The 68,462-nt window shown below is 44.8% G+C and overlaps 1 protein-coding gene across 1 annotated transcript; it reads left to right on the top strand.

The window, feature by feature from the left end:
* Positions 1 to 27,086: 27,086 nt before the first annotated feature.
* TOP1 (DNA topoisomerase I) lies at positions 27,087 to 64,447 on the top strand. The gene is made up of 20 exons (XM_008920036.2): positions 27,087 to 27,108; positions 27,903 to 28,005; positions 37,692 to 37,818; positions 38,398 to 38,456; positions 41,177 to 41,272; positions 43,124 to 43,199; positions 44,108 to 44,205; positions 48,802 to 48,917; positions 52,144 to 52,265; positions 52,939 to 53,061; positions 54,459 to 54,646; positions 55,283 to 55,427; positions 56,477 to 56,620; positions 57,645 to 57,830; positions 59,443 to 59,511; positions 60,077 to 60,191; positions 60,764 to 60,891; positions 61,961 to 62,055; positions 62,748 to 62,897; positions 63,040 to 64,447. The coding sequence occupies exons 1-20, from the start codon at positions 27,087 to 27,089 to the stop codon at positions 63,140 to 63,142; spliced, it is 2,265 nt and encodes a 754-aa protein (XP_008918284.2). The 3' UTR covers positions 63,143 to 64,447.
* The last annotated feature ends 4,015 nt before the right edge of the window (positions 64,448 to 68,462 follow it).

Raw genomic sequence — 68,462 nt, 5'->3', positions numbered from 1 at the left:
AATCGCCAGCCTCCCTCCCCCCACACTGCTCCCCGGCTCTGTTCCTTTCAGGGAATCCCTCCCCCTAAAATGAAGGGTGATTGCAACATGTTGCTCTTTAAAAGAGTCTGTTGTATCCCTTTTAAGATCAGCCTCGTTGCTTGTCTTGCTGTTTAATTGATGTGACTTTATCTTGTTGGGTGGGTTCTTTTTAATTAGAATGAAAATCCACTTTAAAAATAAACAACGCACCATAGCATAGACAATTCCAGAAAGGTAGACAGCATCACTTCAGGGAGTTTACAAGCTAACTTCATTTTATTCAGAAATATTTATTGCAGTCCTGTAATTTCATATATGTATATATTTTATATATTAATTTTATGTGTATATATTTATGTATGAATACGCTTACATGTCTATTTATATTTATATTTGTATATATACATACATTATTATCTTTTCTAGTCAGCCTGATGGCTGCTAACTTTTTCGGATTGTTTATTCATTTTTCTAGGTAACAAGCTAATTGCAAGCCCCCTCTCACCTGATAGGTGTCAAATTGAAGGGCTTAAGCAGGGTGAAGGGGAGTTGAGGACATACAACCAACCTTTGTGTGTGTGTGTGTGTTCCTGTCACTGTTTGGGATGTGTGAGGAGCTCTGAGCTGTCCTCTGACTGCTGAGGTGGTAGAGGACAAAAAAAGTGGTTGAAAATATCTGCTTGACTTAGTTACACTGATTTTTAGAATGCTTTTCTGCGTGATGTCCACGTGCCTGGGTGCTTTGTAAGCTACTGCATGTAAATATTTACAGATCTACATTTGTGAGCACCTTTCTTTCTGTGAGTTCATTGGAATGTGATTGTGTGTGTTCAGGAGGAGCAGGCAGTAGCAAATACGCAGTTTTTGAACTTTCATTTCCATTCTGAATCTATAGCAGGGCTCTATGAATAATTCTTAAAAGAAAGGATGCAGTGGATTTCCCAAGAAGTACAGGAGTAACTCTCAAAACGACATAAATATAAGCATATAGTTGAATACTTGTAGCCTTCTTATGCTGGGAAATACTTCCTTAAGGATCATCTTTTTTGGGGGAAAAGCACTCTCAGGTCAGCTTTAGTTATATAGTGATTTACATAGGGGAAGTGATGTATATTTGACCTTTCCACTCCAGCTTCCAATGAGCCTTTTAGAGGGATTTTTCTCCTCTATTGTGACCATGTGCTGTTTTGTTCTTTTAAGAGTTTTAGACATACAGCACTTAAAGACTCCTGTGGTTTTTATTTCTACCATGTGTTGGAGGAATTCAATACAGAAATTCAAAGACACCTTGATGGACAAACTGAATTCCTGGTAAATCAAGCACACCCAACAGCTCCATACCAGTGTAGGTATCAGCACCTTTCCCTCCTGTTGTCATTACTGATGGCAGTCACGTAACATCATTGTGACTGATCAGAGGCCCCTAAAACTCGAAATCCTTTTCGGCGCTGAGAGGTGCATGTAACCCTGTTAGTCTTGTTCAGGGAATAATGCTGAATAGACAGTGTCCACTCTGACCTTGTGACCACCACTGATCTCCCTGAAAACCTGTCAGCTCTGCTTGCTCCCAGTCTTGTTTCCTCCACGCAGGAGTTCTGTGCACTCGTGTGTCGGGAATTGTTGCGCAGATCTGAGATCAGCGGTTCTCGTTTGGCAGAGCAGTGAGGCTCCAGCTCTTATTTTCTTGTTTTGATCCTATTTGGTGGCAAAGATTAGGAGTGGGTTGTAGGAATCTCAAGTACTTTTTTTACCCCCCCTCCAGATGTTTAGAATTGGTTCGTACTTTGATTATTGTCAGGCAGCACTCCACAGTGGAGCCAAAGTGTTCTCTTGGGCCTCCTGTGCTTTACATTTCGGGAAGAGAAGCTTTTCTGGGGGCTGGTACTGACTCATTCTAAATATTGAGTGTACCAACAGTAAACATTTTTGTTAATAAAGAATGTTTTAGGTGACTCCTGGATAGTGTATCAGTCTTAGAGCAGTTTAAGCACTTTGAAGCTTCCTGTTGTTATTAATGTTCCTATCTGGGTCAGTGGACACACTACCTTGGGTTGTGGTCACACAAGTTGTTGCAGCTGCAGTAAGGTGGGTGGATCTGCCCATGGCAGGTCACCAGGGAGCACCCTGGTTGTAACTGGGAGCTTGGATCTGGTTACACGCCCGTTTCATTGATGGCAGGGTAGCGTTAGGTGTGAGAGAGGGTGCCAGCAGGAAATATGTGTTCCTGGCTATTTCTTGTCATTAAGTAGCCAGATCACTCTAAGCAAGAGTGTCCTGGGCAAATTCCAACTTGGGTAATTGCATTCTGTGTCGATATCCAGGTTCCCCCTCCTGTTTGGCTGTAGTGGGTATTTTTTTCACCTTAGCTGTATTTTTAGTATCCGTACGCTTTTCAAAGAATTCCCCGTGTTCAGTCCCAGCAGTGCCTGTTTTCAGACCATCCTGAGAACAATACTGTGCTGAAAAAGAGAACCTTTTCTACAAGTGGCATTCTCAGAGTCTTCACCGTTGTAGAAGGGAAATGGAGTCCAAAGCTGTCATTTCCAAGTACAGCTTGGACATTGAAAATGACCCTTTCTCCACAGATTTGGATTCTGTTGAGTTTTGCCTTTAAGAGCTTTGTTATTAACATTGGATGTAACAACCTTTTACTACTGAGGACAATGTTGAGACTAAAAGCAATTTATCTTGACTTTCAGCTCTCCCATTGTGTTTGCAGAGCTCAGTAGATAAAAATGACTTTTGTTTGCAAAATAATCAAATTGCATTCCAAAGCTACTAAATTCCACTAACAGCTATTAGTGTCTTGGCTGTTCAGCAGCCTGTGTTCAGAACTTGTGTAGAATCCAGAATTGCTCTGCGTGGAAGCTGAGGACATCACCCCAAGCAGTGCTTTTTGCATCTGGTTGATTTGACCAATGATGTTAAGATGCAATTTGAGGTCAGCATCACTGTAGGAACCATTACAGTGTATTAACAGGAGTCGAGTGTGAATTTGTCATACGTCACAGAGGTGGCTTCTAGAATTCAAACATGCTTGAAGGAGGGCCTTCTTTAACACTGACTATTTTTTTGGGGAAAAAAGAAGCCCTTGCAGCTGCAGCATCTTATCAGGAGCTGGCAGGTTTTTTATGTTGGCCTGAGCGCTCATGTGGCACCTCTGTGTTTATCAGGGTGACAACATGGAGGGGAACGCACAGGAGGGAAATTAAATTAAACAACAAGAGTGCCCAACCAAATGCCTTACAAGTTAAGGAATTTCAGCACGTTTTGTGTTTTGCATTAAGTTCATGTTTCACGTGTGCCAGAGCTGTGCAGTAAGAGGTGTGGGTGATTTAAATGCTAACAAACTGAAAAGGAACATAACGGAGATCCTTAGGATTTCTCAGTGCTTGTGAAACAGTCTGTTGAGGACCAGATCTGTGCTTCCTTGCTGCTGCTTTGCTGGTGCCTTCTGCGTGGGTGTGCGTTTTTTGAAGGAGAGCAGGGCCACTTCTGGCACAGGGCTGTGTGTACCTTAGCGCTGCTGTTAGAGCCCCTGTACTAAACAAACTGCACGGATTTAGGAAGCTTGAAGGCACTGCCTGTGCTCGTTCTGTGTGTCACACGTCAGGGAGGTCTGTCTGAAGTTCCTTGGGAGCACGTCTCACCAGTGCTTTAAATGTCAAGTGCTTGGCAAGAGGTCCCAAATACAAAAGGTAGTTAATGGTGTTTAGGTGCAGATTGATATCTCTGCTGAAAATGTCCTTTGCCTTTTCTGTGGTACTTGGAGATGTGAATCCTGAAGAATGGAGCCTGTTCCTTCCTTGCTTTGCTCCCTGCCTTTGCTCCAGACTGCGGCTCTGGTGATGAGCCTGCATTGTGGGAAGTGCTGCCCACAGCCCCAGAACAATGCTTGGGTAGTTTTAAGTCTGTAACCACTTAGCTTTTTTTTTTTTATTTATTTTAGAAGTGTTTCACGTCAGACGCCAATCTCTACAAAATTTCTTAGTTTTGTTTTTTTGCAATGATTTTCAATATGTTCACAGCAATCCCTCGCAGGGCTTGTAGGACATAACAGATAATCTTCAGGTTGTTATAAGTGAGAATACTCTGACAAATCGATCATTCCTGACGCTTCTCAGAATGTAAATAGACGCACTGTTGGTAAACTGCTCTTAACTGTCATGTGCTACATGAGTTGGTTGCCTCTGTTTTCCCAGCAGAAGCCTCAGAAGGGCTTTGCTAGAGACCTTGAGGTCTGTTGTGTTAATTGTTCTGACACATTCAGCATTCAGGTTAAAACTTAATGGGTGTCTTGTGGGAGTGGGGAGTTGAGTGCCCTTCTGTGAGCTGCGGCCAACTTGTGTTTTTGTTAAAACTCAGCAGAATTACTTAAATGTGCTGGAAGATGTGTTTTGGGGGTTAATGGCCCGTGTGCTTCCTTCTTCTAGCAAGTTTTCTTAAGATGTTTTTCCTTTTGCTATAGTGTTAATCACTCTGCTGTTATTAGAGTGCTGTCAGGACTACTTTGTTTACTTTGTAAAACATGACATTTTTTAACTGGGGACCAACGTGGAAGTGTGCTTTTTTTGCATGGCTTCACATAAATTAGACACACAGCTCATAAATGAGATTGAGCACAATTCAGATTTAATTTCATTTACAAGTGTGACTTCAGATATTAGTTAGATAGTTCATTGAATTCCAACCTCCTGAAGGTTTCTGCAACTGTCAGCAGAAACTGCAATAATATGTAATTATAGCAAGTACTTAACATCTCATTGACTCAAATTCCTCTGTTAATGATTTCACTGGATTCCTGTTAAAGTAATACCTGCTGAAATAGCACAAGCCACTGCCCTGTTAGAGGGAGGCTCCAGCTCAGATTGTTCCTGGTGTTTTAAGTTGCTGTAGTTCTGCTAAAATCAGCGGAGCGCTGACAGTGTATCTTTTTTGTTACTGGACTTCAGGGATGAGCTTTAATGTCACAGTGACTATTTAAGAAAAATACAATTTAACCTAGGAAATCAGTGCAGATTTTTTTTTTCCTATGGCTTTTCAAGATGGGGCAGTTTCTCTTTCGAGTCTGCTCGAGCTGGTTATGCTGATGTAATTTCTCAATTCCTTGTAAGACATGCAATCATTCACGAATATTTATTGGCTTATTAAATTGAATTGGCTTTGCAGCTGCCAGTTTTATAGAAACTGCCCCACATTTTACAGAAAACCTCACACACTGAAACATGGGAGCAAAATCTATTTAGTGTTGTGTGTTCTGTCCTGCCTGGGGTCCTGAAGGACTGTGTCTTAGCTTTGCAAATATGAGAGAGGATATTCGATGCAGAAATCAGTGTTTATCAGCTTGCTTTCCTGGGACTGTCCCTTCTGACAGAGCAGGTGACAGATCTGCCTGGCTGTACCTTCTCCCTGCAGGACTCTCGTTCTGAGCCGTTTAGCACTGCCAGTGTTTAAATACAGATCATCAAAATGTGGATATCATTGGATTCCAGAGTGGTTCCTCCTGGTAAGAGAACAGGAGAAGGGTATGGGCTTGCTGTCGTTTCAGCAGCGAGTGTGCTGCTGGTCTTCTGAAAAAAAACCAACCAAACAAAATCAATTCAAACCCCCATTTGTGGCTACAGTGGGATCATTCTGTTTGAACAGCATTCCCAGTTCTGCTGTCCTTACTCTGCCATTGTGTCCGATCCAGGGAGCTCCCACCACGTGTGCTCTGGTTCCCACTGTCCCTCACTGGCTGAACGCTGGAATTACTACGGTGTGGAAGTGCTGTTTGTTCTGGGCAGAGCAGAGAGAGCCTTTTCTGCTGCAGGCTCCTGCTATTTCCTAGCTCAGCTCAACACACTGTAGTGGTGGTTTCCCGGTGTGTACGACACTACAGTATTTTTAGCACAGCATTTGTTCAAAATGTCCTGGCTGACATAAATACTAAATAGCTCCTGTGGATTTAATGAGGTTTATAGTTAGAAATATTTTTGCCTTGAATGTTTGCTTTTTAAACTAATGATCTTAGTCAGCTGCAGTGATACCTGCTGGTGTCACAGTGAGAGAGTTAGGACATTTGGAAGGTGACATGAAAAGAAAGGGCGAAGTTAATTTTGGATTCTTGTGACCTGCAAGGTATAAAGAGTGGTAGAAAATTGCTGCTGGCTTTAGAAAGATGAGCATACGTGTGTATTTTCAAGTTGAAATTCGGTTTCTAATTTTGACTTCTGTAGCCACTCAGCTGATGAACAAGCGAGCGCTCCAGACGTGGGAATGAAAGAGGAGAATATGGAGCTGCAGGCAGTCTTCCTGGAACCTGTTCTTTTGTAACATGTACTTATCTCAGAGAAGTCTGAGAATTGTTGATATTAAAAGCAGGATTTTGTTAAACCTCAGCCTGTGTCAGCAGGAGCGGTGATAGGAAATACAGTTTTGTGGCAGTCCTTGCAACAAACAGTGTTCTGGGAGATCCTCCAGCACAACTGGTGGAGATCAGACTTGATGCTTGTGGGGAACTGGGAGACCTTGGCAATTAGTTCCCTATTAATAGAGATGGAGTCCTGTAATGAGGAAGGATGAGTAGAAGAGAGACAGCGGTTCAAACAAGAATTGCCTCACAAATTTGCTGGTGTTATCGCAGAGTTCTGGTGATGTTTTCCATCATCTCAGGGGCTGTTTCTCCTCTAGAATAAATACTCAGCACAAAAAAAGAAGGCATGGCCAGACAGCCCTGCTGAATACAACATTTGATGCTGTTGCTTCACCCTGGGAAAAGTCCCTCTGTTCGTGGCTGTTTGAATCCCAGCAGTTTCTCCTGAAGGTGGTCACAGTAGAGGGTCAGTCTGGACGATTGACTTGCACTGGCAGCTGCTCTTTTTGAATGTGCCAGTTTCCAAAGTGAAGGGGTCACAAGGACAGACAGCGTCGATCATTCCTTACTCCTGTCTTGGGAAGCTTTGGAGGCAGGGGCTGGAAAAAGTCTGAAGTGCTTATCTTGATGGGATGGGGGCAGTGCAGGCTCACGGGAGGCACAGCAGGAAGGTTAGTGTAGGTGCTTGTCATTAAGCCTCGGCAGACAGTGCCTCCTCAAAAAAACAGCCTGTGCCTCCACCCGAAGCACTTAAATCCCTTAAACTCCTTTATAAGTTTGAAGGCGGTGACTTCTGAGATTGGGATGAGAGCAGAGTAAAGAGGGGCAGCATCAGGCTGCTAGGAAATGGTTTTATTAAGAGGCTTCTGTCAGTCTTAAAGAGACAAAAGTTGCTTCCCACAAAGCTTCCGATGAGTAGATCTTTTTGGATTCCTTATCGATATCTTTGACGTGAGTTATTTGTTCGTGTTCACAACCTTGCCATAAGCTTTGTGCAGTTGTGAGCTGTGTGGGTGTCCCTGTATGTATTTTTATCTCATACCTTCGTCAGCGAAGGAGCTTTTTAGGGAATGTTATCAAGACAATGGCTCCCTTCTGTCTCAGGATTGCAGAGCTTCATGGTGCCCACCAAAAGATGAAGGTTTTTCTTCGTGGTTCTGCCCAGCATAGACCGTTCTGTGTTAGAGACAGATGGACATTCATGGAATTCAGTGCTGCAGCAGAGTAATTCTGCAGCTGGCTGTGTCTTTCCATGACTGGAGAAAGACTGATCTCTGCCTCAGGAAAGCTTGCAGTGTACTTGTCGCTTCCCTGAAATGTTTTGATCAGTCTGTGTGACCCATGTTTGGCAGTGTCCATTAAACACGCGCTCTGTGCTGGTGTCTTGGTTTTGGCTGGAGTAGAGTTAAGTGTCTTTGTAGTAGCTGGTACAGTGCTGTGTTTTGGACTTAGTACGAGAATAATGTTGGTAAGACACTGATGTTTTAGTTGTTTAGACAACTAGCTAAGTGCCTGTTAGGTCTCATCAGCTGCACTGTACAGCTGACAGTCTCTTACACACACGGAGTATTCAACAGATAGTGCAGCTTTATTTAGGGAAGAAACACTCCTAGATTCTCAATGAAGGCATAGTTCTGATTCTTCAAAATGTCCATTTTTCTCCCATAATGCTATTTTTCATTGATTTTCTAAAAATAAGGCCCTGGTGACTTTTACTACTTGGTGCTCATTTTGTAATCCCAGTCATTGATTTGCACAATCCTATTAATTTTTGCAGCAAGCATCTAGGATCTCAGTAATGACTGTTTTGCTGTGCTTGGGAATAAATGATAAGAACAAATGAAATATGAGGTCTCATGTTGAACATGGATAGGGCTACATACATCTTGTCCTGTCTGAAACCCACTGTTTGAGCACTGTTTGCATGGCTGCTCTGGAATGAGTTTTACCAAGTGCTTTGTAATTTTCAAAGTGTTTGGCTCATTCCACTACTCAGTGTATAGTGCAGGGGATGGGAAGTTGTCTTGTTTCCATCTAAATGTCTTGTCAGCTTGCTGCATCTAGATGATGTGTGGCAGTATCTAAATAGAATAATCTTAAGAATTTTTAAGAATAATTTTTTTAGGCATTGACCAGAGACGGAGCTTCATGGTTAAAAAGCCAAGAAAATAATTCCTGGGGATGGAGCAATCCCCAAGTACAGATAGCTTTTTAATTTTTTCCTGGAAATTGTCACTTACTCTGCTCTATTGCCTAACACTGCTTCTGACACATGAGAGCATGAACTTGTGTTCTCCAGAACACTTTCTCTTTGATTGGTCACTTCTCTTCTGGACACATTCCCAATGGAGTGGCATCCTGGTAGTTTTTCCTGCATGTGTAATGTGGAATAGATGACCTGGGCTTTAGGGCCAGGGCAGTGTACTTCAGTTGAACTTCTTATTGATGGCAATGTATTACTACTCAAGTCTTATTTCAGTCCTTGAACAGAGGCCAGACTTGTCAAAACAGCTGCTCCTCTTCCTCTGAGGCTGCACTTTCTTGTTTTGGAGAGGTGGCCTATAAAGACCTTTCAGGAGAGAAGGCTCTTTGACTTCTGTGGGTTTTTCCATTTGAACTACACTAAGTGTCTGTTGCAGATTTTTCAGTAGCTGGAGCTGAAATGCAGGGGTTTCTGGAGTTGGGTAGCACAACTAAAACACTTGTCTTTTTGTGGGCTGTAAGCAGAGTTTTAGGATTGGGGAAGTACAGGTGGTGGCAGGGGGCAGACACCCTGTTACAGAGCTTGTGACATGAGGTGGTTTGGAGACTTGATAGCCAACTGGGAGGGCTCTCTTCCTTCACCTGCTCTGCAGTGGGTGCAGGTGGATGGAGTTTGTTCTGTCCTTGGGGAGGTTAGTAGCTGGTAAGCTGGCAATTCCTATTCTGGCTTCTGGTTTTGTGCAGTGCTGCCTTGTCAGCATCATTTGTAGTGCCTGGTGCTCTGCTCAGGACATGTGGGGATGAAGGGTTGAATGTGAAGAGAGACTTTTGAAGCTGAGGGCAGGAAGCATTGGGGAGGGACATTCTGTTACTCATGGATGCTGTGTCTGGGATTAAGGTCCTTTGTGCTATACATTGTTATCCTGTCCTAAGGCCATATTGTTTAAATAGGCAGCACAGTGGGGGAAGAGGGAGTACTGTGTTCTTCTCGGAGCTGGAGAAACCAGAACGTGGTGGGAATGATTTCTTCCAGCACAGAAATAGATACAAAGCTGTCTGACTAGGACTGAGATTCAGTTCCATCTTGGACATTTGTTTCTGATTTTTAATTCCCGCTCCAGCTGAAGACTGAGGTGCTTAGCAAAGGGCAGCACAAAAAAAAGGAGCTTCTGCAGTTTTAACATACGTTGTCATTTTTTCTCATATGCAGATCTCATCTCAGAGCTAAGGTGTGCATTACTTTATGAGTACATATGATACCATACGAATTACAAATGTTGCGTGCTGGGTTTTGCAATTTATGAAATCACTGGATTTACAGTAGGGAGACAGTGGTTTCCTGGTCTGTGTGCAGGGTTCTGGTATCAGGTAGTTCAGTCTCTCTTGCACCATACCTTGGTATGAGTGTCTCCTAAATGAGCCTGGAGCAATAGGAAGAGCAAATTACGCCTTCTGCCAGTTTGTGAATGCTGGCAAATGTGTGAGTAAGATCAGTTTTTGGAGAGATAAAATAGCTGGGATGGGCAGGAACTGGTTTAAACTTGCCTTAGGAAGGCACCTTACAAGTTAGACGAGCACTCTCCAGTTTAATGTAGCCGTTTGGGAAACTGGAACTCTTTGGAGATCCATGTGAGGGGATGATTCATTGCAACACAAGCAGCATGTACAAAATGGAGGGATGGAGTAGCACTAGTGACGTACTCTGAGGTTTGTTCTCTAGAGTTAATGACCACCAGATGGGGAATAAAGGGCCGCCTGCTTTTCTTTTGAGGACCAGGAATGTCACTGAGGCCGTTAAAATGTGCTGTATCTGTGGCAATGCTGCTTGTGCACAGCAAAGCCCTTGATATGTGGATCAGAGTTAGCTTTCCTTACTGGCGTTTCCCCTCAACACTTGGCTTTTAGCCTGGGTTTTAGCTGAGGATGAGATTCCTTCAGTGTGGTCACAGTGCACCTCAGGGGTGAAGTGCTTTCTGCAGTAGAAAAACCACAGTGCAAGTTGTGTTCCAGTGCACGGTGGGAATGGCCAGATCCAGAGGCAGGAGGTTCATGTGAACTCGAGTGCAGGGCAAGAGATGAACTCATAACAACAGTCACCTTGATTAACTTGGGCAGTGTTGCCCCATCCTGTCATAGGTGTCCTTTCCATCCATCTTGTTCGTAAGCAAACACTGGCACAAATCAGAGTCTGAGTGTCAGTGCTGAGAACTCTGATACTTGCAAGTTGTCATCCTGGAGCTGTGTAGGCGTTTGGGTTACTTTGTCTTACTCCATCACATGGAACATCTCTCCATCTGTCCAGGATACCTTTGGAAGTGAATGTGGAGAACATGTGTTTTTTCAAAAACTTTTTACACTTTTGCTTTCTTATGTCCTCCTGTCTTCTTCCTACTCCAAAATCAAGAAGACTCCCAGAAGAGCCAGCATCTTGTCTGAGTCATGTTGTCATAGCTGTGTATGTCACCTGCACTTCATTAGGGAACACAGGCAAGCTGTCCTTGAAATACCTGTTTTTATGAGTCGATACAGTCTTCTAATTTAAAATATGCTGCTCTCTGGAGTTTGGTAGCTGTCATAAACAGTGTTTTTCTTTTATCATCAAGTAGGCTTATTCAGCATCACCTGTGTCTAAAGGAAGCTGCTTTCTGGGTTTTAGACTGTTCTTTTTATATAAAAGACTGTACTTTTTAAATAAAGTACAGCTTAGCCCTTGATGCTCTATACTTGGCAGCTTTAGTTGTCAGCATGTGGTCTTGGGAGAGCCCAGCACGGTGGAGTTTTGTTTGCCCCAGTCTGTAGCTTGTCTTGCAGGGGATGGAGGCTGCAGCTGGCAATAAACTGGCTATCCCAGTAATTTAATTCTTAAATTGCATCAGTGGGCAAAAGACAGAAGCAGTTGAATTTGTGAGTCTGTGGTTTTTTTTTTGTTTCCCAAATGAAGGTGTAAAGCTGTTGTTCTTGAAGCATTGCCTTGTGTCTGACACGTTTGCCCCTTCCCTCCTGCCCAGCCCTGTTGTTGAGGCTCCTGTGCCCTGATGCAGGATACTCAGTTATGGCTTTGCTCTGCATCACTGTCAAAGCGTGAGCTGCTTGTGTACAGGAGAAGGTGATTTTACTATTGAACCACAGCCTGAGTTAAAATATTCCCTCTCTGTGCCCGTGGACCTCTCTTGCAGCCCTGTATTTACCTCTTTGGGGAATCTGATAGAATTTTCCTTCAAAGTGACAGTGTTGTCTTTGCACACCAACTGAACGTGCACATGAGCAAGCTGGGTGCACTGGTGCTGCCAGCAGGGACAGGGAGTTCAGGAGGGGGGCTGGATCTCTCGGGATCTCCTGGGAGCTACTCTGTGCTTGGGCTTTGCCCATCACTGCTCAGTGCCCTGGGTGAGGATGGGGAATGGTGCTGACACCATGGCCATGTTTCAGAGGGATCGGGAGGTTTGCTGAGTCTTTGTGTGCTGAACTTAGTGTATATTTTTAAATGCTTTCCTTTGTGGGGAATGAAGCTGTGGAGCATTGTTTTGTGAAATGAATCCCCTGTAGCTGTATTTCACAATAACATGAAACAGTGTTCAAAACAGATGTGAACCTCACTTATTAACGGCAGAATTAGTTTGGTTTTAATTTAAGTTTTTTGTGTTTGTTTCTCCATTTGTGTAAATACCCCATCCATTCACCCAGGCACAGAAGCCTCATGCTCAGACTCTAACCCAGAATAAGAAAACTTGAATTTGTTACTGTGTGATTTTTCTTTTTTTTTTTCTAAGGTGAGTTTATATACTGTCTTTTTCTGTATGTTAACAGTTTAATCTCAGCAGAGCTCTGGAATTATTCATTGACAATTAGCTCTATAGGTGGCCAGAGTCAAACAAACCCTCTCTTTAGTTGTTTTTCCTCAGTGCTTGAAGAAGTATTTAAAAAATATTGTAGTATGTGGCCTACAAACAAGTATAATGGTAATTTTTATCATAGTAGCTTGAGAGGCTGGAAAGGTAAGTTTTCCACCAGTTTTCAGTTCTGGAAAGATCTGATGTTGAAGGGCTTTCTTCTAAGCATCCGTGAAGCATTTGAAGGCTTAAAACTTCGTGCAGATTTGTGTCGTTTCTGAGTTTCTCGCTGGTTTGTTATTTCCACGTTCTGAAGTTGGTGTCATTTGGTCAGGCAGTGTCACTGACACTTGCTCAGTTCCTTACCCCATGAGCTCTTGCTTAAATCTTGGCTGTCTCCTGCCCATCACTACCAGGTGCCCACACAGTACCTGTTCTGCTGCCTGGTGTGGTTAGTGCTTTGCTAACTGCAGGATGTGATTTCCCAAATCCTGTCATCCCGGTGGCTTTATTTACATGCAGCTTTAGATTCAGATCAAATTGCTGGAGGAGATTGGTGCTCCAAAAAGGCCTCAGACTTAATGTTGTCAGGTGTCTTTGTACTCCCAGAGTCAGATGATGTTTCCTCCCTGTAGGTCACTGCAGTTTTCCCTTGTGCTTAATCCAGCCAGAATTACCCTTGCACATCAGACGTGCACGTAGTTCATAAAGCACCTTCTGATGGAACAAATGCTGCACTCGACCTTAACTGCACACTTCTCACTGTAGGGAAGTTAGATTTTTATTTTTTAACATATGATGCTCGGTATTAGCAAATTGTCTCCTTGTTTTACTTGTCTGTGCTTATGGCTTTCACTTAAAAAAGGAAATTTTAGTTTCTGTCTCAGGGTAGCTGTCTCACTGTGAAGTGCTGGCAGACAGGGTTCCAGTACTTGTCTCAGAGACTGTAGTGACAGAAAATGTCTTGTTTTATATTTTAATCTCAAGTAACTCATACTCAGTCTCTTGTTGTGAAAACCTGTGCTGAACTCTTTCTCTGGTCATAGATCCTTCCTTGAGCAGAGACTACTGAACTGCTTCATCTCTGAGAGGCAAACAGATGTCCTTAGGAAACCAGGCTGAACTTACTCCAAATTTGCTGGAGACAAAGTATTTAGTGCACCATCATTAGAATAAAAGTATTCCTGTTACAAGCTGTTGCTTAGTTTTCAATTTTATTAAACCTCTTTCTCCAGGAGTATCTTGATCTGTCCATGGGACTGCTTAGTTTTGGGAGGAGCATTTGAAATTAAGTATATCATATAATTTGCTGATTTTCAGAGTAGGTTATTCATATTAACTTTTTCTGATGGTATTAGGGGCTACTCCTCATGTAGTTTTCTCACTTACAGGCTTTGCTTAGTGCTACCACAATCATTAATGAAAGCTTAGGGCTCTGGGGTTTCACTGTTGGTGCCTTTTTGCATCTGGCAGGATCAAGTTAAAGGTGATCACAGGTCACAGTTGTGACCACAGGAGAAAGAGGGAGTTTTTCCTGGTCTGCTAGGGACTGGAGTACAGGAAGTAAAGTAATTGCTAGTTCAAAAATAACTTGGTACACTTTAAAACTTGCAAAACAATGTCACTGAGGTGCATGAAACCCAAATACATTTAAGCTGTTTGAGTTATTGCAGTTTTGGAAACTGCTGGGGCTGCTGTGCACTCCTGGTTAAAGCTGAGCTTGCTCTGCTGGGTACGTGGATGGTGCTTTCACTCCCAGAAGTGGTTTTGTCAGGCACAGGCTTGAAACACTTGGAAGAGGAGGATAGGAGGGAACTGTGCAGCTGCTGCTCTGGGCTCTTTGTGGAGCAGCAAACTGCTAAATCAGCTGGAGTGGCTGCAGCTTTCAGGGTGGTGTTAGTCCTTCATGTAAAATTGATAATAAATTTTAACAGATGCATTGATTTAATTTTGTCTTGATGTATATAAAACTGGCAGCCAAGAAACTTAAAAATATTTTCCAGCCTTATAGCTGAATCATTCAGGAATAAATGATGAGATTGTAAATAGTCTTAGATGTTCATCTTGTTTCCTTTGCCTATTTCTGGTGTCAAATAATCAAGAGGAAACAATAAGTATTTCTTAATTTTTCCATTGGAATACCCCTGAAAACAAGCTTTATAACTGGGTTTTCTTACTTTGGGTTATATTAAAGAGGAATAACAGTCTTGAATCTCTATGGTTGCTTCTGTAACTCTAATAGTTTTTTGAGCATGTTTCTAACCCTCTCACCAATCAACCTGCTAAAATCATTTAAATAATATTAGGTTTCATGTTCAGAAACTTGAAAAGTAGAGAATGTGATCACGTTGCAGTAGTTGTAAAGCAGAACCTCTGATATGATGGGAGTCATTAGTGAAGCACTTGAAGTGCAGTGATAAATGAACCTTTGATGACACTCTGCACATTTCCTTTGGTTCAAACAGCTCTTTTAGTGACTGGGGCAGGGGAGGACATTTGAAAGCTGAAGAGGGAAAGCTGTTTTCACACATACTTATTTCTGTATAGGTAAAGAAAGGAGTATTCTTAAAATGGAGGAACAAGGTAACCAGAAGCAATTGATTCAGTTCCATTTTTAAGGACTGTGCTTGCTTTCTCTTGATAGACTTTAGATGTGAAATAAATTACAGAACTGTTTTCTCCCCTTCATGTCGCGTTCGAGGCAGATTTGATTTTTGTGTAAGGTGGAATCTGAAAATGTTGGCTCTGCGTTCCATCCAAGGATTCCAGCCACTAGTTTAAAAAACAAACAAACAAAAAACAAACCCACACAAACAAACAGAACCCAACAAAGAGCCTCACCAAACTGGTAATATATTGCATGGAGCTTTTTAATTGAAGAAATCGGGAGTGTATTATGCATAATAATGTAACCATAGCCTTTTATCCTCTGTCAATAGGTTACATTTTGTATTCAGGTACCTATTGGTGTGATTTAACAGTTGCCAGCCAGTGAGATTTGGCCTGGATTTAACAAAATAAACAGATTACAGCCGCATGAAGAGATTAAAATCAGTGACTGGAAGTAACATTTTGTGTCTGCTGGTGTAAATTGAATACTTCAGTGGAATTTAGTGCACCATAGCTAGGAGCTGTACTTACTAAAGTATAGCAATCATAGTCTTATTTTAAAGCTAATGTCCTACACTGCTGTGCTGATGCTTCTTCCTAGTCCTCTTTCCCTTCCTTTCAGAAGACACAGTTGTGAGTACAGTTGCAAGTGCAAAAATCTCAACTGTCCTTAAACATTTACCTTGTGTTTACTTTCTGTAGTGTTTTAGCTGGAGTCAGGTTTCTTCCTGCGTGCTAATCACAGCAATGTCCCCTTCAGGCAGGGTTATTGCATCCCCTCCCTGGATGGTGCTTGTGGCAGGGCAGGCCCTGGTGATGAGGTGTTTGCAGACACTGTTGGGATCGGCCTGTTGTGGGTGAGGGATCATTTAACTCACCCACAATGGGGACAGAGGTGAAATCGGGCTGTGTCCATCCAGTGCAGCCCTATACTTGAAAGAAATCATTGTAATTAGGAAAAAAATAAACAAACAAAACCCAGCTGGGATCAGTGTGGGAGTTGCTCCTACAGTGAGGAACCAGCTTGAGCGTGTTTAAAAATAGGTGCTTGGTCTTCTGAAACAAACTTTTTCTAGGACTTTGGCCACGATTACCCCATCAGTTCAACTTCATAGAAATTATATTAAACGAGGAGTAGGAGAATTATCTGATTGCAGCGTGTAAAGCTTGGCAGAGGTGATTTAAAGCTTCTACCAACCACTTTTTTGTCTTGCACATGCAATTTATTTACACTCTGAACCCATTGCAGAGGGTTCTCAAGGGTGCTGCCTCTTAAACCTTTCCTCCCTACAACAAGCAGGAGACCAGCTCTGGCCAAAGCCACACTGTGGTGTCAAGGGATGGTTAATAAAAGGCTTTGAGCAAATGCCATTAGGGCCTCTCCCCTGAGGAAGCTGAGCACCACTCCCATGTGTATAAACTGAGTGAGCCTGGCTGCTGACAGAGCCTGGGCATCCACTGCTGCGAGAGAGGCACTTCAGTGCAACTGCCTTTTTTTTGATCTTGTGTGAAATTTTTGCCTGGGGGGAGCCTTGTTGTGGGTCGAACCCAGGACAGTCAAACACAACAGCCCTGTCCTTGTGTGATGTTGGTGTGAATACAGGCTCTGTGTGAGTCTCTGTTGGCTCATCACTCCTGTGCTGAGGAATTGTCAGGATTTCAGGTAGTCATTACAAAAACCTTCTTTTCAGTGAATCCAAGAGCAGTGGTGACTTATGCAGCCAGCAAGGGAAAATGTTTTTATAGTTGACATCATCGCAGTGTAATTACTCCTGACAGCACAGCAGTTTTCCTGTTTAGTGCAGGTTTTAAAATCATTACAATTTAAAATCTCACGCCCCAAAATATCAACCTATTTTTTAACATGGCTGAAGTTTCTCTTATCCTCCCTAAGGACTAAGAATTACAGTTGTTTGTCTCTATTTTCTCCTGGTTCACCTTGTAAGTTTGCATTCAGTAATCAGCTGTTGACTTTACATGACAAATTGTGCTGTTTGCACCTTTCTAATGATGGTATAAAGAGCATTTGGAGGCGGAAGGAGCTTGCGCTGGGGGCACTGACTCAGTCTGAGGATGGAGGACGGAACATGAAGTTCTCTGCAGTGTGAAGTTGTGACAGATTGCACCAAAAGATTTTCTTTGCTCTTGACCCACTCTGCTGAAGTAACTCTGAGCTGTTCCTGGGGCAAATCTCCCGGAGGTGATTCAGAACCTGCCTGTGTCGGCAACAGCCACTGCCAGGCTCGCCTGAGAACTGGGCTTGATTCTTGTGCTGCAGCTGAGCACAGGCTGGGGTTCTCAGAGCTCAGAAGCAGCCAAAGAGCAAAGGTGTCTCTGGTGTCCATTCATTTGATGTTTCAGTCCACCCTGGCTTGCACATCCTTCGTGAGAGGGGATTGATGAAGAGCAGTGTGTTGTCCCCAAAATCCTGGGGCCCATCTGTTAGCCAGAAGGAAAAGGAGTCCTGCAGACCAGAAAAGTAAGGGTTAAGTGAACCATTTTACTTTAGATAACGTTGAAGTAAAGGATAGGTTATCTCTTGCAGTCCCTGATAGCTCCGAAGTCTAAACAGGGCTGTAAATGCTGGGGTTGCCCTGTTTGCTCCCCTCCTGCCCTGGGTCTCCAGAGGCGAGTGCCCCTGGTTCTTTCTGCTGAGCGACTCGTGGGTGACCCTGAGCAGTTCTTTTTGTCTCTGTCTCCAGCACATACACCCCTCAGTGCAGTGGGTACATCCCTCCCTTTGTCTCTTCCCGAGAAAAGGTTTTGTGTGACAGCACCGCGTGACAGTTTCTGCGCTAAGCTGTGGATCTGTGCTAAAGGTTGGTTCCTTTCTGACTCTGAAAATAGGATTAGTCCCTCTTGCATTATCTATTTGAATGCTCTGAAGTTTTACCTTCTTTCATCATTTTAAACTAGTTTTACACCCTCGGATGCCAGGCTGGTTTGTGAACAACTGTCCAGCCTTCCCAGCGAGTCCGTCCGTGCTGGTTGGGTTCACTGCCTTTTGCGCAATAGGGAAGAAACGGGTGGGAATTTGGAAAAGCCTGAAGTGAGATGGTGTAGTAGAAGTTTTTTAGTATTAGTAGATCTAAAATCCACAAGGAACCTGCCTGTAACTACTTCATTATCAAAACTCTTTTCTGTGAGTTGATTTGTAACAGCCGTTTCTCCTCAGCCGCGTTCACTGCAGGTCCTTACACATCCCTGTTAGTCCTCCAGGATCTCAGTCCTCTGTACATGTTTATTAACAAATGGAAGTGCAGCTGGAGCTGCAATAAGTGTAAGGCTTTTGAAACCTAAGAGGTAACTATGAGCAAGCTCGTTTTCCCTGGATCCTGCTCTCTGCCTCGTCCTGGCCTCCTGATGTGCAGAAGTGATGGGCCATGGCTGTTAAAACTGGAGGTAAAAGTGTATCTTCAGTTTTGCTGCTTCTTTAAAAATGGACATGCAGCTCAGACCTCTGTTTATTCTTGTGGGTGTAGACTCATAAAGCAATAGGAAAAAATTGTTGAAACTATTTCTACCCCAGTAAGGGAAGGCAAGGAATTCAATTTCTGAATGGTGGAGGCGATGGAAAATTAGTACTTCTGCTCATGCAAGTGTAGCCTTATAAGAATAAATATCACTTGGGACAGGAGTGGGTTTGCTCTTGTTTCCTTAGGAGGCTACTCTGGCCTCTCCTCTCATGCCAGCACAGCAGCATTTTAAGCTGTTCACTGACGCCGGTCATTTCCCTGAAGTTTTAATTTGCTGTTCTGTTTTATTCTGCTTTGTTAGTGGAAACATACTAATGGGTTTCAGTCTCTGACTCTTATTTATACAATTACAGGAGAATGTTTTACATCTTGGGAATCCCTGGAAACACATGTTTTTGTTCACATGGAACTTTTTTGGTTTTGAATGCAAATAATGGATTGAAACTTCATTGTTGCCTCTCGGTTGGGAGCCCTTTGGCATGTGTAAGAAGCAGCTATTAATTTAGCCTTTCTTTGCTGATCAAACATGTATTTTCATGCTTTATAAGGCTTCCTTGGACTTGTCATTTGTGTAATATTGTCTACTGCAATTTTACTTGCAGTGATTTTATGCATTTGTTACACAGCAAATAAGGTCTGCTGTGGAACGGGCATATGTGAACGTGCCACCTCTTTGAGAAGAGGCTGTTAAAAGGTGCTGACAAGTCATTAAACTTGCTGCTGCTGTCTACACCATTCGTTGTTTTGCTGCAAAATGCTTGGAGTGTAGCAGTTTCTTTAGGTCAGCATCCCTTTGTACCACCCAGCTATCTCAATTACTTGAGCATTAATTACCCACAGAGTTTTAGCTACTTCCCCATCAGGTGAAAAAATGAGGTGCACAGAAAATAAACAATTAATCCAGTGTGGCTGAAAAAAATTCAAAGAAGGGCTAAGAGTGTCTGTCCTCTTCCTGAAGAGGCTGTTGCAGCACGTCTTGATTTACCCCCCCAGCCTCTGCAGGCTGGGTGAGATGGATGAAATGCCAGCAGTGACATTTGCTTCAGGTTAACTTCATATCCCAAAGGCTTCGGTCACACAAGATAGGAGTGATCAGTCAGGGTTTTTTCTGGCCTCCCAAACCTCTCCATGGTAAGTTTTTACCCACTGGGGTGGGTGAAGCAGCTGTGGCCCAGCTTGCCTTGGTGCTGTGCCCGCTGCGCTCCCTCCCTGCTGGCAGAGCTGTCACGTCGTGTCACCCCCTCCTCAGATTGCAGGTGCCCCGGGCTTTCGGGGGAGCAAAAGGTGCATTGAGCTGGTTTTGCAAACTTCATGTTTTTAAAAAGCAGTGTAATATCCTTGCTTGCATACTAAAACTTTACTGGAGCATAAGTGGAACTCCTTGAGGAGTTGGTGGAGCTGTTCTAAAGGACAGAGCATGGCTGGAGACAGTCCTGTTCTCTATCCATCTATTCTCCTGTCAGGATTCATCACCAAGTCATTCCACAGGTTCCTCTGTGTTCAAAAGCAAAGAATACTGGGCCTTCAAATTACAAAATTAATGAAGAATGCAGTAACTAAGGGGTCTGTTTTGTTCTGTAGCCAAGTTTCCCAGAACAGTCCTTTTAAGGAAAAAGACATAATATGTCTGGCCCTGTAGTATCTTTTGCCTAAAGTAACTGCTGAAGTGTGGAGAGGGGCTGTGAGGTCATTGGGTTTACTCTGTTTCTATCAAAAGTACTGGGTTTTCAAGCTTTGGCACAATTGGTTACCGTGTGGTGTGGTCGATTCTGGCTCAGCCCAGAACAGGTTTTCTCTCAGAGTAAATATGGAAAATAAATGGACTCAAATCTATTCAGTGATGCTATATTTCTTCATTTGAGCTCTTAGAAAAAGGAAGAATGCACTCTGGTGGAGTTTTACTTTTAGTAATAAAGTTCCTGCCTTAGAAAGGAAAAACTGTTTGGTTGCTCTGCTGTACTTCCCCAGGCTCCTTTTTTGAACATTCACGCCTTTTCTCCCCCCCATTTCTTCCCTTGGATAATTAGAAAATGAATGACTGCAGATCTAAGCTTCACAACCAAGAGCTACTTCACAAACAAGAGTATTCCTTCCCCTTGTTTTCAGGCAAAGTTAGTTTAGCTGTTTTTCATTAAATATAAAACTCAGATTTTATCTGCTTTATGGACAGAAACAGTGGGCTCTGCTGAAGTGTCTGAACTGCTGCATCTGACCCAGCAAGGCACCTGAAGTGAAATAAACTTGTGATAGCACAGTAATTTATTTCATTTGACTTTGAGTTCAAGAAGGATTTTAAGGATTTAGATTTCTGTAGCAGTGTTGATTGTGGAGCTGTCTTAAGAAACACTGATAAAGGGGTTTGTGTCAAGTTGCTTTTGAAATGTATATGTGTGCATTAAATGTGGCATTATTAAATGAGGAAGCAGAAGCCAGACAGTCTTGCTCCAGTTTCATTGTACTTTCTTTCCCTTCTTGACTGAAAACCAAGATCCTTCTTCTGCTATTGAATTTCAGGCTTAGGTTATGGGGCACTCAAATCATGGCCTCGCTGTTTCAGTCTCTCTCATTTCAGGAATCCAAATGTTTTGCAGTGAGTTATTGTGGAAATAAACCAGCACAGCAAACAGACCTGCAATCCCTTCCCAGGGTAAATGTTTTATGTGTATTCTGTAGTTGTGTAAATAGGGCCAGTAAGTGACACATCCCTTGTCACATGGGAAGTTTATTTTAGATTATGGTTTTCTGCTCCAGTGTATCATCCACAATACCATCATCTCTCCTAACAATGCCTTCTGGCTATGGTTTTCTGCTTTTGACACTTGTAGCTGCCTACAGAGGTTTTTCAGTTTGTGTAGCTTTCATACATACAGTTCTGTTTTCTTTGTTTGCCCTGCTGTATAGGGAGAGGGCTTGTCACCTATACCTGGATGCAGCTCTGTTTTCTCTCCAGTAGCTTTTCCTCCCTCTTCTCTGGGCTACAGCAATGTCAGTCTTTAAATAAATAAAATGTTTCAATAAATTCCAGAAATGTTGTGTAATCAATTGCTGGAGCACCACGATCATAACGTGACTTCCTTTAACTGGAATACAAGTATTTTAGAAAGGTTTAAACCTCTTCCAGACTAGTTAGGTGGGATTTATTGTACATCCTTTTAAAATTGTTAAATCAAAACGTGTAAAGTCAGGTGACTCATGCAGAGTTATCACCTGTCTGACAGTGAGGGTCCTGATCCCCTGTGCCTCAGACCACGCCGCGTTCTCCACATGGGGCTTGTTCCGAGCCATGTGGGGTCTGCAAAGGGGCTTTTTTATCTCAGCACAGCAGTTGCTTTCTCAGGTGAGATTTATAAATCGACCAGAACTCATAGAGTGACCTTTTCACATGGGATTACTGTTGCCTGTTTAGGTAATCTGCTGTAACCCTGTCACTATCTGTGTTAAAGATCTTGGATAAGGACTGAATGTTACGCTCCTTCTACTTGCTGGGATCTGTGAATTGTAGAAGTTAGCACAGCACTAAACCATTCTGATCAGATGCCAAGGGCAAAAGTACATGTTCTTTGCCAGGAATATGAATAATATTTTAGACACCTTGGACTACAGTCACTTGTTTGAACATTTGTAGCCCTTCCTGGCATCATTTCAGCAACTGAACCGTGATAATTTTAATAGTAGTCTTTATATCCAACATATAAGAAGTTAAAACTCTAAAAGTAATATGATTTGGCAGAATGGTAAAGAAATTATAAGATTTAAGTAACTCGAAAGTAAGAAGCCTTTTTCTGATAATCTGAATTTTAAGATGACTGCTTACGAGGAAAGCCTGTGGGGGAGGAAAAAAAATCACTAAAATTGTTTCATTTAGGCCATACAGTGACTTTTTCCATTGCTTACTCTTGCATTGCAACTGGTGAGAAGGAAATCAGCCTAAATAGTAAAAAGGCTGTTGTGGAGTACATGGTGTAAGAAGGAGACGGTGTTTCAGCAGAGAAGGGACTGACCATTCCTCCAGGGACAGGAGTTTTTGAACTTGGCCAGCTTTTGAACCTAATCCAGCAGTACAGAATTACCTCCCTTTCAGCTGCATAATTTAGCAGTGGAACTGGAGAAGTCTTTTTTAAGACTGTCTTCTCCTTTCCAGAGGAGAGGCTGAAAAGACCCTGCTGGTTTCATCCTTCATGTCCCCTGTGCTGATAGCAAAGGGCTTTCTTGCTTGTACTTCCAGTCGAGTAGGAGGGAGAGCACAATACTCATGCACACCGTGAGCCTGAGAGCCTTGAGAGCTGCTTTGCTTCTCATGTAACACATAACTAACATTGAGGCGTTGGACTTAGGGCAGAAATTTCAGCCCCTCACCTGAAGCAGAAGCGTTACTGCAGCAACAAGAAGTTAAAAATTTTTTCCTTAGTTGGTAATGTGATGAATTTTTCATGCTGTGCCCTCAGATTTGGGCACAGATTTTGTTCCCAAGAATCCAGAAAGCTTAAATAGCCTTTCTGGACATCAGTGTAGAGAAGTATTGAGATGAAGCTTCAAACAGATAAAATACCAGCATACACAGCAGTAAGGCATTTCTAGGCTATCTAATGAGAGGAAAAGAAATTGGGATGTTGCTGAAACCAGAAGGAAAATACAAAAAGTACTTGTCCCCAGAATGTAGTAAAACATTTCAAAAGAACAAATAAACCTCTCTCTAAGCAGATTAATGAGCTATTCAAATTGTGCCCACAAAAACTTAAAGGGTGAACCAAAAGGCAGCAAATCTGGAAGGCTAATATTTGTCTGGAAAAGCTACTGTTGACCAGAAATTGAGGTTACCAGGTGTTAATTTGACAGCTATCTCGCTTAATTTTGGAGAAATGAGAAGGAACCAGATTGTGCTCACATCCTTTTTTTCCCCCAATGCAAAATGATGGAGTGGGATAAAATGGCATCTGTAGCATCCTTTATCATGTGCCAGAAATACTCTCTTGACAGCTGTACTGATTGGGCATAATAGAACTTAAACCCCTCTCTGATTTCAGTATTTTGTTAGAAAAGTTGCTGTCAAAACTGAAATATTAATGTAGGAAGTAGCCCGACTTCCCTCGACTGTGACATGTAAATAGTATTTTGGGAGGTGGGCAGAGACGGGTGTTCAAAATGTTTTTAAAGCAAATGAATTTGGCTCATGAATAAAACAGCACAATTCCACATAATTGTTTTGTCACCAGACTAATTAAACCAGGGGTTGTTCTCCTTATGAAAGGGGACCCGCTCACCTTTGCTGTCCCTTGGGACTCTTCCTCTCCAGGTGACAACTCCCTGCTGGAAAAGGCTCTCTTTGATTTCCTCCCTGTTCTTGCCATGCTGCAGTTAGAGCTGCCTGACCTTTTGGAGCTCCGTTCCTGGATAAAGAGTAAACCTGCCCTGCTCAGTCCTCCGTACACACAAGTATTGCAAATAGGGTTATGACTCAGCCCTCCCCGGGGGCTCAGCGCTGGAGCGAGGGCGGGGGAACAGCAGAGCCACAGACCAGCAGTGCTTACAATTTCCCATCCTTAAATCAGCGTCCTTCTCATCTAGCAGAGCTAAAGGATGAATCAACGTACAAAAATGCAGAGCTGCTCGTGATGGTTGGAGGTGCAGGGGAATGGCAGGAATAGTACAGGGACTGCGGTAATCTTTTGGAGATGTACCAGGCTCAGCATTAGCAGACAGACATCCAGTGCCAGAGACATCAAGCTTTCTAGAACAGAAGAGATGCCAAAAGCTCTGTTTGGGTTAGAGGATACTGAAGGGAAAGCCTCAGGGGTAATGGATCCTCGCCCAGTGAGCATAACCCCTGTCCCCGCTGTAACCTTGGTGCTGAAGAGAGACTTTGCATTTTCTGAAATGTTTAAATGTCACACGAGCTTCTGAGGGGTTGAACTTTGCTCACAGTAGGCAGTGGATTTTGCTAACGTTCTTGGAGAAGGAGTAGTATTTATCTACTTGTTTGGTGTTAAAGGGAACAGACATGCTTAATGGAAGACATAAAAGGCAGGAAACAAGTCTGGATGTGTGATAATGTCAGAGCTCTTTCTGTAGCTGATGTGAGGCTGGACGTAGTCAACTGCTAATCAGCTGCAAGCTGGGAGAGAGTTACTGGAGGCTGGAAGATTCTTCTAGGAATCAATACGCTAAATATATCGAGGAAGATACATTACAGACAGGAGCACTTCCCGTTGATTGCTGCTGTGCTGATGAGGCTTGGCGGGACGTGGCCCCGTTCCCAATGCAGGCGCTGTTGGAGTTCAGTCCGAGGTGATGCTGCATCGGTTCCTGGGAAGTGGATACACAAACGGGAGTGAACTGGCTAAGCTTGTTTCATGTCAGCCACCAAGTAACCATCAGCTTCCACTCCTAGATAAAGCCAGTCTGACAAAGCTTTTTGTGTAGAATGCCAAAAAAAAAAAAGGAATTCTGTCCTTTTTAATGAACCTGTCTCCTGAACTTTATCCAGCTCCACCCTCAGCAAAAAAAGACCAAGAGCTGTAATGCCTTCTGAGGACATACATATGTCAGTTCAAGACTATTTAATAAGGTCTTTTGAAGTCTTCATTCTTAACCTACCTCATGGCATTGTGTCAGAAAGCAACATTGTGGAGTCTGAATTCTAGGCAAATATTTCAGACTAATTTAACCCTTAGGAGACATGCCTGGGAGGTAGACTTCTATGGAAGTACTAAATTTAAAGCGTTGTCCAGTGTGAGAGACACCAAATACCCCTACCTTGACGTCTTTTCCCTTCTTCTTTTGAGACCAGGTGCACGACCTCCTCTTCCCCAGGCACTGTGGCCGTCTTTGAGCCAGAACACCTCTGTGCTAGAAACACTTTCCTGCTAGAAATCCTGTGGTAGGCAAGCTGTCCCATGACAAATCCCAGCATGCAGAGCTAGTTTAACTGGTCAGGCACTTTTTTTGCTGCTTCGTTTTCCTGAAAATACGAAATCATTGTAAGCAGAGCCAAGGATTGAGGAAATAAATGTCTGACTCCAGCACTTCCAGCATATAGTCCTGGAGCTGCTTTGCAAGAGCAAATATTAATTTCAGCTGTAAAGCACAACTCAGCTGGAAGGGAATATGGTGATCAAGGTAAACTGTGCTGTTTTCTGCTCTCTTTTTTTTTTTTTGTGACAAGTCATCATGTGGCTCTAAGCTCTAAAGAGAACAGCATTGAGCACAGTCACACACGTTTTCCATTGATTGGTTGGTAGAAAAAAAATTGATTCTGTGTTGGTATGTGCCTCCCTCAAAAGCCAGTGTGTTATACAGTGCCTGTACCCAGTTCTATGTATAGCATCAGGATGATTTCTCTCGCAATTTAGCTATTCATCAAGTGTAAATAGCTGGCTGTTCGCTGCAGGAATCAGTGAGTAAACTCTCTGTGGAATAAACCCCAGGCAGTTTGCAAACAGCCAGGGCTTCCAGCTCCTGGCTGAACTGAAGAATCACAAGTGTGAAATGCACTGCAGAAACATTTTTGCCAGTGAAATGTGTGTTGTCCTGGTGGGAAGAAGGGTTTGGAGAAATTGCTGCTTAGCAGTTCAGAGCAGGTGGGTGTCGGGTCCCCACACAGTTTGCCAGAGATGCCAGCAAACCCTGCCTGCCGTGGAAGAGATTTTGCTCTTTAGGGGCTTGAAAACTCTCAGGTGCTGTCTGCTGGAACACCAAATGTTTCACATAACCTGCCATGTGCCTGTATATCAAAATACAGCAAACTAAATCTTGTGCTTTAAATGTGTGCACTGTGGGCACCAAAGCTCTTGGAAGTGTCTCCAAGTTCGGGAGGGTGGAGGGAAGGTGCAGAAAGCAACTTGGAGGCTGCAGTGTCAGCACTCCCATGGGGGTTTGTGTTGTCTTACTGCAGGTGTCTGAAAGCAATACCTGAAGTTACAGAAAGCCAAAGGCTAAAAGCATGTTCTGTGGAAATGTGACTGTGGGTCTGTTTCCACTAAATCCATGTGAATGTTCAGAGTTACAAGAGCTGCTGTCAGATAAGGAGAAAAATGAATTTGTGGCGAAAGACTTGGAGGCAGGAGGATGAGGCTTGTTCCTGGCTCCGTGGTGCATTTCCCATGTGCCCGTGAAAGTCACAAAATCCTTTTGTTGCAGTTTCCTATTCTTAGTGCAGGCATAGGAGCTTTTTCAGAGGCATGACATCTTTACAATTAATTAAGCATTACTGCCTTACATCCAAGGTGTCTGGTGGAAATTCTGGTGTAGTGTCTCAAAACCAACACAGTGTTTCTGAGGGGCTTGCTTAATTTTGGTTGCTTTGAGAAGCATGTTCAAAACAAAACTTGGAGTGAGTCTTTGGGTGTGCACACATTACGCCCAATATCACACTGACCTTGACTGTAAATGGCAGTGCCTCTTGAGGTGGGTTTGAGGTGCTAGTTTAGCCTCATCTGCTTTTTAATCTGCTTATGAAGAACATTTAAGGGCCTAAAAATGCCTGTAAATTGGTTTATTTACAATTCAGTTGCGTTGCTCTTTCTGTCCTGAATCCGTTTCCTTGGTGCTTTAAAGGCCTTTATTGAACAGTGTGTTTGTCACTGAGGATGGGAAATGTCACTCAGAGTAGAAACTGGTAGCAATAAAATTACTGTGTTCAGGCAGATTCACTTGAGTGCCAACTCCCATTTCTGACCTGTCACACAGTGGGGACCAGCCCTAACCTGTGTAGGTGGGTGCCCACCAACTCAGCTCATTACTGCTGTCAGGCTGGGGATGTTTTCAGGGGGAGGTGTCTCCTGCAGAAGAGGAAGAGAGAATTCCTAGTCCTCTTTCCTTTCCACCCTTTCTTTTCATCTTCCTCCTTTACTCCCTGCTTTCCTTGCTGTCTGCATGCTTTCCTGTCGTGTCATGTGCTCTTGGGGATAAGAATAAAATGGTTTTTATTCCGAGTGGGGAGAGGGGAGGGATGCTTTGTCTAGACTAAATACTTGTGGAAGTAACAGCTAAATTCTGGGATTGAGCAGGCCTAACACTTCAGCTTTATGCTCTGTTCTAGTGTCCTTATCATGTATTTGGGATGAAATACTTAGAGGCATAGGAGGCCAGGCTGCCCATCTGCCAAATAAGGTTGAATTTGCTGTAGCCACACGTACCTAGTGAATGGAAGGGTTGCATTTCTTCAGGTCTGTAAAGCATTTAAGGGTCGTTGAACTAAAGACCATGCAAATGCAGCTGTTGCCAAGATGAATTAACTTGTGTTGCAGGAACAATGAATCCATTTAGGACCTCTGAAACTGAGATTTTTGTTGCAAATTTTGAATCACAGCAGTACTAGTATAGGGTGAGGAAAAATCTAGATATTCACAGGGGAGGTGTGGAGTTTTCCCCCAATTTAATTTCTTTTATTGACTTCTTCTCTGCTTACAGATTCTCACAAACACAAAGATAAACACAAAGACCGAGAACACCGGCACAAAGAGCACAAGAAGGACAAGGAAAAAGACCGGGAAAAGTCCAAGCACAGTAACAGGTAAGGAAAAAGTTGATGAAGTCCTCATAGGCTAAATAACAGCATTGCACATGCAGTCTTGCATGTGCAGAAGAATTCCAATAATGTGTACAGAATTGTTACCTTTTGAGTGGGGTTTATGTGAGTGTAGGTTTATGTAGGCTTTAAGCCTGATTTTTGTCATTGCCTGCATTTTTATATGGGTGACTGAAGCAGTGTATCTGTAAATGTGAACCAATACTAATATATGAAAGATTATTGTAGCTTAGTGTTGTCAAAGGTGGTGAAAACTAGTTAAACCCCACCTTCCTGCAGAGTGATCAGTTCTGTGTGTGGTTCCAGTTGTTTGTCAGAAGTGTGCAGGTCTTTACAAGTAGGTATAAAACCCACTGCTGTAGCACAGTGAACCCCAGCTGGCTACTAAGTCTTCTTATAATTAGAATTGTGTGGAAAGATGATCCCCCAGAAGGGTGGTGATGTCCTGGCCTGCCACCACAGTGGCTGATTGTCTGCACTCAGTGAGGGAGTGCTGTGAACTTGTGCTGGGTCACAGGTGAATTTTAAAGGATGGTGTGCTGTGCTGTCCTGTGTGGTTTATACACTGCCCTGCCACTGTGTGGGGAGGGTGTTTGATGCCAGTCCCTCATCATGGCACCCACACTGAACATAAACACGAGTTACTCTGGGATGGCCCATGACTCTGGAGTTGGTGAATTCCATGGTCCAGCTGCTGTCCTGGCCTGGGCTGTGAGCTGCAGGAACCAGGATGTGCAGGTCTGTCTGGGATGGTTTGGTGTGGTGGAGCACAAGGCAAGTCTGTCACAAACAGGATGTTACTCAGAGGAGTTTTCCTCCTTGTAAGTCCTGACACACAAGTGCCACAGAGCCTCCATTCTGACCAAAACTTGGAAAAACTGTCCCCAGAGGGTGAGTGTCTGGTGTGACACTTGGTGAATGACAGGGAGTGTTTATGCTGTGGGCAAGCAAGTGTATTAACCAATTGCTGTGCAACTGTGATAACACCATCCAAAAAGGAAAAAAAAGCTTGTGTTAACAACGGTTTCTATTAAAGAGAAACTTGGAAAGGAGGAGAGAGAGTCTGTGCTGAGCAGTGGGTTTGTTTTATTGGGGTCGCACTTGATTTGAATTTTCTGTGACCTTTTGAGAAGTTACACAAGCCTACTGTTCCTTAATGTGTCTTTTTTTTTTTTTCTTTTTTAAAGTAAATGATTGATGGGGGAAAAATCTAGGCCAAATAACTTGCATTTCCTGGCTTACACAAGAAGGATGAAATGTTTGGACACATTCTTTGCTCTCTTCTTTGCTCACACATCTATATTACATTGATTTCTGGGTTTCATTTTCGTGATCATCAGGCATGCACCCCAAAACTAACTGCCTGGTATTTCCACGAGTTCATTGCTTCACTGAAAAAACATTCCCCTGCAGTCTTAGCAGAGTGCATTCTTTTGTAAGGAGTAATGTAAGCACTGTCTTTAAATTTCCAAACTCATTAATGATTTGACTTCATTTGTGTAGGAGTTGAAAACGGTCAGTGTGTTTTTAACTGGAAGAACTACTTATGGGTCATAACATGAAGCTGATTTTGTAAAGGGTAGATACCAACACAGTGGAAAGAAGATGGAATGGCTGTGATGTTTTGTGAGGTGTAGCTTAGGAGGTGATATACAAACGTGCTTTATCTTGAAGTCCTTTCTTCCTCCCTGCAGTGTTGTCTTGCAGTCCCTGTGAGAAGGACTTCATGTCTTCTGGGCACTGTGCCTGATGCTCCAGGTTGTTTTCATGCCTCCATTGAGTGTTCATTGTCCTGTGAGCACAGCATATGCTGCCTCCTTGGGTCCCAAAGCAGGTCCCCCTCAGAGGTGGGGTGACTAGGTGCCTTTCTGTGCAGGGGTTTTGTTCAAGGCGTGTTTTTGGGGAGAGATCACCTAATAATGCTTTGCCCCTCAGGCCCCTACACAAGGTAGGACTTCACCCCCCCCACTGAGCACGCCCTTGCCATGGTTTTTTGTAGTGTTTCTGCCTTTCAAAACTGCCACCTTAAAAATGAGTGTATTACAGTGCTGAATCATTAGATCTCGAGGTGGTTCTCAGGGAAGATAACATACGTGGACACACAGGTCCTCTGTTTGGATCACTCCTTCAGCAGTGCTCCAAAGTCTTCACTGCCTCCTTCATGCTCAGTCGTGCACAGGTCATACCCAGCTGCTTGCTGTGTAAAACCAGCTGACTTTTAACACAAACTTCATAGAAATAATTAAAATGTAAACATTTCTTCACTAAATCCCTTGATTCGTCCTGTAATGTCATTCTGTAATTCCATAAATGTAAGTAATTTCTAAGGATCAGATTTTAAGAGACCACTGTGTGGAGGGAAAAAACCTGCCTGTTTGTACTGAAGTTTCTCCTTTGGCAGTGAAAAACAAGTGGAAAAATAGCCATTAATCTGTTAGAAATTGAAGAAAAAATTCTCAAGGTAACAAGAATGTGGGTTTTTGCAATGGTTTTTACCTGTATGGGAAATTTTGAAAGCACCTGATAAAAGGCTGTGAATTAATCCTTTAGAAAAGTTTATCTTGGATTTATAGAATTGCATGTAAATCTTCAGAAAATCCATTCTGTATTTCAGAAAAGCTACTGTGTTACCTCAAAAGCTGTGCTGTATCTTTAGTGGTTCTCAAAGAGATTGAGTGGTGCTTTAGCAGAAATCCAAGCCATTGTTTTCTGGGAGACTTGAATTTGTACCTCTGTGACATTTTCTATGTGTGAAGAGTCCCTGATTGCATTCTGAGAAGCACAGTGCACCCTGTGCACAGTGAAGAGCAGTGTGTGGTTGTGTTTGAAGCAGATCATTTTTGTATCTGTCTGTAATACTTTGACAGTTTCATTTCCTGTCCTGTACTTTAAAAAGGCTTTTAAAATAAAACCTGCATCAAGAAGGCAGAACCACTCCAATGCAGGAGAATAAATGTTTCCTGTATCCAGTCTTTGAAGGATCTAAACTGCCAAGATAAGTCTCCAAAATACCTAAAATAGACAATTTTGATTTCATATGACAGAAGTGTGTGGAGTGGTATGTAGAACTTCTTAATTTTGGTTCTTTCTTTCCTCTTCTCCCACTCACAAGATGACATTTCTGTGTCTTAACCACTCATTTACAGCTGTAGTAAACTGGGAGAGAACATTTGTGTGCCTCAGATCTTCCCTGTCACCCCTCAAGGAAAGAAAATGCAAAGACCATTTGAGAAAAATCCGTATCAAAGAATAATCCCCCTTTGCTTGATTGAGATTGCTTGATAGCAAAGTGGGTGGTTTTGCTCCTTTTCTCAGCCCTGTGCTTCCCAATCTCCTAACAAATCTAACACACATCCATTAAATATAAATGTCAGTGGTTAAAAAAATAAAATGAAACAAATCCCGTGTGGCAATAGGTTTGTGATCAGTGAGAGCTGAGCATTTCAGACAAGTAGACCATGTAAGATGATGAAATAATGGGTCCTTTGAAGGCAAGACTTGTTAGGGATGGGGTCAGGAGTGTTGGCAGGAACAGGTGTCTGTCTGCCAGGTGTCCTGGGCTCCGAGCAGGGAGCGTGGGCTGCCAGGAGCCTGAGGAGAGCAGGGATGGCTGTGACAGGGAATGGGAGCTGATCCGTGCTGTCAGCAGGACAGGCAACCGAGCTGCAGGAAGAAAATCTTCTGTCACGTTGCATATTTCCTCCATTTACTAAATCTCTTGTGATCACAGCTTGAGATGAACCGAGGCATGGAGCACATAAGGGATTCACAGACTCGATCGTCACTGGCATCTTGTAGGATTTATGGTTTTGCTAGGAAAAACACAGATTTCAGGCATTTGCTAGTCATGGATAAAGATAAATTTCCACTCAGACTTCTTGTACACCTCCTCTGGTTTATTATGTGATGCTGAACTGCTTGGAATGATGTGTGTTGGGGGCAGGAAGAGGCAGGGATACCTGACGTAGGAGAAAAGGCAATTTTATAAAAAGACTTGAGCACCTGCTGTTCCCTAGCGTGGGTGGGTTTGTTTTTATACCCCATTTGAGTGCGCAGTTCATCCTGATCAGCTTTCTAATGTGACACTGCTTTCCAGTAGTAAGAATTTTTATTTAGTAGTGTACTTGATTATCACACGGCCATAGAGAGCATGTGCTAAGCATGATCCTTGTCTCAATGTACAAAGATTGTTCTGCTTTCTAAAATTTTTATCTGTTGATTAGTCCAGCTTTTTATCTTGTTCCTCTTGCTGAAGGCTTGATCTGTGAAAACTGGTGCCAAGCCTCCTCTGCGCAGCGGGGAGCGATGGTTTCAGGTTGTTCTGTTGTGTTGCCGGAATCCCGGCAGAACCATTGGCGCTCACATCTTGGTTCCCTGTAATACCAGCTGATAACCCTCTAACAACATCAAATCCTGCAAGCCAGCTGAAAACATGTCCTTTCCTGGGATGCTTCTGCCCGGGAAGTGCTCCCTGTGCGGGCAGCCCTCCCTTGGTGCGCGTTGGCCTGGCCGCGATCCCGGGTTTCCATTAATGCTGCGTTACGTCAAACGAGGCATGGGCTGCGTAGCCCGTGCTCTGTCCCCATTGTGTTTTTGGGTTTCACTGAAATCACAGCTCCCTTATTTTACGCCTCAGTTGTGCTGCAGCAGCCCCCGAGTGGGCTCAGTGCCGCTCACAGCCGGCGCTGGCTCGTAGCAGATTCCCAGTCACGAGCTAATTACAGCCGAGAGAGGAAATAAGAGACACTTCAGATAAAGCATCCTTCCCAGCTTGTGGTTTTGAAGCTGGAATGGAAAGGGCCTGGGAAGGGATTATTAACGTGCATAAATGGCACCTGAAGAATGCAGTGTTAAATTACTGCAAAGCTGTTGCAGCTTGGAGGAGGAAGCTGTGATCTGCACATCTGCCATTCCTTGGAAACACTTTCCACTTGTGACTTTCCCATGTGACCGCGGCCTGAGCAGCTGCTGCCAGGTGCCTGGGCTCCCTTCCTCTCCCTCTCCTCCCTCCTGCAGGCTCCCTCAGTGGAAAATAGATCCATGCTTACGAGGGAAATAGCTGCTTCTGATGTGTTACTGCTTCATGCGCTTCAGCCTGAGCTCCTCACAGCCTTTGGGTGTCCCTGCTCACACTAAACCTCGAAATGGAAGGCAGTAAGCAAGCTGGCAGAAAGGATGGAGTGCTTCAGGAGATGGTTTCTACTCACCTGCCCTTTGTCTGAACTAAGCCATTACTACAGTACCTCTGTAGATGATGTAATCCCTGGTTCTGCCTGTGTTAATATGATCTCCTGCTATACTTTGTTACCTTAAAAAAACCCAAACAGTGCAGGTTTGTCAGCATTAAACACCTTCAAGAGGTACAAAACTCTTGAGTGCTGTTGCAGTGGTTCAACTGCAATGGTCTGGGGGACAAGGAAGATATTTTGTCAGCAGGGCTGGGAATGAGCAATTGCTATGATCCAGTTGTCCTCTTTTCAGGCTAACTCCCCTTGAAGCTTCCCTCTATCTTATGGGGGTTTTGCTGTCCTACTTCCATGACTCCAAGCTGGTTTGTTGGCAGAGAGGTATGTGCAGGTAAGGTAACAAAGGATCCACAGTGCCCTGAAAAATGAATGAAGATGAAATTAGCAGTGTGCATGTAGTCTTGAGACCATTTTGCTTGGTTTCTTTAAAGAAAAGTGATTTTTTTCCCTCGACTTCGAATTGACCAGGAAGACAGACTTGTGATCTTTAAATTGTTCCCAGTCCCTCCTAATAATAGCTTTGGGGTTTCTGGAAATAGCTTTCTGATAGAAGGCTGAAACTCCTTCTTCAGGGTAAGGTTGGCATGCTGTTGCCTTCCCTTTTCTTTTGAGATTAGTGTGGTGGTTAAATTGTGTTCCTGGAGGCTCACATATGTATCTGAGCCAAATGAAAGACCAAAGCAGCTCAGCTTGACTGAAGTCAATATCTGAGCAACTTGCTGCAGGAGAGAAAAGAAGTTTCTCTTCTCAGGATTGTTGCTCCAGGCCTTTATCAGCTCATTTCCAAGTGAGCTTTTCTGGGAGATGCAGATTTCCAGCCCAAGGGAGGAGGAGCACAAGCCTTGATGCACAACGTCCAAGTTTGGGACTGAGCTGTTGAAGTCAGAGCTATGGTCCAGTGTCTCAAAATAAGGGAGAGAAAATTGTGCTCTGTCTTAACATTGTAGTTAGTAGTACACAAAATCAGATTTTTATCTAGGAAATTTCTTCCAGGCACCAGGAGCAGCAGCAGCAGGACCTCAGGGCCAGGCCAGTGCTGATCTTTGGAAAACGAAGCTGCAGAGTGAAACTGGAGACAGAGTTTCCTTGGGTTATCTGAGCCCACATTGCTTGGGTCAGAAATTTACTGCTCACTGCAGAGCAAAGGGGAAAGATAGTCTTGTGATTAAGAAATAAAACCAAAATAAAACCAAAACCCAAGACTGAGTCAGGAATCCAGACTTCTTGATTCTGGCTCTGATGCTGAAAAATCTGAGCTTTAGATTAGATTACATGACAGCTTTTCAATGGTGGCCACTTACTCGCTCTCAAGAGGGATGTTATTTGAGCATCTGCTTAAGCAACCCTGAGGTTTTGAAGGTTTTAGCACTTTTTTATTCCAGCTGTAGTCTGTAAGCATTCAGCACACACAAAAAGTGTCTCTGCTTCTGTAGGCCAATGCAATTGTCTTTTTGTTTCAATCTTAGCTTTGCAGATGTAGATTGCCATCTATTAATTTGCTTTTAATCATGCTTTCTGTACATCCCAGGGCTCACATACTGAAAGGTAGAGCTTTTGACTGCTTTTGAGAATGAGTACAGTTCTTTGGAAAAGCTAAACGTTTGTCTGTCTTTTTTTTTTTTTTACTCTTCTGAACTTCCAAGCAACAGCCACTGCCATGAACTTTACCCTAAAGCACCAACTCCAGTGATTGCAGTGTGTACCTGTACCGTGCTTTGAAGATGCAAATTAGTGTCTGAGTTAAACATGTTATTTCAGGTAGGATTTAAATATCAAATAAGAACAAGAAAGAGTCAGAAAATAAACACAAGCAGACTTACAAAGAACAAAATGGGCCTGAGCCTTGAGTGTGTGTGTTTGCTATGATTTTTCACGTATGTCAGAACCATAGAACAGTTTGGGCTGGAAGGGACTTAAAGCTCATCTTGTTCCACCCCCTGCCATAAGCAGGGATACATTCAGTAGACCAGGTTGCTCAAAACCCTGTCCAACCTGGCCTTGGACACTCCCAGGGATGGGGCAGCTACACCTTGGATTGATACACGAAGGCTGGATGATTATTGGCATTGAATATTATTATTATGAATATTGATTGATATATGTGAAGGTTGAGGTACGTCTTCAGTAGTTAAACTGAAATCTTTGGCAAATGAGGTACCTAATACAGAGATACCAGCTCAGCATTTCCAGACCTTCCTGAGTTTAAAAATTATTAGTAGCCTGTGAGGTTTGTGCTTTCAGACAGTCAATGAATCTAGCTGGAGCAAAAGAAAATTAAATAGGTGTCTTGAGCTTGACATACTGATGAATTAACAGGATACAGAAACCGGGATGACAAATCTGAGCAGGCACAGGGTGGATTTCCCAGCTCAGTGTCAGGATGTTCTGTGTATGTCCCCACATGTCCTGAGCACACTGTGCCCAACACGATCTGCTGGGCAAGAATAGTCTGCAGTTGTTGAGTCTTTGCTCACAGGCAACATGTGGTGCTGTGTGTCTGTCTGCAAGAATTTCTGGAGTGTCAGTTGATGTTTAGATATTTTTTCACGGTCTTGTATGAAGAGAGTGCTAGAGAGTTAAAATGAAGCTGGTTTCTCCTCCTGATGATCTCTTAATGTGATACAGTATGTGAATGTACTGATTTCCTTTGGAGATGGATTTTCGTGCTTTCACTGCACGAAGGCCTTGGAAGGCTTGTGTGTATTTATTGGAGTGGGTTTATCAATTTATTCAGTGTATATTTATTGGAGTGTTATTATTCAAGCTACTCTGAGCTTGAATTATTTAAACCTTTGGCAGGTCCATTCATCCACATAGGACTTCACTCTGCAGCTGCACAGCTGGGTGTGAGTCGGTGTGTTTGTGACTGTGATTCCCTTGCTCTTAATCACACTCAGGCTTTACAAGAGCAGGGTAATGTGCTACTTGTTCTCTGTAGCCCTTGAACGTCCAACCCTTTGCAGTCTGTTTTTTATGAGAGAACGAAGTCTCAAAGACTGTATAATTTTTAAAAATCATGCTCTTACTCGGTGTTCCAGGCCTGCTGTTTTTCAGGGCTGTGCTCACCCAGATTGGTTTGGATTTGCACTTGAGCATTGAAATAACTGAAACAAGGAAACTACCTTTTTCTAGCAAAGCTTTGTACAGCTCTGTGTGGTCCAGAGGAGAAGCAGGGAGTCCCAGGGAACAGTAGTGATGGGAGTCAGGTGCTGAGGAGGGAGACTGTGAGCAGCCCACGTGAGGAAGGCAGCTTACTTGGTGCCTGTCCACGCTGATTCACACCATGCCTTTGGCTTGCTAAAGCCCAGAGTGACCTCACAAGTCCACACAACCTTATAAGTGTGTGTTCAAGGCCTGTAGAAGTGCCAGGCTTGCTGCTTGGCATCCACACCACTGCTGCTAATCCCTGTGGCCAGTTCTTGACGTCTCTATCCAGAGTCTCCTGAGAGCGTTTCCTCATTTTCTGGCTTCAAGGGTCAAAGTCATCCTGTGAGAAACCTCACTTTTGTTTGAAAACAGCCATGTATGTGTCTTTCTGGTTGATAAGAAAAGCTTGGAAATGTGATGCAAATTTACCCCCATGTCTCAAAAATCAGAAGGGGGTAGAAGCAAAATAATAAAGGTTGATTTTCTTCTCCTTGGGGGCGTTTTTTCCTCTATTCTGACTAAAAAATTGAGGCATTTAAACTCTCAGTGCTGTTATCCATAACACCAGAGTAGCAGCAGACCAGTTCTCAGTTGGAAACACCTTTGCTGGGCTCTTGCCACGAGGATGGGGCTGTCTCAGCCAGGCAGAGCTGGGCTGGCCGTGGTGTTGAGCACAGCTGATGGAAGAGCTCCGGCTGAGGACTGCAGCATTATTCCTGCCTTTTCTGTTTGACTTTGCATAAACACAAGGACATCACATATCCTGTTTGCTCTGGTTTTCCCATCTGTTTGGGAATAATAGAGATCAGCGGTTTTCTCTTCAAGTTCCAGAGATGAGAGCTGCTACAATGACAAACTGTTGTCTGAGCAAAAGCTGACACGGGCACTGCCGGGACTGGCGGCTCTGTTCCAGTGACCTTTTACATGGAGCAGGAGAAAGGGGGAAAGCAGAGGCAGTGGGAATTCATCCTAAAGTGTTGAGCTTTAAGTGTTGCAGCTGTGGATTTCCTCAGCAGTCCAGGCTGATGGGGGTTTTCCCGAGCAGAGGCTTGGCAGCTGTGGTTTTGTGGTATGTTCCTCTCCTGTTCCCCTTCTCCCAAGGAGAGTGGATGATGGGTGACAGGAGACTGGCGACTGGTGGATCTTCCTGTTAAGGCAATCCCTTGTTTTCTAGGGTTTGTAATCATCAAAACCCGTGACTCTTTACCGCTGGAAATTGCCTGTATTAGTCAAATCTCCTTGTGTTCCCCTCTGCAAACATGCTCTCTTGTCTTGCAGTGAGCACAAAGATTCCTCGGAAAAGAAACACAAAGACAAGGAGAAAACCAAACACAAAGATGGCAGCTCAGAGAAACACAAAGACAAACACAAAGATAAAGACAAGGAGAAGAGAAAGGAAGAGAAGGTGGGTGTCTCCTGTGGGAGAGACAAGAGGATGGGTCTGGCTTAAGCTGCTGAGTGGTACAAACTCGGTGGGTTAGATGTAGCTTATACTTCCAAGTTTTTATCAACCTGGAGAGAATTATCCCAGCGCTTACCCAGACCCTTGTTTTGTGGAGTGCTAGATATGAACTCATAAGGGCTTTACTGCAGGTATTGTGAGTGGAAACAGTTCCACAGTGGAGCTGTGTCTGCTGGCTCCACATTTTTTCCCCTCTTACTTTTCACTTTGCCAAGCTTTGGATCAGAAACAAGGGAGAAAAATCTTAGATCACATTCAGTCCATGCAAGGACAAACTATATACTTAACTCCAATCTGCTGTAGAAACTGGAGGGCCAAAATATACTGAATTGACTAAAACTTGCAGAAAATGTTGCCTTTTTGGTCTGTCCATGTAGGTCACTACGGACTACAGGGGATGAACACGGTCACAGTGCCCTTTGGTTCCTTCTGCAGATTAAATACCCTGCCTGTGTTGTATGTTGGAAAAACATAAAGTGCTCTGGGCAATGCTAATCAGCTTCTACTTTTTATGTTTTTCAGATGAAATCATCTTCAGGTGATATAAAAATAAAGAAGGAAAAGGAAAATGGTTTCTCCAGGTAAGAAATCAGGTCTATGATCTGCAGAAAGCTGCAGTTTGACTTTTCTTAGATGCTCAGTGTTTGACTCCTCTCACTTGGTCCTGGGAAAAAATTGGAACACTTTTAACCCCTTCAGAAGATATGTATGTTCTTCTCAATTATGGGACTTGGTAGGTCTGCTCACCCAGTACCTGGAGGTGGGAGCTGTGGGGTACCTGGTGTCTGCCCACGCATGCTGGGTTTGTCTGAGTGTTAAGGAGCTGAATTCTCAGCCAAGGACAGACTGAACTGTGGGAATATTGGTAGCTGGATTTGAAAGAACTTCTGGTGAAATTTGGACTTGACCCTGCAGGCAGTCTGCTGGAGACAGGGCCCAGCACAGCCAGTCCAGACTGCCTCTGCTGCACGGGACTGCCTTGTAAAGCCTTTGCAAGGGGTGAGGAGGAAGGACTGATGTGTAAAATCAGAAGTACCTCAGGAAATGCACAGGTGTCCTACTCTAGTACTAAATTCCTGCAATAGTCTCCTGGACTTCGGTGTTCTATCAGTCATTACTAAGTAGTATTATTAAAAAACTGAAGTAAGTAATTGATAGAAGAGTACTTTTTTCTTAATAGTTGACCAAGATCTTTGTGACTTGTTTAAATGCAGCCACTGGTAATTTTTAAGGTGCTGTATCCAGTCCACTGACTTGCTGAATGTCACTGGTATGGTGGGTGCAGACATCCAGATTTGCTAGTCAGGAAAAGCTTTCAGTCATGTGTCTAGTTTTATTAATCACTTAAAAAATTTCAAAACAAACAAAATCCTTCCAGTCTTAGCATGTTCTGTGGATGCAGAGAGGTGGGGAGAAGACACCTGTCTGGTCCAAGCCTGTTAGTTATTCTTTGTGTTTTGAACGTGCCCTTTTGACATGAGTTCCTCCATCTGTTTCGTTTCCCTGCTCCTATTTAAAAATGCAAAGGAAGGAGTTGGGCTTGGCACAGGGAAGAGGCGCCATCTCCAGGCCCTTGGGGGGATACTCTGGAAGTGCATGTGATGACATTTAGGTGTTTCATGGTGTAGCAGACAGTTAATGGCTTTCTAGCCTTTGCTGTTCAGCAGAATTGCACAATTGTGCCAATATCACTGGGGACATTGGATGTTCCCTTATCAAGGTAACTGATTCCTCTTTAGGTCCCAGAGCAATTCTTCATGTGTTTGAGAAAAGCCTGGAGGAACCATCACAATTGTGCCTTCTTCAGGGCCAAATGCTGGCTAAGATTAAAGTATTTGTTTTCTTTTTTTTTTCTGCCCAAATGTTCTTTTACAAGTTCGTTAGAAAAGAAAATGTCCTCACTCACATGGTTTTGATTTTCTTCCTTAGGACTTGGTATGATGAGCAATGTTACAGCCTTGGAAACAATGCAAGGCAAGGTTCAGCTCGGTCATACATCTCCTTTCTTTTCACAGAATTTTATTTTCCCCCATTACAAAATGTTGCAAAGTATTTCAGTGTTAAAATAGACTAGATAAAATTCCTGGCAACTTTACACACAGTAGTTCTACATTTCTGCCTGGAAGGGAGAATACATTAAATGGGACAAACACCTCTTTTTCCGTGGATGTTTTGCAACTGTCTCCATGCTGCAGACTCGTGTCTTAGCTAATTACAGGCGATGCAACAGAAATGGTTTCTGAGAGCAGTTTGTATCTCTCTCCCCTGGGCTGCAGCTTCCAGCACTGCAGAGGCTTTAGAGCTCTGCAGGAGCAAACTGCCTTGTTCTGCTTCGTGGACACGTTGCCAGCTGACATGAAACTCCAGAATGCCTCTTGCTGCCTGTGGTCTGTGAAGCTGAAAATGCTGCTGCTTTTTTCTCCCACTCCATCCAGTTGCAAAATCCGCATGTTGACTTGGAAGCAGAGTCCATTTGATATCGAAATTGCTGATGGAACATGAGTAAGGGAGCCCAACATGGCACTAAGTGCTTCAAGATGTAATTTTGGACTCTTTGAGACATCTTTTTCTTTATGAAGATCAGTGCAATGCTTCTGTGAAATTTAGAAATAATGAGTTTGTCTAAGGGAGTAGTCTCTCTTGCACTCATACTCTGGGTTTTTTTCTTGTTTTACTAATGTCTTGGGACCTTATGGCTGAAAACATTGAGCCTAACTTTGTGTTCTGTTGAAAGGGACAGGATTGTTTGCTTCCCACAGTTTGGACAGTAAAGAGAGACTGATCAATTGAACTTTGCCAAATCTTTGTTTCCTTTTCTGGTTTTCACATGCCTCAATATTTAGTTGCGAAAATATCCCAGGGAATAGCTTTCAAGCCTTTGTTTAGGCAGTAGTATTTTTCTCTCTTAGAAGGCTCAGTAAAGATACTGAGTTGAAACTAAGTAACATCCTATATTTGACTGCACACATGCATTTTGGTTTGAAGTGTATTTGAAAGTGCTGGAAGCTACAGTTGCTTTTACTGAAAACCTCAAAGAAACAAACTGAACTCTGAGCTGTGGAAATTGATGTTGCTTGAGAAATGGCAGTTCAATAGGTATTGAATGACTCTTTACAGTGCCTGTGAGTATTCAGAGAATGACACCTCCCAGGTCCTTGGGGTCTTAAGATGGCAGCACATTCCATGGAAGACATACCCATTTTGCAGAAGATTATTTCTTAAAAACTGAGTTGTTGCTGGTTTCCAAGAAACATCCTCTTTGAAGTTAGAACCATGTTTGTTTGTTTGTTTCTCCCTGTAGTCCACCACGTATTAAAGATGAACCAGATGATGATGGGTTTTATGCATCTCCTAAAGAGGACTCCAAACCCCTGAAGAGACCTCGAGAAGATGATGAGTAAGTCATGGGTGATGGTGACTTGGATGTTTGTTTAGTTTCAAAAAGAGAAGACTGAGGCAGCAGGTGGGATTTCAGGTCAGCAGCACAAACTTGTTCAGTTGGGTGACTGCAGGTCTGAGACCAGACTCCTTATACTGTTACAGGTTATCTGAGCAGGGCAGGGATGGTATTTGTGGTGTGCAAGGCAAAAAGCCATTACCTGCTTCTGCAGATGGTGCTGGGAAATGTTGCAGAACTAGTAAATAAAAAAGAAGAAACCCAGAAGGCAGATAAGGACAGTGATGAAGATTGTAAAGCAGAAATGTGGGCAAGTGAGGTGTTAGTGTAGCTAAGTGGCTGCAGTGGTTTCTGTTGGGCAAGGAAATAACTGCACAAGAGGCAGAAAATGCACTGTCAGCCTGTTTGGAGGTGGGGGGAGCTTTGCCTGCACTTCTTGGCATGGTTTGCCTGGAGTCTGAATGTGTCATGGGTTATAGTGAGAATTGTTGTCTCTAAATCAAAAGAAAAGCACACATGATGTTTACCTGATACAGGAACCTACCCAGTGAAATACAGGCCCATTTACATCTTGCTGTGATCTGTCACTGTGTCCAGCCAGCTCTTCAGATAGTTTGACTTTATTAGCAGTGAGGGATTAAAGGGTGGGAAGGGTTTAACCATGGTGGCATTCTGTCCCTATGTGGTGTGTCTCAGTTTCCAAGAGAGATGGGTGGGACATCTTTTCTTATGTGTAATCATTTGATGCCTTCTGTTTAGTTTTGTGTGTCCTCCCATCTCATGTCTGCAATGGAAAGATTAAGCTTTGGGGTGGCTCTGTGCATTAGGGAGAGATTTCAGTGTATAGAGCTCATGGACAGTGACAATATGGTCAAGTGCCTATGGGTGAGAACCAGGGGGAAGGCTTGTAAGGCAGATATCCTGGGGGGAGTCTGTTACAGACCTCCCAACGAGGATGAAGAGGTGGATGGACTATTCCATAAGCAGCTGGCTGATGTTTCATCAGCCTTTGTTCTTGTGGAAGACTTTAAGCTGCTGGGTATCTGCTGGAAACACAAGACAGCAGAGAGGAGCCAGTCTAGGAGGTTCCTGGAGTGTGAGGAAGAGAACTTCCTGTTGCAGCTGGTAAGGAAGCTGGACCTGGAGCACGAGTCCTGTGAGGAATGGCTGAGGGAGCTGGGGTTGTTTAGCCTGGAGAAGAGGAGGCTCCAGGGTGACCTTGTCCCCCTCTACAGCTCTCTGACAGGAGGGTGGAGCCAGGTAGGGGTCAGGCTCTTCTCCCAAGCAACAGCCAAGCCTGGTTGACAAGGTGGTGTTTGGTCATGGGTTGGACTCAGTGATCTCAGAAGTCTTTTCCAATGTAATTGGAAATTAGGTTGTGTTTCTGTGATGATGTAATTTGCCAGTAGTCAGTTTTGCTAGTGTTTGAACTAGTGGGGGATGCAAAAGGTGAGCCTTGTGGGTAGATCCCACACTGATGACTGGAAAAAGAATTGGGATAGATCATGCCACTAAGGTTTTACCCATTTATCCCATCCCATGTAATCACTGGGTGGCTGATAATGCTTTTGAGTTGATTCTTTATCAAGGACAGTGTTTGCTTCAGCATCTGAAACTTATGGAGAGGTATTGACAGTAACAGCTTATGGATTTAGGTTTTGTAGGCTGTTGTACTGGATGGGGATTATTGAGTCTTCTGAGAGAGTGGGACATGAAATGATTTTCTTTAGAAATTATGCATGCCAGAAATACTGAGAACTTGTGCACACAAACTTTGTATATGTATGACTTCTCTTTATTATTTGTACTGGGAAATGGATTGCTTTTATCAGCAAGTCTTTTTGTTCTTAGTGCTGACTACAAACCCAAGAAAATCAAAACAGAAGACATCAAGAAAGCAAAGAAAAGGAAACAAGAGGAAGAAGAGGTAATATGAAAGATGAGTTTATGATCAAGAAAAGCAAGGCTATTTGGTGTAGAATTATACAGAGCAGGGGGAATTTCATTTGGGACAGCTGCATGTGGTAGATCCCCACCTATGGGGCAGATGAACCATAATGTACAAAATGTACAAAAAGTCAGGGAAACTTTCTTTCCTACTCTTAAAACAAGAGCTGGAGAAGATGCCTCCTGGATATGAACTTCCAGCCTGTTCCAGGCAATTCACAGTCCTTCTGTTAAGCAGCTGTCAGAGGACAGAGGAACCTCACTAACAACGTGGTGATTGCACTGGTGATGTGGCACAGTTCAGAGGCAGAGGAGATGAAACAGAGATTAGAAGGATGCATAAAGAAATTTCTTTGGAGAGGGACTTGCAAAAGACAGGTTAGCAATGATTTGAGACTAAAAACTGCACTCCACGTCTAGCAAAGACACCCTTGGAGGCACATGGTACAGGCACTCCTGGTACCTTCCCTTCCCCTCAAAGGAGGTGTCTCTACACTGAGCAGACACCAGTATAATCCCAGAAGCCACCTCACAGTGTGCCTGGCATTTGCCAGACCAGACACACCAGTGCAGGCCAGGGAGGGAGGTTCTGTAACTAAGCAATCCTGTTACCATGGCCCAGACTTGCCCCTTATCAGGTGGGAAAGAAAAACTGGCTGTGTGCACTTAGCATGTCCCAAGTGTAAAGTAAAAGAATTTGGCTTAAAGCTGAAGTGGGACATCAGCACACTGACTTAATGGGGTGATCTAAGAGCACATTTATGCAGTGGAGCCACAGGAATTCAGTACTTATGTAGCCCAAGAGACAGTCTTTTAGTTTTAACACATCTTTTCAGGGAGTGGGGAAAGACAGTAGCTCGTACTAACAGATTCTTATGTGTTTTGCAGGACAGCAAAGCAAAGAAAATTAAAAGCAAAGATAAGAAAGTCCCTGATGCGGACAAGAGAAAGAAGCCGAAAAAAGAAGAGGAGCAGAAATGGAAATGGTAACTATATGTCAGTGCTGTAGGCTCCCCCTGCACCTGCACCTCCCTGCACCTCCCTGTACCTCCCATGCTGGCTGAGTAAGCACATCTGGCTTTCTCTTCTGTTGATTCATGGGGATTTGTTCTGAATAATTGGCTTACGTTCTGGTAAGCTCTAAATAAATATCTCATTCACTATGTTCATCCTCTGAAGTAGAAGTGAAATACCTTTTTTGATATCCCTAAAAGAGGAAGTCAGTTTTCTGTGGGGTTGTTCATGGGTTTTTTTCCCTGTCTGTGTCATGTAGAGGTTGCCTATAATGATCAGATACCAATATTCTTGTGCCCAGAACCTGCTCCATGCTGACACTCTTCAGGGCAGTATGAAAGTTTGTAGGCTTGGGGATGTCAGCAGGAATATATTAATAGGTGCAAATATATTAACTAGTATTCTGGTAGAATTTGTCTGTGTTTTATAAAGGGTACAGCATGAGTGGGTGTCCACCTTTTTGTTCTAGCCTGGTGTCAACTGTGCCCCTCAAAACTGCTCCTGCTGCTGGCACACAAATGAAAGTCAGTCAAGTGACCAGTTAAGCTCAGGCTGTTTGGCAAATGAATCCTGAAAATAAGTTTTCAGTGGAAAACACTCCCTGTCTTGCCCAGTATCCTGAAGTAACATCACTGAAGTTGTGCTTTCGCCCACTTTTAAATTTATTTTTTAGAAACTATGTAAAATAAATCTAAACTTTGTGGTTCATTGGGAAGACAGACCTGTGCTGCATCAGTAGTGCTCTGTGTAAGAAACCTGCTGGATTTTTTTAGCTCTCCATAGTCATTTAAGCTGTTATAGCTGGATTTGAGGAGCTATTACTTGTGTGTTTTGAAGTTTCAGCTTTAGTACTTCCCTCAGTTGAATGCATATGTAGTTCCCAAAAGCATGTGTGTTTTCTGCACTCCTGTATTGTATTTTTATGACCTTTTGGGGATGATGTTTCCTTGAGCATTTTCTTTTCTCAGATCATTGGGCTGTTTTTAACAGATCTATGGTGCTGGGAAATGTCTTTACAATTTTCTTCAATCCTTTCAGGTTCAGTCTTTTACCCCTTTCTTGTCACTCTTATCGCTTCATCTTTAAAAAGAAAAGAATCTTCTGTGGTGTCTGTAGTTTTGCATATTTCTCTTTTATTGTCACAGCTTCCTCAGAACATCAGTCCTTGCATCTTTTTCATATTTGTATACTCTGTTAGAAATTTGGGGTTCAAGCCCTCCCAGAAGTTCCCTGTTTGTTTGTTTTTTTCCTGAGCAATCCCATTTTTTTCTTGGTCCCTTTGACAGCATATTTTTAATGTGCTTTAACATTAACAAACAACAGGAACGTGAAGCAGTGGGAAGCTACAGAAGGTCTCTTTAAGCCTTAATGATCTGTTGTCTTTTTGGCTTTGTCTCAGCTGCCCTTGCTGGTTCTGTCTAACTTAATATTCTGTTATCCCAGCTCTGTATCCTTGAGCAGCAAACCTTTACTGAGAGCTGTGCTGTTCCCCCCTCACCTGCCTGGGAGCTGTGTTAAGCTCTGCAGTTTGTGCTTTCTGCTGAGGAAAACTGTCTTGGAAAGCATGTTTTGCAAAATTTGGCACTAGGAAGCTGCATCCTTCTGCTGATGCTCCTGTCATCCATCTGCAGCTTTGTATAGCGTGTCTTCGCTGGACAGGGTTTCATCTGCACTTCACTTGTGTCTCTTAAGGGCATTTTATGTTCCATCTGAGTCAATTTTCTGAATGCCTGATACCTTTTTTTGGCTGCTTCCTCAAGTGCTTGCTGCCTGGAGCACTCTCCTCCCCCCTTCTGTGCATCCTTGATGCCCAAGGCCTTGCCCTCGTTCCTCACCGTGTGCAGCTCCTTCAGCTCCTTCTCACGCCCCATCAAGGTGTGAGGAGTGTGAGATCCAGGAGTGAGGAGTGTGAGATCCAGGAGTGAGGAGTGTGAGATCCAGGAGTGAGGAGTGTGAGATCCAGGAGTGAGGAGTGTGAGATCCAGGAGTGAGGAGTGTGAGATCCAGGAGTGAGGAGTGTGAGATCCAGGAGTGAGGAGTGTGAGATCCAGGAGTGAGGAGTGTGAGATCCAGGAGTGAGGAGTGTGAGATCCAGGAGTGAGGAGTGTGAGATCCAGGAGTGCCCCTCGTGAGCACTTCTCTCCCCTTGTGCTACAGCAAGTACATTTCCTTGAAATAACATATCCCTGAGGTATATTCTGTCCTTTCCTATGAATCTTTTCTCTTTTCATTCCACTTGAAAAATCTTCCCCAGCTCTACCTTCCTGAGCCACCCTGGCATTTTTAGGCAGGTTTGATATGGGAATATGGGATTGAATCAGGGAACCTCTATGAGTGATGAGCACAGTTGTTGCTGAATTCAGCAGTAAGGCAGCTTTCTTAATAAGCAGCATTCTTCTTGCTCCCACAAAATCATTTGTGGAATGTTGCTTTAGAACCAGAAGCTGACAAGGGCAGTGGTGCTGTTACACTTTTTCTGTTTGATACTAAATGAGGATGAAAAATTGGCTGAACTCCAGAGGCTCACTTTTACCTTTTGTCTTAATGCTTATATATGAGGTTTAGGGAGGTGACCTTGGGAATAGCAATGGTTTGTGGTCTTTTTGTGGCACACTTTTTGGGAGTTTGGGGCTTAGAAGCCACCCCATTTGTAGACTTCCCAAAAGGCACAGTGTACTTCAACTGTCTGTTTAAACCGCTGCCTGTCTAGTACTCCATTTACACATGTCCTTCATAAAAGAACAGGAATGGATAGAGGTACAGAATTTCTCATCAAGTAAGTACCAGAGGAATAAATTTTAAAAAGCAAGAATGACAAACCTGACCTGAGAAGTAGTAACTACTGTGAATGATCCCCTTACTCTGTTCTTACTGGAATAAAATTAGTCATTGTCAGAGAGAATAAACTTATGCTGACTGGGAAGAGAGGTGGATGCTTTGGATTTATTTTGCTGAAAGGAGCTGCTGAGTGGGAGAACCTAAGTCTTTGTTTGACAAAACATTTGGATTTGTAGCTTCTCATTAATAAAAATAATAACATAAAAAACCCAAACACAACAATCATTAGGAATGTAAATATTTGGAATCTGTGTCAATATCGGTTTCTTATATCAACATAGTTTACTCAGGCCTTCTTTCCAGCCGGGGAGTGAAGTCTGACATGCAATTCAGTGCTGAGAGCTGGGATGGGGCACTTTGCTGTTAAAGATGTTTCTGTGCTTCTCGTCAGAAAACATCATGTCCAGTGCTGTGGTCAAAGATGGTACCTTTCTAACTGTAACCAACTGCTGTGTGCCACACAATGCTGTTCCTAAATTACTGATGTACAAACACCAGAGAAGCATTTTGAGTGTCTTCTGGCAGAAACTCTTGTCCCCGTGCAGTGTTTATCTTCTGTGCAGTGACTTTTATCTCAGTAGGGATGAAGCAATCTGTATTTGTGCATCACAGCTCCTGAGAGACACGTGGTACATGCACATCCTTCCTCTTCTGCTGTGGCACCTGAAATGGGGCTGCTGCTCCATAGGGCTGACATTAGATGGAAGCTTTAAATTCTTTTTTTTTTTTTTATTATTGTCATGGCTGCTCAACAAAGTTGTCTGGGCAATTCAGAGACTGAAAGCTGTGACAGGTTAATGGTCTTCCAGTTGATTGATCACTAAGGTGAAATAGCCTTTCCCAGCAGGGAATCCTATGCCAGCAGCATGTGGCAGTAATGTTGAGGTAATCGTGGAAGGAGCAGGGAGGGGAGGAGTGTGGAGGCAGTGGCTCAGGCACAGGGAACTGGGAGCCAGACAATACTGGTGGGACCCTTTTCTCTGCAGGTGAATTGCTGACCCTGTCCAGCTGGAATGTGGGATTGGTGGTGCCCACCTTGCTGTGTTATGATACCAAAAGTATCATTTGCAAAGTGTTTTTATAGGGATCCTTTAAGGCAAACGTGCAGTTTTCTGTGCTGCTCTGTTCTTCTTCAAGTGTGCTTTTCTTACCCAGAGAATTGGAGTGATTTTAAAATATCAGAGCAGGTTTTAGTCTTTCTTGTCCAAGCAGCTTTGTTCTCATTTAGGTCATAAATGAACATCTGTTTCTTTATCTCTGCCCTTAATGGCATATTGTCCACATCTGAAAGCAGCTGCACAATATACCACAATTGTTTGACTTTGCTGAGCAGGCATCCTGGACCTGATGTTAGATCACAGCTGACTCTAATTTGGCACGATCCCAGCTGCTGTACAGGGCCAAATTCTTCATTTTCTTAAGATCTAAGCATTTTCAGCTCTGTGATTTTGCAAGAAGAGGAGCAAGTTGGAGGTGAGGAATATGGTGTCATCAGATAACCTGTGACCCAAGGTGTTCTGTTCATGGACATGATTGTGCTTTTTGAAAAAAAACAGGAGGGAAAAAAAAAGGAATTAAATAGTGACATTGCATTGAGTATTTGTTCTTGCCTGTACCTGGCAAAGCACTGATTGCCTGCTGATTTTCTTTAGCATACTCTCATACCCACACAGTAATAAAATGAAGATTAGGAGCTTAAAATTGTATTGGTTCATATTTCTCTCTTGAAGGTGGGAAGAAGAGCGCTACCCTGAAGGCATTAAATGGAAGTTCCTAGAGCACAAAGGTCCTGTATTTGCTCCACCATATGAACCTCTGCCTGAAAATGTCAAGTTTTATTATGATGGTGAGTTAATCTGTGTTTCCACTTGCTAGGAAGAGAAATAAACATCCCAGGGTATCATGGCATTCTTCCGGGGACTGGAGTGCTGAGGAGGTGGTTTTGTTTTAGTGGTTTGCTTAAAAGCAGCTCCTCAGCAGCAAAGTACAGGAACAGTCTGTGGAAGTAAAGTGAGCCTGCTGAATTCTGCTCACCGAGGTGACACAGGGATGAACTTGTTCTCACTCCCTTGTGGTGGTGAATCTCTCAGGGTACTCTCCAGAGTGAGTGTCTGATGCCTCAGAGCAGCAGTGTCTGACCAGTGGAGTATGTAATTGTAGCTGCCTCATCACTGCTCACCTTTAGGCTTGCTCTGTTTTCTTTAACCTTAAGAATTGCAACTTCCATCATCTGTGATGAAATTCATGATCGTTTGGTGACGTGAGCAGAATAGAAGACAATTGAATTTTGATACAGATGATTAGGATCTTGTAGGAGTGAATGGGATGACCCTGGCCTCAAGGACACAGCCCTCTGGTGTAAGTCATGGTCCCACTCCCTGACCACTGCGAGTGGTAGAACTAATTGATGTGGGATTCTAATATCCTGGGCTGACTGGTTGTTAGAGGCTCATGTGGAAGGGATTATATGATGTGATGCCTGCTGGAGCCTGGACTTGATGACCCGTGTGTTTCCTTTTAGTCCTGTGATCATGTTAAATGAAGGATCAAATTAACCCAGGATTGAATTAAGTGGGAGGTATTTAAATGGATGAAAATGTAATTTTTGGTGAAGGGGACATCTGCACATGGAACTCTTCCAGGAGCAACGTGCTGTTTTCATGTGAGGTGACACAGTGTTTTTAAATACAGAGGAATAGGTGACATCATTGTAGGGAGATAAACATACTGCAGCCTATTAAAGACCAGCTCCAAGCAAGTAGCACAGCGATCAAGGAAGTCTGCACACTTCTTTCTTGGGGTTTGATAAGAACTTAACAAGAAGATGGAAATTGTTCTGCTCTGTTGAAAAATGCATGATCTCTCCTGCTGTCTAGAGAAGGGGAGGGGCAGATTGCACTGTAGCTCTCCCTTGGTGCAGGCAGCAATAAGCTCCTCATCTCTCCAACCATCTATTTCATGGAACCTCTGCAGGGATTTTTGGAACCTCTGCCTCTTGTCATCGCAGAAATTCATCAATAAGCTCAACGGTCGTGGGGTGGGCAGGGGATGTCTGGCAAATAAAGACATCACATAAGTCTTCCTTGAGAAACTAGGCGAGAAATCAGAAGTTAGATTTGCAGAGCAGCTGCTGAGAGCTGCTGTCTGTGCTCACAAGGCATTGTCTAATTTCAGGATGATCCCAGGATGATTTGTAGAGCCCAGTAATGAGGCTGTGGCTGTGGGCTCACACTGGAGGAATCTGTCCCTGGCCTGGGAGACACTGCCTGGTTTTGTCTCTCGTAAGGACTGCTGGGGCTGTTGTTAGTGCCTGTGATAAGGGGAAGGAGCTTGAAATGCTAAAGCCATCTTTTTTTGGTACTGTGAGTTAACAAGCTCGTAGCCCAGAGGTGGTTCAAACTTGCATATTTTTCTGTAGATGAGGCAAGACAAGAGTGTAGGTGGTGGCAGTTGCATTTCAGTCATGGCCATTTGGTCTCTCCTGCTCCTTATGACCCCTGATTGCTCTCTGGTTTGCAGTTTTTTAACTATTCATGCCTCTGGAATAAATCCCTTTTTCCTTCAAATGTCCAGCTGTGTTACTGAGAGTCTTTTCAAACCTTTGTAAAAAGGAGGCAATTGAGTCCAGTGAAATATATTCTGAAGTGATTAGATAAAGGTGACTGAGCCTTCAGCTATTTGGGAAAAATACCATTCATTTTAGCCCCATAACATGTTACTAACTCGATAGCCTCTTTCAAGCTAAAATTTCAGCCTGGAAAAACAGCTTCCCTTGCTGTCTGTCCCTTCCCCCATTTCCTGTTATAAGCAAACAAATGTGGTATTTTAGGTTACAACTTAAAAATTGGCAGAGTTACTGTTGGTTTAATTTAATTGTGGAATATTCTCAGATCATTGGGAGGACCTTTTGCTAAGTCCTGTTTTACGAGGGTTTATAGATCTTAAGGCTTTCTAGCTGACTCCCATGCTTTAATTTTGGAGATGATGCAACTCTTGAAAATATGTAGTAAATCAAAAGCGTGGTGGTTTTTTTCCAGGAGCACAGACTGAACATTTTCTTGTGCTCACTTTTATGCAGTAAAACAGTTGTTAAAAAATCCCCAGGTATTGACTGCCTGCCAGCCCATTGGAACTTTGAATATTTCTTGCAACTAGCTGGAGATGTGAGCTGCATGCAAAACCCTTCACAGGGATCCCTGGCACCCCATGTTTCATCAGGAATGAAATCTGGACAAAAAGATGCTCAGTGGGAACGTTGGATGTCGGAGCCACAGCCTGGATGTTGCAGCAGCCTCTTTTCCCCTGTGTTTTGCTCTTCCCTTGCAGCAGTTTCATTTTGTGCTGCAGTCGTGCAGAGGAGCTGGAATGTGACCCCTCCATTCCCCGACAGCTCAGCCTTTCTTAAAAATGACTGGCTCTTCGAGCCTGATGTGGAGGTGCAGGAGTGCATTCCCACAGCTGAGGGAACAATTAGCAGCATCCTGAGACGTTTCCCTGCCATGGAGGAGAGTTCAATATTTGGCATTGCTTTCCAGCCTGTTTGTAGTGTATCCATAGGAAGGGCTCTTCCTGCCTAGAAATAGCTGAAGGCTGGAAGGGGTGTTCCAAGGCAGAGACTCTCCGTGGGTTGAAGAGGAACACAGGGACTGTATTTCCCATATGTCTGAGTGCTGGAACAGGAGATTTAATAAAATCCCCTTGCCTGTTTGACTTCAAACAGCAGTGTCTCCCCAGGAGTGTACCCAGCATGGGGGTGGCTCAGTGGAGGGTTTCCTGCAGCAAGGCCTTTTCCCTTTCCTGCCCTGCGCCTCAGACCTGTCTCACATCAGACTGCTGTTGCTTTTTTTAATGTTTAGATTCCAGAGGAAACTTTTTTCAAAATGTTTGTGATGAAAGTCAAGCAGTTGTGCTCTTCTGTTTCCTTCATCCATTCAATTTGCTGTATTATGTAACATTTTTAAGAAAAACTTCTCCGTGGTAAAAATATAATCCTTTAAGTTAGTTACTGTGGCTTCTTTCTGGCTTTGATTCCTGTTTACCATTTTCTTTAAAAAGAAAACCTTTCTTTGTAGGTAAAGTCATGAAGCTGAGTACCAAAGCAGAAGAAGTTGCCACATTCTTTGCAAAAATGCTTGATCATGAGTACACTACAAAGGAGATCTTCAGGAAAAACTTTTTCAAGGACTGGAGGAAGGTATGCATGTTCCTGGCTGCAGTGGCTGTGGGCATGGCCAGTGTCTCCTCAGCACTGGGCAGTGAAAAGGGGCTGCTGTTCCATGCACACAAAAGTTGTCTTGAGGCAACGAAAAGCTGCTTCAGATCTTAGCTGTGAAGTTTCCTGTTTATCCTGTAGTTTCACCTATCATAAATACCTTCCTAAACCAACAAAGTCAACTTCTCCCAACCAAATATGTCTGTTGTAGCATGATGGGGGGTAGCTGATCTGGCTGTTATGTGCCTTGTGGAAGAGCCAGCTTAATATTAGAAGGAAACACCTTCCAAAAACCTAAAACTCAGGACTTCAGCTCAGTCATCTGCCATAAGAACAAACCTGTGGATCAGTTTGATGCCATTTTCCTGGCTGGGTTTCTGGATTTTTCTCCCTCAGCAGTCCCAGCCTGCTGGATGTAAGAGAGATTTGGAAAATGGTCCAGCATTGCCCAGCACTTCCAGAGACTCCATAGGCTCTGCTTCTTGCCCTTTCCTCTTTGACCTCAGCTGGAGTGAGCCTGTGCAAGAATTTGGGGGTTCTCTGGGGGTTACTGTGAGAACCTGTCTGCTGGTCCTGTTTGAGCTGCCTGGGGCAGGGTGAGCTGTGCAGAACTCACTGTGTATGAAAACTTACAGCACTGCTTTCTTTCTGCAAGGAAATGACCTCTGAAGAGAAGAGCACTATCACCAGCCTCAGCAAGTGTGATTTCACCCACATGAGCCAGTATTTCAAAGCTCAGACAGAAGCTAGGAAACAGATGTCCAAGGAGGAGAAACAGGTACCAGAGGGAATTCTAGGAGACTTTGTGATCCTTAGCTGGCTTGTAAACATCTTGGTGTAATCATTCCTCTGCCTGCCTTGCTTTCATACCTCAGTGTTCTCACTTGCTTTCAGATTATTGCTTTTGTGTTGACTGTAGGAGTCTGTGCTGTGCACCTCAGGTGGAGCAGAGCACTGTGTTTACAGCTGAATCCTCATCCTGATTTGAAATGATATACTGATAGGGCTGATCCTGCTTAGGTAAATAAAGTTAAGTAAGTAACTGCTTAAGTAAAGTTAAGTAACTGCTTAAGTAAATAATGAGAAGCAGAGCTGCTGCCTCCGTGGGTTCATTGGTCCCTGGACAATAATGAGCAGTGGATACTCAGTTAAGGATAGATAAGGATGGTGGAAGAAATGCAGTAATGCCAGTAGTGAATAAAATGAGAGAAGAAATCTTAAACATCAGTTAATGCTGGGGTTTTTTTAATAACAAATGAACTTTGTTATCCAGCATGGCTACAGTGGCTTGTAGGGAGAGAATTATTATCTTTTGTGACACTCTAGTAATTTTCCTTTGAATGAAAGCCCTGGTAGCTTGGAATTATGGCCTTTGGGGTTGGAGGGGTCCCACCAGAATAGAGAACCCATGTCTTACTGCTTTTTCCATTTGAGAAATGTGGGTTAGCCCTCTTACAATGAAGCAGAAGTGGCTTTTTCTGTTGGTTTCTTAGCTGGCGCAGCAGTGCTGTCTATGGGTCAGATGTTTTATTTTGAGCTGTAATGTTTTTATTTTTCCTTCTGTATAATTAGAGTTCAGGCACAGAAGTATGCAGTGAAATCTCAGCACATTCTTTCTTAGGAGACTGTGTTCTGCTTATGAGACCATTTGCTGACACAGGCTTGACATGCAGCAGCCTGGAGACATTCCTTTGCCTGCTTTCCGATGCACAGTTCAAACACAGAAGTCTTTTATACACACAGTTTTTATACATAAACAGCAAGATGTGAAGTCTGGTGGATGCCAAATGCTCAATATAGAATATAAAGCAACAGTACTGTGCTGGGGCTGCCCCTGTAGCTGTGCTATGTGGGTAGAGGTGCATGCCTCTGTTGTGGCAGAATTCTAGTTGCCTTCACCAGCACTCATCTGTTTCCCTTAAATACGAGTTTTCAGTGAGTTTTCACATGTTCTTTCTGTTTTTCATTTGTTTGTATTGCTTGCATTTTATTAATGCTTTTCTGGCCAATCTGCTGCTCTGTGGCCAGTCTGGTACACTTGCCATGATGGGGATCTGGTTTTGGGTCGGGGCTCCACCATTACTGTGGTGCAACTGTAGAAATCCCTTAAGTTCTGGCATTTAAAAGTGCATGTGGTGCTGTGTGTGCCTTACCTTTGCTTTTGGCTTTTTCCAGAAAATCAAAGAGGAGAACGAGCGGCTACTGAAGGAATATGGTTACTGTGTGATGGACAACCACAAGGAGAGGATTGCCAACTTCAAGATTGAACCCCCAGGTCTCTTCCGAGGTCGTGGGAACCACCCCAAGATGGGCATGTTGAAGAGACGCATCATGCCAGAGGACATCATCATCAACTGCAGCAAGTGGGCACTGGGGGCTTCACACCTCAGCTTTGCTTCCTAGATAGGAGAGCTTATGTTTAAAACCCTATGTAGGCTGATACTCAAGCAGGCAGAAATAGGGATGCTGCTTATTTGTTCTTATATGGATAAGAAACGGAGTGATACAAGCAAAGACTGAGCAAGGCAATCATGGGTTTCACGTAGAACTTTGTCAACATATTTTCTTCCTCACGCCCACAGCCTACATCTGCTTAAGCTGTCTTTCCTGCTAGTATTTCCAGAAATTAATTTTCTTCTAGATAGGTTGTCCTACTTTGTCTTCCTTGATGTTGGAGGCTAAGGTTTGGTGGGCTTCTCTTCAGTCTCTAGTCCTGATAAGTGTCCACACGATGTGTGCACAAATCAAAGCTGGTCCTAGCAAAGTGGGTCCCACCTCTAGTATAATTCTTCAGCAGGTACATGTTGGTAGCAGTTACATTCCTGATCTTTGATTGTTCATTTTGATTCACTTGGTTTCCTGGTGGTGGAAATATGTACTTACATTGCCTCGGTTTCTTTCCCTGCACTTTCTTTGTGTGATACTATTCTTTTTCTGTTTTGATGCTGGTGGGAGTTGCTTTAAAAAGTTTTTATTTTCTGTTTTCTAATTCTGTGTAGGGATTCCAAGATCCCTGCCCCTCCACCAGGACACAAATGGAAGGAGGTCCGGCATGATAACAAGGTTACCTGGCTGGTGTCATGGACTGAGAACATCCAAGGCTCTATCAAATACATCATGTTGAACCCTAGCTCAAGAATTAAGGTAAAGATCTAGTTAAAAATAAAAAGCCAAAACAATCTTCTCGGTCATGTCTCCAAGAAGCAAATGTGGCTCTGGGTTAGGAGAGAGATAGGAGGTAAAGCTGCCTTGCTGTGTCATCCTACAGTGATGGAAATACATAAGGAAAGCTTCTGTGCTTCTGTTCCTTCTCACAAAGAGAAATACAGTTACTGCCCAACAGAGCAGGTGAAATCTGGAAAATGTCTCTTGCAAAGCATCATTGTGTCATTCCTAGAAGGAATGCTTTAACCAGTGTAAACCTAAAAGGAAGAAATTTATCCAAGAACAGACTTGCTCTGGTGGATATTTTACCTACTTTTGGCCTTAACTTCCCCTGCCTGTTCATGTAGTGAAGTTATAACCATGGGTTGTTAATTGGTTGGTTGTAAAATTAAAAACCTGGCCAGGCTCCTGGCTGAGAAGGCTGGTAAGGAGCTCCTGACTGAAGGAAAACAAAACCTGCTGTGAGAGCAAATAACCAGCCCATAACAAATAACAAGTCCATAAAAGCAAGGATTTCAGCTCTTCTCATCAAGTCTTTTTCAAGAGATTTTTTCCTGAATTGGAAACAAGGAGTTTGTCCTACAAGTAGAGGGTGGGGGGAGGAGGGGGAAGAATCTCTGTTCCTTGTGAATTCCTGCCCTCTTTTTGCCATGGCTTGAATATATAATAACGATGCTGAACTGTTGATGTTGCTTTTACCTTCTATGGGTGTTTAATTACACAGCTGAAAGAACATAAGTGTCATCTGAATAAAGCAGAGGAAACCATTTATATGTTGAGAGGCAGGGAAGACATATCTTTTGTGTGTCTGCAGTTGCTTCCGTGGAAGCATTTAATATCATGGCAGTCTGAATGACCTACAGCTGTGTGGCAGCACAGTGTGAAGCTGAGCTGCTCAGCAGCACCAGCTCCCTGCTCTGTGCAGTGAGACCGTTTGCACACACGGGCTTGCAGAGCCTGGAGGTGCAGACTGGGACTGGTGCTTTGCCTGCTCTCCCGAGCTGACTCTGCTCCAACGCTCCCTGCAGGGTGAGAAGGACTGGCAGAAGTACGAGACAGCCCGGAGGTTGAAGAAGTGTGTAGATAAAATCCGAAATCAGTACCGAGAAGACTGGAAGTCCAAAGAGATGAAAGTGCGGCAGCGGGCGGTGGCACTGTACTTCATCGACAAGGTGAGGCTGTTCCCCAGCACAGCCCGGCCTTTCCTCTCCTGCCCAGGCTGCTTGGGGATGCTGTGTGCTTGTCTCCAAGGCAGGATTGAGCCCAGTTACTAAGGTATCCTGAGACTTCCTGGAGGGCAGGCTCCTGTCTCCTTTTCCTTCCCAGTACCTGGAATCCAGAGCAATAACCCATTGTGCTGGACGGGGCTATTTCAGGCAGCATTGTTTAGTTCAGGCCAAATTCACGGCCCGGTTCCAGAATCGCCCAGTTGGATTACTGGGAAGTTTGTGTGGGCCTTTTGTCTCCAGCTGTTTCAGTTTTCCTGCTGGGAATTTCTGCTGGTTTGTCACCTCTTTAGTAGGAGGTTGCAGTTGTGAGGGTTTGTAATTATGCTGAGTTTTTCACCACAGAGTAAAGAAAACTGCAGTTGTGTTGATGCATTTAAAGCAACATACAACCAGTTCCCAGAGAGCTGTTCCCTGGTAGCATATGGTGTCTTGACCAACTAAATTAACAGGTTTTGTTCAAAATGGTTTGATGTAAACCAGGGAGCTCTGATGTGAATAATTGTGGTTTCATACGAACACTGAAGATTTTTTTTTCCAAAAATTAGAAATGGCTTTAGCCAGTCCTGTTAAAATACATGTTTTTACACAGCCAAGTGTAGCCTCGAGATAATTTACATAACCTTTATGCTATTTGAAGTATATTTAGTGTGCAGTGAATAAGTAGGCTCACAGAAGATGAAGAACTGAACTGTATGACTTGTCTCAAGCAGAGTTCACATGGAAGTCAATTTGATTTTTAAAAAATACCATACGTTCTGAAATGAATTTCCATTAGTCAGAACTGTCTCACAGTTTGAATTCCTTAATGAGCAAAAGTTGGTAAAACATCTTGGCTTGAACTCTTTAAGAAAGGAGATCTTCTCCTCTGGACACTGCTGATTCTAGGCCAGAGTCTGAAAGTTTGCAGCATCTGTGTTCTGGGGATGGTTTGAGTTCTTTAACCTCTTTTGTCTTGACATCAATGTAGCTTGCCCTGAGAGCTGGTAATGAAAAAGAAGAAGGAGAGACAGCTGACACCGTGGGCTGCTGCTCTTTGAGAGTAGAACACATCAAGCTGCATCCTGAGCTGGATGGGCAGGAATACGTGGTTGAGTTCGACTTCCTCGGAAAAGACTCCATCCGATACTACAACAAAGTCCCTGTGGAGAAGAGGGTGAGGCACCTCCACAAGCACCTCCACAGCCTCAGCTGCACACAAGTGTGGCCAGCACAGTTTTGATGCCAGTAACAGGTCGCTTTGTCCCTGGTCAGATACCCAGCCAGAAAATAAGTCCATTAGTGTTCCACCTCTTTATTGTCAGGGCTGTGGAAGGTGACATAGCCCAGCAACCAAGATGTTTGAATGTCTTACTGCTCTTCCTTCTGGTCTCAGTGTAAAGAGTTGGCATAACATGACCGTGCCAGCCCTGTTAGAAGAGTTTCTTGGGTCCCATTCTGGTCAGCAGAGTTAGTTTTGTCACCTGGAGATGGTAGAGTTGTAGGCCCATATAATATAAAATATATATAATATATATATAATGTATAATATAATAGCAGCATAACAGGTTCTGAAATACCATGTGCCAGCACTCTTAGAGCAGCAGTTTGCCTTGGGCCTCGATGATACACATTTCTCTGTCTCAGTGGTTGGGTTCATGTTGGAGCTGAGCCCTCAGGGAGGTAGGTCTTGATCTTGGGTGCTCCAGAGCCCATGGAGTGGGTGCACTGGTACCTCTGGCCTCTGAACCTGGATATCTGCCAGCCAGGACTTACTTCTTATACCATGTCCATTCTTTCATCTCTTTGTCATCCACCAGTTTCATATTTGCTGTGAGCTTGGCCTCATTCCAGAGTAAATCCCCATCCAGCAGTGTGAACCTGGAGATAACTATCCAAAAAGACTTTTATTTTTGTGGGTGTAACAGCTCTGCATCTGGCCCACAGCTCTGCAGTGAGCACAATGTATTAGGTGCCCCATGTGTAATGCTGTGGTAATTTTAACAACAGTCAGCAGTAAGTGTTGGGTTCTTGAGGAGCAAAACAACTGAAAAAAATCAAACTATGGCTCCTCTAGAAATTAACGTGCTGGAATTCTTACTTCCTTGTTTAAAGAAAAAACAATTTTTTCTGTTTAAATTTATTGGTGTTGGCATCTCTCGATGTCTCCTCAGTGCTTACAATGGGGAATTGATTATTGTGGAACTAGAAATCTTTGTATATTGGGTGTCTGTAGAAGAACGTGTGTTGTTGAGAAGCTGGGGATTTGGAGCATGCAGAGCAGGGATTTGTGGTCTGTTTTATAACTGAAGATGCTTTGATTATTCTCCCTACCCCAGTGAGACTTGTTTGGGATGAAACTGTGAGACAATGCAGCAATGAGAGGGGTTGGTTTCTGATAGCTGGACTCCATGGGAAATAGCCATGGGGTCTCTTTGGCTGGAGTAAAGATGGAGAGTAAGGAAAGGGCAGTAACTTTTCTTTCTCTGGGGGTCTCTCTCTCTGTTAGGCAGCTCAACCAGAGCAGAGTCAGGTCTCCTGCAGTTTTGATCTAAAGGAGGAGGATAAGGGCATTGAATGCTCAGGACTCCTGTGCTGGGGAGGAACCTGTGACACAACCATTGCACTGAGAGGTGGGGTTTGCCTGCTGGGAAGTAACATCCAGTATCATCACTGTGCCCTGAAAACAGTTTGACTGGCTCCCTGGCAGTATTGCTTCCATACATCTTACTGCTGCCCAGCACTGTCTGCTGTGTGTGCCTGAAGTTCCTGGTTTTCTTTTCCTGCAGGTGTTTAAGAATCTTCAGCTGTTCATGGAGAACAAGCAGCCTGAGGACGACCTCTTTGACCGCCTCAATGTAAGCACACAGTTCATGGGGAGGGGGCTGGAGCACCATGAACAGGCTCGCTCTGCCCCAGGCAGTAACAGCTGCTCTGTTCCAGCAGTGGGTTCGGTGGAAGTTTTCTTCCAGAGCAGCCTAAAAGCAGTGAGAGACTGTCTCACTCTGGTGTCTCTATTGCCCACAGGTTCCCAAAGCAATGGGCCTTGGTCCTGGCGAGCCTGGCTCTGACCTGGGAAGGTTTTTCAGGGTTCAGAGATGATGAATGTGTGAGGTGACAGATTTTCAGATGCCATCCCCATCTGCACACTTGGCTCTCTGGGAGCAGTGTGGTGGTTTGGGCACATTTAGAGTTACTGGAAACCAAGGCTTCCACACCAAAGAAATCTTTTTTGGCCACTTGTTACCAATCTAATACTTGTTGGTTCTTTGTTCACTTTTCCTGTGGTTTCAGTAATGTTGTGGCTATTCTGTTGTGGTCAGGTCTGAGCACAGCAGGCTCCAGTCGTGAGCTGTGGGTCCAGAGATTTTACAAAGGCTGTGGTCAATTCTGGTGCTGACTATCTCCTTTCTGCTTCTTTAGACCAGTATCTTAAATAAACACCTTCAAGACCTTATGGAGGGACTGACAGCCAAGGTATTCCGTACTTACAACGCCTCCATCACGCTACAGCAGCAGCTCAAGGAGCTCACTAACCGTAAGTCTTGTCCCTGAAACTGCGAGGGGAACAGATCTTACCCTGCAATACAGACCTGGCTTCCTTGCCTGGGCCACAAGTCATATATCTGTTCACCACTTCCTCATTGCATTTCTCCCAGTGCAGCTGGGACCCAGCTGAGGTCTGATCAAAAATCTGCTACCACATAGTCTTTTGGGGTAGCTGAGCAGCCCGTCACTGGGGCAGGGAAGAGCTGACTTGTGAGCACACCAGGGTGTTCCTGCTAGGTTATACCTGTCCCTTACCAAAGCAGATTGTCAAGCCCAGTGGTGTCCTGGGCAGTATGGGCCTGCTGTCCCCCTCTCTGAGCATGGCTGTGCTTCCCCTCTCTTGAGCTGACAGATGGTGTCGATGGTGATGAATAAAGAACCTGCCAGAAGGAGTTTGGGCCTGGGATGGATGTGGTCAGGCTCCAGGGATGTAATTGGAGCGTGATGTTGAGCCTGGCCCGTGGCAGGGGAGGGTCGGGTGGTTCTGCAGGCAGTGGGGCAGGGGCTGGGGCTGCACACCCTGCAGAGCCCCCACATTCACCTCTTTGCTGTCCTTGCCAGCGGACGACAACATCCCAGCAAAGATCCTCTCCTATAACCGTGCCAACAGAGCGGTGGCCATCCTGTGCAACCACCAGAGAGCTCCGCCCAAAACCTTCGAGAAGTCCATGATGAACCTGCAGAGCAAGGTACCTCCCCCTGCCCAGCTCTGGGCTCGGGGCAGGGCTCCAAGTCCTGTGTCTTGGGAGTTAGGATTCCTTTCACTTGGGGTGAAATGGAAGCAGAGCCTGCTTTTCCCTATCAGGATTTGGGTAGTGCTGCATCAGAGATGGGCCTGCTTGGAGAGGAGCAGTGAGCTGGAAGGGACTGTGTGAGTTGTCTTTTATTTGTAAAGAACAAGACCAGACCCTTTTTCTGCCCTTCATCCCATAGCTGTGTGTTCTGCTGCCATTGAAACTCCAAAGCAGCAGCTCTAGCTCTGATCTGTGTCCACTAAAGAACCTGCTGTGGGCATCCACCCCTGTTGTGTGAATCTCAGGCCGCTGTCAGTGTGCACATAGTACATTATGCCCCTCTGACTTGACCTCTTCCTTTGCAGATTGTTTCTGGTGAAGGCCATGAGGTCCAAAGGGGTTAGGTCTGTTCCTGGTCTGGCTTTAGAATAACCTTCACAATAAGGAGTTCTGGTTTGGCACTGCAGTGTCCCCTGCTTCCATAACACCTAACCTGGCTGCCTCCCCCCTAGATCCCAGAGCTTGGGGAATGGTTGAACAGGGGCTGCAAAATGCTAAATCTCCCTGAACCCTAAACTTACTGGGGAAGAACTGCCTGAAGCCTTAACACCTTTCAGTGTGTAGGATTTGGGGCTGATTCCTGCTGAGGGAACAGGGATCGTCCTTCTGTGTTTCCATGAGAGGTACTGGCAGGATACAGTGAAGGCAGACAAGCTGCCTGGAGGGGCTGTTGGCCAGGCCAGACCAAGCCAATTCCTTTGCCTGCTTGGTTGTAGCTGTGTTAGAAAGCTCCCAGCACCACCTTGTCCTGGGCAGTGAGTGGGGCCCTGGGGGATCTCTCCCCACACTGGGCTGTGCAGCAGTGAAGGGCCCACGGCCTCGCTGTTCTGCAGGGCTGGGTCTGACTCCTGGTACATTCTGAACACAGTCACAAACTCACTCCCTGGTCATGCTGCCCAGGGGTGTCTGCCACAGCTGTCAGCAGCTTGTTCACAGTGCTGCTGTCTGGTTTTGCCTCTCCTAGATTGATGCCAAGAAGGAGCAATTAGCTGATGCCAGGAGGGAACTGAAAAGCGCCAAAGCTGATGCCAAGGTCCGGAGGGATGAGAAATCTAAAAAGTAAGGCTGGTGTTCCCGGGCTTTGCAATGCTCCCAGAAGGGGTCCTTCTCCCTGCATCCATTTTCCTGGCCTGTGATTTGGGAAGGCCATCTTTTCCCCTCTTTCTTCTGTGCATGAAGAAATGACCACCCAAGGGCTAGTCTGACGCTGCGGGTCCTACCGTGGTCACTCGTGCCCAGCCCTCTGAACTGAGCCTCAGCAGAGCTCACCCACCCCAGAGCTGCCCAGTGACCCCTGTGCAGTGCTGCTGCCTGGCTGGGGAGCCAGGAGTTACACAGTTAATGCACAGGCACCTCCCCGTGGGAAGCCCACGGAGCAGACGATGTGCTCGGGCTCCGTGTGGGCTCTGCAGAGCAGCCCCAGGGGTGCTGAGTTATGGGAGCTCTGAAAGCAGGATCACAGCGTGACTGTTCCTGAGGGATAGATGGGCTGCTTTGGGAGTGGGTGTAGCATCAGAACAGTTCAGGCTGTTGCTTCCAACCTTTTAAAACAAAACTGCTGCTTAAGATTCCTGCTCTACCTCTTCGAAAATGTCAGTTCTTAATTGCATGTGCTGAGTGTTTTATGTCACCATCTGTGCTGACACAGCTGCCCTGTGTGGCTGGTGGCATTGAGCAGAGTCCCTTTGGGTTCCCACAGTGCTGGCTGGCAGGGCATTAGGAATTCAATGATTTGTTCTTTCCCACCCCAGGTCGGTGGAGAGCAAGAAGAAAGCAGTGCAGAGGATTGAGGAGCAACTGATGAAGCTGGAGGTTCAGGCTACAGATAGGGAGGAGAACAAGCAGATCGCTTTGGGCACCTCCAAACTCAACTATCTGGACCCCAGGATCTCTGTTGCTTGGTAAGCACCTGCCTGGGGTGATCCCCTCCACCCCTTCACCTCTGTTGTGTCCCCCCACGTGGCAGGGGAGGGCTGTGGCCAAGGGCAGTGTCTCTGGCCTTCCCTTCCATCTCCAGCTCTGACAGCATCTCCTCTCCTGCAGGTGTAAGAAGTGGGGAATTCCTATAGAGAAGATTTATAACAAAACCCAACGAGAGAAATTTGCCTGGGCTATCGACATGGCAGAGGAAGACTATGAGTTTTAACCTGTTTTTATTGAGCTGAATTTTATGGGAAAAGGGAGTAGCCTGGTTTTTAGGGAGATTGATAAACTGTGAGCCTTACTTGTCCTTGGATGCTGGGGAAGGGGGAGGAAAGGGGCAAGTGAGCATCAGATAACACAGCCAACATCTTGCAGAAAGCATAACCTGGAAATATCCTAAAGGAGCTGAGCCAGTTGTCCTATGGACAACTTATTTAAAAATGTTTCAGAGATCCAAATTCTAGCTGTCTGGTTTGTGTGGTTTTTCTCTTGAGGCAGGGCAAGTGGATGGGGGATTTGTCAACCTTCCGCCAGGCAAATTCACCATCACACTGAGAGCGTGGGAATCTTTAGCTACTGTATACAAAATCCAATTATATTGGTGCGTTTTTACAGTTAGGGTTTTGCAATAACTTCTATATTTTAATAGAAAATGGACTCCTTAACCCCTGCCCTTCCCCTCCCCCTCCCGCCCCATTTCAGACTTTAACAAATAAACAAAATTTAAGGAACCCAACGCACCTGTTACAGCTGTCACTATAGTCATGGAAATACCCAGATCTTTTTCAATTTGTCACTTGAAACAGTCGTGGCATTGGAACATGAATTACAAATATCCACCGCGTTTGTTCAGAGCAAATTGTGATGGGAAATCGGCCTCCTGACTTGAGTGTTCCTTTTTTTAAATGTGAATTTTTATTTCTTTTAATTATTTTAAAATATTTAAACAGTTTTCTTTCTTTCTTGATCTTAAAGATCGTGTAGATTTGGGGAGTGGGTGGGGGGAGGGGGCCGTGTGATGGGGAGATGTGTGTGGAATTTGAGGACAAGTGAAATTGGAAACAAATGACATTCCCATCACCCTTTGTTCTGAACATGCTCTGTACACTTCCAGAATTATCTACTTTTTAGGTTTGTCAGACTGTTTTACCTTTTTCCCCCCTTTTTTTCTAAGCCCCACTCCCCTCTTTTACTTGAAAGATTTTATTGTGTAAAAAGAAGTTTCACAGGTCAATGAATTTCGAGGGAAATGAGCATTGGTCCAAAAAGGAAAATAATCAAGATTTTAGGGCTTTTATTTTTTTCTTTTGTAATTGTGTAAAAAAATTTTAAAAAATTTAAAAAGGCAGAATTTTAATGTGAAACCTTTTTTTGCTATAATCATTAGTCTTAGAGGCATTGTTAGCTTAGTGTGTGTGCAAGACCATTTCCTGCAGCCTTTCCTCAACAAGTATCTTCTATTTTTATCATGAATTCCCTTTTAATCAACTGTAGGTTATTTAAAATAAATTCCTACAACTTAACTGAGTGTTGGTGTCTGTGTGTTCTTTCACCTCCGGCCCTGGGCTGTGAGGTCCCCGTGGCTGCTGTGCTGGAGGAGGTGATGGGCTGGGCACCTTGTGCAGCAGAGGATGCTGAGGCCAGGGCAAGGGCCAGGTGGGTTGGCAGTGACCCAGGAGTTGTGTCTTCATCAGGGTTTTGTTGAGAGCAGTGTGGGTTTATGATGCCAGGGATCTGAAAGGCATCACCTGGCCGTGGCTCTGGGAAGGGATGATGCTTTCCACGGCTGCCAAAGCTGCCCTTGTTTCTCAAGTAGCTCTCACTGCTGCCTGTGTGGTGTCACAGGGGCTCTGTGGTCGGTTGTGTGGTCCTGTAGCCAGATCCTCAGTGAGGCACGTGGCTGGGAAGGGCAGGAGGCTGGGCAAGGACATGGACAGCGAGGCTGAGGGATGATTCCATCTCCTTGGCATTGAGAGCAGCCCAGGCCTGGTGTCCTTTAGGATCCTGGAGCAGATCCCTGGCTCCTCCACAAGGACCTCCCTGTGACCCCAGTGCTGGGGGTGGGCTCCCAAAGCCCCGAGTGTGGCTGAGCCAGCTGAGGAGCCTCTGGGCAGCCAGCCCCGAGCCGGGCTTCCTGCTGCCCGCTGCGATCTTTGAGGCGCTTTGTTGTGGCTGCACAAACTCGCGTTTGGCAGCAGCGCCGTTTACTCTCTGGGGCCTTTCCAAGGTGCAGCCGAGAAAATGCCAGCGGAGAGGGAAAGGGGCTCATTGTGCTCCCGACCTGCCCGTGCCTGGAACAATGCAGCCTGTAAAAATATCCTTTCTATTTATACAGCCTCAGTCAGACCTGGCCGAATTAAATTCCCATACCGTGCACCGCTGAGCAGGGAAATGTTGAATGGAATGGGCAGGGATGTGCTCCCACAGAAGGGATCTTCCACCCCAGCCTTGCTGCTGGCAGATCCGCTTTCTCCCTGGGCATGGCAGAGTGCCCTGGCCGGGCCTGGAGGTGTGAGGCCAGCCTGATGTCCCAGGCTGGAGCGTGCTGTGCCTCTCCCTGTCAGCAAGGAAAAGTGTGTTGGTGCCAAAGCGGCCCTTGGAAATGTGCCCGGCTCCCTGTGGACACTGGGAGCACAGGCACTCATCCCCTGCTGGCTCTGTCCGGGGCAGGGACCCCAGCAGGGTTTAATCTGTGGTTTTGCCTGTGGCACAGCAGGGTGAGGACCACACACCCCACACTTTCCATGGACAATTCCCAGACCCCATTGACTCACTATGCAAACAGGGAAATGGCCACGGACATGCCACATCCCAGCATGCAGTTTTTTATTCCAGCACTGCAGTGCCCGTCCTTGCCTGCCCCAGTGTCACCACACCAGTCCTGCTTTCCTGCCCCACGACAAGGCTTGTGTCTGGCAGCCAGGGAAGCTGAGGCAGTGGTGATGTGGCCAGAGGAGGGGGCAAAATGTAGGTTGAAACTGGATCTTGTGCATTGTGAGCCCATGGACAGGCTCTGACAGCCAAGGGGAGGCTGCAAACCCTGCAGGATGCAGCCCCATCCCCCTTGAAGTCTTACAGGATTCCAGGGTTGGAAATTGAAACCAGGTGAATTCGGGATATTAAAAAAGCCTGTGCTCCCCATGCAGCGTGAGGGAGCGGGGACAGGGAACCTGGAGCTGCAGTGGGTTTCCCATCAGGTGCCAGTTGTAATCCAGAGGGATCTTGCAAGGCCTGTGAGGGGCAGGAGGGTGTGTGGGGAGGCAGCCCTGCCTGCGGGCACAGCTTTGCCCAGCAGCTCCTCGGAGAGCGTGCACGGGGCGGGCTCCGCGCCAGCATCCGCAGCAGCTCCACAGCCCCAGGCGGGTCTGCTTTCCATCCCCGGCAAAACACTGCTCTGCGTCTGCCAACACCAGCCCGGCCAGGAGGGGACTCCGCACCGCCTTCCCTGCTGGTTTTCCAGATCCTGCTGCCTGCAGCACCAGGGAAGCTCTTCCCTGATGGTGGTTTTCTCAGCTCACGGGCTGGTGTCACGTTCACCCACCCCAGGCAATGCGGAGCAGGCAGGAATGAATAAATAACCTGGAGTGGGGCACCTCTCCCAGGGGTTGTAAGGTGCCAAGCACCCCTTGCTCGGATGAGGATCGGGCACCTTCTCTCAATGAATGGTCCCCAGGGCAGGAGAGAGACGTGTCCATTCCCAGACATTGGTGTCAGAGGGATACTGGGCTGCAGGGACTCCCACACTTGTCTGTGGGGTGGCCTCAGAGTGCTCTTGCCCTGGATTTTGGCCCCCAGCCCTTGAGCATGGCCGGGGGCTGTCCTTAAGCCAGAGGTCACCTGGCTGTTAGCCTGTTCCTGGTGGGAGGATGCAGCTGCTCCATGAATCCTGCAGGATATGGGGGATGGCATCCCGTGATTCGGAACTGTGATGGGGGAAGGTGCTGGGGCCACTCAGAGGGGGGAAATCCCCTTTTCCCCAAAGGTGTTTGCAAGGGCAGATTGCAGAACCCCCAGCCCTTCACAGCCACAGGATGAACACAATCCAGGGAATTAAAAACAGGAACGTAGTGGAAGTTTTTGCTGCCCTGAGGGGTGGAGCATGATTGCCCATGGCCTGGCAGATACAGGAGCTGGGACCACTAAACAGAGCTGGCAGGCAGCAAGCACACAAAGGTGGTTTCATGTGCTGACATTTAATTTGACAGCACATGAAACCACCTTTGTGTGCATCTCAGACATGGAGAGCTAATGCAAGGCTAAAAGGTGATTAGTCAAACCTGCAGAAGAAAAAATATCCATTGCAGACACCCCATTGCAAACCACATCCTGCAGGCAGCAGCCCCAGCCAGGCAGTGCTCCAGAGCTGGGGACACGCCGGGCTGGGTGCTCTCCTTCAGCACAACAGGCAGGATTTGGGAGGGAGGGAGTTACCTCTTCTGTTTCTTCGATGGCCGCGCTCCCTTCTCAGGTTTTGCCCTCAAAAACAAGGGTGTGCCCATAATGCTCAGCTATTTTAAGACCACTGGGAGCCGGCTGCTTCCTGCCGGTCCCGAGCGAGGCCATTCCACAAGCCAGGAGCAACTTCCACGGCAGCTCACCCCGGAGAGAATGTGCTGAGAGTCCTGTGCCAACACCAAGCACAGACTCCAGTGGCTCTGGCTCAGCTGAGCAAGTCCCCAGCGTCCTGTCAGCCCTTACAGCGCTGTCATACACTGCTTGTTCCTATCAGGGCAGGTTTAGGTTCTTCCCCTGGTCTGTCCTTGCCTTTTTGCTGCCCAGACACTAGGTGGGATCCTAAACAACCCTGTAGGGCTCCTCGTGAGTGTGCACATGTGTGTGCATGTGTGTGTGCGTGTGTGTGTCCAGCGTGTCCCTTTGGAGGCGAGTGGAGCAGCAGGGACAGAGGGAGCTGCTCGTTTGTGGGGTGCACATGGGGATGGGGGCCCCTCTCTTAGAACGTGATGCCCCTTCCAGGCCCACCCATGAGCTGGGGTGTGAGATAAGGGCTGCTCAGCACAGGCTGCCTTGCCCTGGCCCTGTGGACACACACATGTGTGTATGTGTGTATATATCACATACCTGTGCATTTCTATGTGGGGTACAACCCCTCCAACCTCACCTGCAGCAGGGCTCTGCTTGCCCTTGGCAGTCATCACCTCTCAGGGTCAGATATGCCACTGGACTCTATCCCCAGCCTGGGACACCTGGGTGCCCAGCGTGTCCTGGGGTGTCCTGATGGGGTGGAGGGCACAGGGAGGAAGGCCAGTGGCACACAGAAAGGGAAATCGCAGGCTTTAACCACATGAATGGAGCAAACTGCTCTGAAACGCTTCCCAATTCAACCACTTATCCCCTCACTAACCCTGCTTTTGTGTGGTCTCCAGCCGGGGCCAAAGAGGGGCTGAAGACCGTCCAGAGCCCCGCGGCTCCCTACAGGTCCCCCAGGGCCAGGATGCCACAGGCTGCCCCGCAAGCCCCATCCCGCTTTCCATGTCAACACACATCCAGCCGGGATCTGTGCGGAGGAAACTGCAAACGCAGAC

Source organism: Manacus vitellinus, unplaced genomic scaffold, assembly GCF_001715985.3.
Source record: "Manacus vitellinus isolate BGI_N305 unplaced genomic scaffold, ASM171598v3 scaffold_26_pilon, whole genome shotgun sequence".
Taxonomy (NCBI): domain Eukaryota; kingdom Metazoa; phylum Chordata; class Aves; order Passeriformes; family Pipridae; genus Manacus; species Manacus vitellinus.
This window is presented reverse-complemented; position numbering and strand designations above follow the sequence as displayed.

Excerpts from the sequence above, each read along its gene's own strand:
- TOP1 (XM_008920036.2), top strand. The coding sequence starts at position 27,087 with ATGTCACTCAGAGTAGAAACTG. Across the intron at positions 55,428-56,476 it reads ACCCTAGCTCAAGAATTAAG|GGTGAGAAGGACTGGCAGAA; the intron begins GTAAAGATCTAG and ends CGCTCCCTGCAG. Across the intron at positions 56,621-57,644 it reads CACTGTACTTCATCGACAAG|CTTGCCCTGAGAGCTGGTAA; the intron begins GTGAGGCTGTTC and ends ACATCAATGTAG.